The 72,089-nt window shown below is 38.1% G+C and overlaps 1 protein-coding gene across 1 annotated transcript; it reads left to right on the forward strand.

The window, feature by feature from the left end:
- The first annotated feature begins 30,266 nt into the window (after positions 1 to 30,266).
- Positions 30,267 to 32,375, forward strand: LOC145005890 (uncharacterized). The gene is made up of 2 exons (XM_078965005.1): positions 30,267 to 30,557; positions 31,528 to 32,375. Exons 1-2 carry the CDS (start codon positions 30,486 to 30,488, stop codon positions 32,296 to 32,298), a joined length of 843 nt encoding a protein of 280 aa, XP_078821131.1. The 5' UTR covers positions 30,267 to 30,485; the 3' UTR covers positions 32,299 to 32,375.
- The last annotated feature ends 39,714 nt before the right edge of the window (positions 32,376 to 72,089 follow it).

A 72,089-nucleotide genomic window follows, 5' to 3' on the forward strand; every position in this document is an offset into this window, starting at 1 on the left:
TCCTTTAACATTAGGGCTTTCAAATCCTCCCAGCTGATCGCGTTAGCTACTGCAGGAGTAAGTGACTTAACTCGGCCATTCCACCAAGTAAGTGCTTTTCCAGTGAAAGTGAATGCCGCAAACTTGACCTTGCTCGCTTCAGGACAAGCGCAGATTTCAAAAACTGCCTCGGTCCTTTCGAACCATTGAACCAGTGTGATAACGCCCCCGCTTCCATTGAAAGGATCGGGTTTGCCATTCGTGAAGTCTTTGTAAGAGCACTCCCTCGTACGCCCCGTACTGTCCCCATGGATGGAATTGGTAGCTCCGGATCCAGAACCGCCGGAACCATGGGTTCCCATTTGCGACATTGCTGCCGCCACGGCTGCCGTTACTGCAGCCTGGAACATTGCAGGATCAAACTGCGGAGGTGCTGGTGGAGGCGGCACTGGGTTGCTGGAAGGCCTTGGTCTTTTCCTTGGTGGCATGGTTCTGTCATAAAAAAAATGACTAGTCGGTGAGACTTCAATAGTGATAACGAGTCGAGTGTTACTGGTTTCATCCCTCTTGTATTTTATCATAACTTTATTATTCGTAAACTATTTGTGTGATCAGGTTATGATGTATAGTGCCAAACATTCAATAAATAAAACACATGCAAAATTTCATTGATAACTTTTAGTACATAACGTTTAGAGGGAAAAGTTTGACCTCATAAGGGTCTACATTACATCGTTACAAAAGGTAGTTTTTGGCATTACAAAAGCCCTTTGAATAGTGTAATCACATAGTCGCAGGGTCGACCTTACATACAAGGAGTAGCACCAACGCGTACTCATAAAATTCTACTACCAAGACGGGAGAATAGCAACGAGTTCTAATCACTGCGACCCTTCTTTGACGGAGGCTGCGATGATGTCGATGCGCCCTGTAGTTCCGCCAATTTGCGTTCGGCTGCAACCATTCTCTCTTCGAGTGCCATGTATCTTTCCCGATACTCTCTTGTTTCTGCTTGAGCCGCGAGAAGGTCTCGAATGAGTTGGTCTCGGTGGTGGGAGTCTCGTTCCAGGTTTCTGGTGCGATCCGTAGTGGACTGTACAATGGCACTTAACTCCCGGACCTGATCTGTCGTTGTCCTACCACGATCATCCATTCTTGCCATTCGTTGTATCGTGACAGGGAGAGCCCTGTCAGCCGGTCCACCATGAGTGAGGTCATAGTAACCTCGTTGGTAGCCATATGGTGACCGTTGGCGTTGTTGTCGGCTCCATCTTTCGATCGTTGTTACCCAAGGGGGTTCAGGTCCGTTGTAACCGAAACGGTGCGCGGGTACCCTCGCGATGTAGGGAGGGTTGAATACTTCTGGTGGTTCCTCTGCTTCGTTCCCAACCATGACTACCTCATCACCTTCCTCTTCTTCCTCTTCTTCCTCTTCTTCCTCTTCTTCTTGGTCGTCTTCCTCTTCTTCCTCTTGTTCGTCTTCCTCCTCGGGCTCCTCCTCGGGATCCTCTTCGGGATCCTCCTCGAGTTCCTCTTCGGGATTCTCCTCGGGCTCGTCTTCGATCCATCCCGCGTTTCCCTGATTGGGAAAGTAGGGGTCCCCGGGTATGTGAAATCCTGCCATGTCGTCTGCACGAGAAACGGGGTTAAGAAGTACGTATCGGAAAATAATAATTTGGCGCTATAGAAACGTACAAATACTCCTATAGTATTTTTAAATGTTTATATTTGGTTCTTAGCGTGTTCTTTATGGAGTGTTATTAGGTTTTCAGATTTGTCGCTCATTACGACTATTCCTTAGTGTGCGTAAGTTACTTCTTGGACGGATATAGTTGATCAGGCTATATCCTTCCCAGAACTGATTACACATGCTAAGGCGTATTAATAATGTTCGACTCCTCCTCTTTCAATTTATGTTCTCCTAAGTTATGACACCATGCTAGTATAGAATGCATGCAAGTATACTTTAAAACAAGAAATTATTTGTTTTCTAAAAGTACAACTCTTTAAATCACTTTAAGAATCAGAGACTTTTAGTCCCAAATGTGTTTATAGTTTGTATATCTTATGTGGTTGACATACTTAATTCACTATAAACCGTGCTCTGATACCAATCTGTCACACCCCCAAACCGAGGATGGCGGAAACGTCCGGGGGTGGAGGACTTCATGTATAGCATCATAACCACAATTTTAATAGTAATTTAAGCAAACACAACCAACATATATATAATTGAAAAAGTTACATCACTTGTATGAATTACATGTTTCAAAATCAATTACAATATGTTGTCAAAATATGAAAAGTTTGACGCCTTAACGTCCCATCCTCAAAAGCACTTGATAACCTGATTAGTGTTTTCCTGTGAATACAAGTTGTTTGAAAGGTGTCAACACAAAGGTTGGTGAGTTCATAAGCTTTTATTAATAAACTTAGTAGAAGTATTTCACATGTAAATGTCGCGTTTGTTTCAGAAAAAATCCGATATTTTCCTTGAAATCCGAAAAATGTAACCTTATAGCCAAAGACTAGGATGTATGAGAAATCATCGTTTCTTAGTAGAAATGTTGTGAGTTTAAAATGTTATGGAAAGTAAATTTCTTTTATCAGCCTAAAACCTACTTCGGTTTTATGAAACCCCGTAAACTTCATGAATTGTTATCCCCCTAAGTGAGTCGCTATAATCATACTGTGACTATGTGAACCTGCCACAACGTTTCTCAGGCGTCGCGAAAATGAAATGACATTTGTCACCCGTAGACCTGCAGGTCCCACTGTAGCTAGCAGCAAGGTGTGGGGTGTCAAACCCAATATAGATCTATATACAAGTATCACGTTCTCCCTCAAGGAGATTCTGATTATAACTACCAGGAATTATATCCCGCACTCGGACGTACGGGGAGAGAGAGAGTCTCACAACATAGGTTAACAAGTTTACGTGAAATGTGTGTGAATATAAATCTTTCTTGTATGGATGTATCCTTTTTGTACGAGTGCGTTGAGTGATGTATCATAAGCTATACCTATTATAGTTTATCTAAAATGTATGTAATATGTATGAATTCTTTTATGGAAATGTATTAGTATTGTGAATTTATCAAACTATACTTTTTATAGTCTAATAATACGTGTTCCAAAATGAATGAATAATATTTAATATTTAATATGAATGTCTTAGTTTCAGTTCATAATGATAAACTAACAAGGAAACACATACAATTACTAAAACTTATGATTATACACTTTGCTCAACTTAATACAAAGTGTTATGATATTTACATGCTGTTGGCAAAATTTAGCAATTCTGCCCTGTTTTGGAAAAATCATAGAAAAATCATACGAAGTCGAAAACTAGATCCGTAAATTCTGAGAGTTCACAAAATGTGTCTAGTTTGCTCATAATTTTTATCACAAATTAATATGACCTCTAACTTGGGTGAAAAAGTCCATAATCTCAGACTGGTCCGGATTGTTGTTTGAAATGATAGGCAGTTTTGTAAAAATCACCATAAATTGTAGAAAAATCGTATGGAGATGTGCAAGTAGCCATTTTAAAGCTAAAAACTTGAACTATTTGCACCTTGTACAGTTTTGAAAACAAAAATGTTTAAGATGCCCAAAACAGTCCGTGAATGGAGTTGAACTTTTCTGATGAAGGCTGTTAGAAAAATTTAGCTATGTTCCTAGTGTTTTAACTTGTATTCCCCCCCTGAAAACTTGAGAAAACATGAAAATGTAGGGGTATGAACTCACCTTAAGTGATTTCAGTAGATGATTGTTGAAGAATGGAAGTGTTTAATTCAAGAACACTTGGAGATGCCTTGAAGGTTTTCGAGAATCTAACATCATAGTTAGGGAGTTTGTGTGAGCAACCAAAGATTTGAGTAGAATGAAGTGAAATAGTAATAGGGAGGATGAATTTTTACTTACTAAGTGTGGAAGAATACTTGAAATCAGCCTTGGATCTCGAAAATTTGTGTAGAAGAGTTTGAGAGAAAAAGTGGTGTTTGTTACTTAGTGGAATGAGAGAAATGAGAGAAAATGAGGAGTGTGGTTGTTTGTTCCAGCTCAAAAACGTGGGAGTGAGTGAAATTTGAGTGTAAGGGAACATTGAAGTGACATAGGTAAGGTGGGGAGGTATGGCTGGTCATAGAGTGGGTGTGGAGTGGTTGCTTGTGTCATAAGTTAAGGCAAAGTCAACACTCTACCTTAAATAAATCCCCCATTAGATCTTTATTATTTAATTAATGATTTTTATAAAAATAAGTTTAAATTATGAATATTTAGAGTTTATTATGTTAAAATATAATTTCTGGAGAAAATCCCGCTTTAAAATCACGAAAAATGGGCTTAAAATGTTAAAAATATCAAAAATGGGCTAAAAGTGGCAAATATGCGAAATTCTGGCCGAGGCTCGGCCTCCTGATGCTGAACCGAGAGAGGGAGGGAGGCAGAACCGAGAGGAGAGGAGAAGGAGGGAAGAACCGAGAGTACGAAGAGACAGAGAGGAGAGAGAGGAACAGAGCGCGCGAGAGACAGAGGGGAGAGAAGGGAACAGAGCGCGAATAGAGACCGAGCGAGAGAAAGGGAACCGAGCGCGGAGGCGGACCGAGAGGCACCGAGAGGGAGGAGGACCGAGAGGCACCGAGAGGGAGGCGGACCGAGAGGCACCGAGAGGGACCGATCGCTCGGTTGGTCTCGGGTCTCTTAGCCACCAGAGGCTCGGCCTCTGGTCTCTTAGCCACCAGAGGCTCGGTCTCTGGTCCTAAGAAGCCTCTCATTCCGGTTTCGGTTCCTAAAGCCTATTTTTCTCGTTTTCGCCCCGTTTTAAGCCGTTTTTGACCCGGTTAAGGGCCGGAATGACCCGAATGATTCCAAAAAGTTACGGGAAACTTTTGAGAGAGATTTGGGAGAGATTTCTCACACTTGGAGAGATTTGGGAGGGATTTCACATTCTTGAAGAGATTTCTCATACAAAGAGATATTTGAGAGAGGTTTCACATACTTGGAGAGATTTAGGAGAGATTTGACATTCTTGGAGAGATTTCTCATACAGAGAGATATTTGAGAGAGATTTCACATACTTAGAGAGATTTAGGAGAGATTTGACATTCTTGGAGAGATTTCTCATACAGAGAGATATTTGAGAGAGATTTCACATACTTGGAGAGATTTAGAAGAGATTTGACATTCTTGGAGAGATTTCTCATACAGAGAGATATTTGAGAGAGATTTTTTTGTGTGGCATTTGTGAGTGTTTGGTTCCGTAATGCGAGTCTCTTGAGCCCGTTAAGTCATGATTAAGGATCCCACACACTCCTAATGAGTATGCAACATGGTTTTCATCAGTTTAATTCATTGATTAGTACTAAGGCTTAGGAAATTTTTAACACAAAACTTTTCTCCAGTGATGTTTTCCCATTAATATAGCAAGTTATACAGTACGAACATAACACAAACCCTAATACACAAGGTTTAATAGAGTTGACCGGCTTGACTTGATGACTTGACTTGACTCAAGATTGACGATTGTCACAGGATCAGGAGCACTAATTGACCAATCGTGCTCCTTGTTCTGTTTTAGCTATCGAATGGTTAAGATGGTAATGCATTGAGCATCTCCTTTGTTGTCTGGACTCGTTATGCTTTGTAGCAGAGTAGAAGGCGCCCTTGGCGGGGCCAAACCTTCTCTACGACACCCCGTGCTCAAGGGATGTCCACGAGTGTGAGATTCTGTCGGGCTGGCTATCCCGGACATAATTTTTTGTTGGGGATTTTTAACACGTCTGAGCACGACTTCTGGCCCATACTGATTATCCGCGGTCCATATAACTACGAATAAACATGTGTTCGCAGTCATATAGCTACGGATAATTATATATGTGTTCACAGTCCAAAAATATGCATGCATATTTAGATATGCATACATGCCTATTTCCAAAAAAAAATGTCAAATCTTTTGTTTGAACATTGATCCCTCTTAGACGCTATATTTCGTTAGTATTGGTGGTTTTGGTTCTAAATTTTTTCCTACATTTAGTAGTGATGTGCATTTTCCTTCCAATTGTGTACACTCCAGATAATAACTTGATTGATCGGTTTGTTCAATTTGTTTTGGAAAATTGATTGTTTTTTTAACATACTAAGTGAAAATCAACTATCAAATACAATAAACTAGTTGTTTTTTATCGGTTCTGTTATACCGGCTCAACCTGTTTTTTTTAAACCGTCTGGTTTGATCTGGTTTAAAAATTAGTATAAAACCGCTCGTTGTTGAACTGTTCTTGTCCCCGGTTTCCGATCCAACCGTTCAACCGACTAATTCGAAATACTTTTTAAAACATTTAATATTATAGTGATTTACAATACGTAATAAGAAATGTACTTCTAAAAATCTTATTAAACAAAATTTTTCTTGAACATACGATGGCGTGTTATGATTTTTTTATAAACAAAAATCTTATCGATAAGAATTATTAATTTGTCCCTTTCGTTTTTATAGAAATTTAGAAACAAGCTTGTCCAGCACTTCATTCCGTTGATAGAAAAAGAGACTTCTCCATAAAATATTGTTTGAATAAAATGTAAATACAATATAAAAAAACCATTTAAGAACAGAACTCAGTTAAGAAAAGAAGATAAGGTATGTATATACAGTTGTACTTAATGAAATAGCAAAGAAATGGAATGGACCAAGTATAAGAATAATTTTTAAAAAATAAAATTCAATTCTCTTGATTTTGCTTGATCCAAAATTTTAAATTTGCTAAAGAGTCCAAGAAAAAACTTTGGTAGTAGAGTTGTTCCATTCCAAAATTGAAATGATCATATCTAATGTCGGTTTAATTTATTTTTTATATTTTCTTAACATTAATTTACTTTCTTATGCGTTTTATCCGTTTTTACTTTCACGGATTACTATCTGCTAACAACCTTTTTCACATTAATTTATTAATCACAAAAATTAATAGATCAGTCATTTAACAGATGATCTAATATTAATTTATTAATCACATAAAAACAAATTAATTGTTTATTTTCAATTAATATATTAATCACAATACGTTAACAAATCATTTATTGAAACTAATAAATGTCATTCTTACAAAGTTCTAGTTATAAGGACAGTTTAAAAAAAATTTACTTCTACCTATAAATATATACAAATTTAGTTATTGGTTTAAACATGTTAATCTAACTTAAACATAGGGTTCAAAGTAGTAATTCAAACTAAAAAAATAATGGAAAAATAAATAAATGGAAAAAAATTGATACACATATAAAAATAACACAAGTTGACACATATCAAGTCATCAAAATTTGTCCAAGAATCCATCTGTCCTGCTATGTTAGAAATGTAATAATACGTTGCTACTTCCATTCACAAATCCAAATTCTTCTTTCCAAAAAGACGAATTTTTTTTCTTTACGCCATTAGGTTTATTAGGAAAAAACATTAATTCTCATTAAAGTTCAATATCTAACAAGAGGGAATTAGAATTCGTCCGACTTTTCATAATTGATGGCTAAGGTTCGGTAGGTCTTGTAATTGTCACATCTAGAAAACCAAAAAGTCACAAGAATCATCCTTTAACAATTAATATTTATAATCCAGTTTACTAATAAGATTTTGGATTTTTAATTATGAATCTCTAATAATTTTGATTTAATCCCAGATATATATTAACTTTTTCGTTCATATATATATATATATATATATATATATATATATATATATATATATATATATATATATATGAGAATATACATTACAGCCCCACCTAAGCTTAGGTACTAAACCTCTTGAAAATACATTGTTTTACTATATAAAGATTACGGTTATTGGATTCACGGTTAATACTTCAAGATGTAAATTTAAGATCGACACAATAGGGTTTAGGGTTTATGTTTAGGGTTTAGGGTTTAGGTTTTAGGGTTTAGGTTTAGGGTTTACGGTTTAGGGTTTAGATTTAGGGTTTAGGGTTTAAGTTTAGGGTTTAGGGTTTAGGGTTTAGGGTTTAGGGTTTAGGGATTAAGGTTTAGGGTTTAGGGTTTAGATTTAGGGTTTAGGGTTTAGGTTTAGGGTTTAGTAATGTTCACTTGGGTGAAGTAATAAACGATAATAGAGGAAAGAAAACAGAGATGGTAAAACAATAATGAAAGAAAGAAATGTTATGAAGGATGATATATTTACCATGTGAAACCAAACCGAGCATATTTAGCATGTTAAAACGATATATTTTAGTTGTTTAGTACCTAAGCTTGCGTGGGGCTGTAATGTATATTCCTTATCCCCTATATATATATATATATATATATATATATATATATATATATATATATATATATATATATATATATATATATATATATATATGGGAAAAGTGAATATACCCTTAAGGGTATATAAGCTTAGGTATCCAAACCCACCATAATACATCGTTTTGTTTGATATATTCATTATATTGTTCTTAAACATTAATCTCTTATTTGATTTACTTTCAAGATTTTTAAAATTTCACTATTATATTCCTTTTACATCACATCTTTTTTCCACACACCTTATAGGCTATATATATTATAGTTCAAAATGAAATTATGTAATAGGAAGATAAATGTGAAATCTATAAAAATATTGTAAGTAAATCAAGTTAGAAGTTGAATTATAAGAATATTGGACAATTAAGTGTATATATATGATACAAAACGACGTAGTATGATGAGTTTGAGTACCTAAGCTTATATATCCTTAAGGGTATATTCACTTTTCCTTATATATATATATATATATATATATATATATATATATATATATATATATATATATATATATATATATATATATATATATATATATATATTCAAGTTCATTTGAGACCATTCTAATTTTGTGAGATCGTGAGATCAAATCTAAAAACAATTTTAAAATGAAAAATAAATGGAAAAATCCAAAAAAAAAATTTTGAAATATTATTTTCGGAACTTGAATTAACTAAAAAAAATTTAAAAAATATAAAAAAAAAATCCTTTTTTTTTAAAATAAGTGAAATATCCTAATTGGAATATTACACTAACATATTCTAAAAAATAATTTTAAAATGCAGAATAAATGGAAAAATCTAAAAAAAAAAATTTTAAATATTATTTTCGGAACTAAAAAAAATAAATTCCATTTTTTTTTTAAATACGTGAAATATTCTAATAAAATATTACACTAATATATTCTAAAAAATAATTTTAAAATGCAAAATAAATGGAAAAATCCAAAAATTCTTTTTTTAAATATTATTTTCGGAACTTGGATTAACTAAAAAAAATTTAAAAAAAATAAAAAAATGCGTCTGACGGTCTCACAAAATTAGGTCGTCTCACATGAACCTAATCCTATATGTATGTGTATATATATATATATATATATATATATATATATATATATATATATATATATATATATATATATATATATATATATATATATATATATATAGGAATGAGTTTTATGGAAAACAAATAACTAGGGCAACATCTACCGGAACCAATAATCAAATGACATGTGTCCATTTCTTTCTTTACAAGTAATATATTGTGGAAGTTATTGTGAAAGTGATGTGTTGTTATTTTTTCATTGGTTCAAATATGTATTGCCCTAATCATTCATTTTCCATATAACTCTTCCCTATATATATATATATATATATATATATATATATATATATATATACACACACACACACACACTACATTTAGAAAATGAAATTTCGGATTTTAAAGGGTAACTAATTCTATTAATTTTTAAAATCTGATTTCAATAGATAATAATTATTTTATTTTGAATCATTCTGACAGAATATGTTTATGAGTATCTGCAAAAGTAATGACATTCTTGAACCATAAAAGAATACATATTCTAACAGAATACATATTTTGATAGAATGAACTTCTTATAGAATAACAAATTCTTGAACCATCAATTGAAGAATAAAAACAAAAATTATATTAATTCTTATAGAATACAGGTAACAATTGCTAAAAAATTATATTTATTGTTATAGAATAAAACTAAAAACACTTTCAAATCGAAAAAAAAAACATCAAAAACTAACAAATATACTAATACATTCTAAAAGAAAGTTGTTGCTAAGAATCACTTTCAATTTTGTGATCCGTTCTTCAAGTATCAACTTTTGTGAAACCAAATTCAACTGCAGTTTAGAATCCAATAATGCATTAGCAAATGAAAAATAAAAAATTAAATATCTTTAGAAAAATATACGGGTTTGTGAATTGCACCAAAACCGATAATTAAGAATTATAGAAAATGTATAAATCAGTGAGAAAATATCCATATTCCATTCCAACATATAGAAATTCGTAATTCCATTCCGACAGAATTGGAATTCAAGATTCAATGACGATCGAATTACCCATCACCATTATTATATATCAATGCAAAATAGAAATTTAGAATGTTAAACAAACCAAGTAAATGGAAAGTAAGATGTAAGAAAGTAAAAGAAATATAAAAAATGGAAATAACATCTTTTCTAAAAAAAAATGAAAAGAACATGGCACTGGTTATTTCAAGGACAAATCACAAAAAAAATAAATAATAATAATAATAAATAAATAAATAAATAAAGAAGCTTCCTTTGAATTTGTGCTTGATCATTTCAGAGGATAAATAACCAAAAAAAAAAAAAATCATTTGTGTTTATGCTTGATGAGAGATACTTCTACCACTATCCATGATATTTATGCCTTCACATGCCAAAATGCAAACAACGATACATCCCTAAATTAGAATATTCAAGCATCAATTTTCACTTATCACAATCATGAAATGGACCATAACACACACAAAAAACACATAAATGAATGAGTTTACTAGGTGCTTCTAGGGTTTTTCGGATTGAATTTATATCTTTATATGGAGACCTATAGTATGGTAGAATGTATTTATAAGTCAAAAACAATTGATTGCAAAAATTAAAACATGTTTGCAAAAGGTTATAGTTCTACTAGCAGAAAATCCATAGATAATGGGCAAGAAAATAAAAGAAAACATATAGAAATGATACATTCACTTACCCAAGGTATGGAGGTGATTCAAACATTTATAAAAATTTATATGAATTTTTATTTCAGATTAAAATTAAAATCACACAAGCAAACAATTGAAAAATCTATGAATTCATTAATTCTAGAAAGTAGCACAATAATGTGAAATTCAATTAAAATAAATATAATTGGAAGTAAGGAAAACCCTAAATTCATATTTACCACTCGCTGTGTTGCGTTCCATTATATGGGTTTACAAAAAATCATTATGAAATAGCATGATTAACTCCCTAACTTTATCATTATTAATCAATCCAAACAAACAATCGAAAATGTAATGAGAAACAAAATACCTTTTTTTATCCGGCACATGTGGTAAGGACGAAACTTGGAGAAGCGACAGTATAGGGAAACATTGAAATAAGAAGATACGTATTATATTTTATAATAGGTTTAAAGGAATCATGAAATTTGCAACCATTAAAGTTTTATCGAACTTCCTTTCTCTCTATGACCGCTGATGGAATGATGGTTTGCGTAAAGTCCAATGGACAGATGGCCAGTAGGAATATGCTTTCCGGAAGAAGCGATCATAAAATAAAAATGGAGGCCAATTTCCTAGTGTTCGACCGAGGTATCGCCAATTTGAGGCGACTATTTACTATATACATTTGGAAGAAATGGAGACATGAAAATGATATTAGGGTTGTGGAGATCAATGTACGGAAGAATTACAACGTGATTTAAGGAATATCACAAAGATATAAAATATTATTTTTGGCTTAAAAAACCAAAATAACCAAACTAGCCTTTTTTGAAAATTTAATGATTTAAATTTTTCCGGAATTTCATTGATCTATACGTCCACACAATAGATGGTCATCCACGTTTGAACTTATCAGACTCTCTCTTTCTATATATATATATATATATATATATATATATATATATATATATATATATATATATATATATATATATATATATATATATTATTAAGGTTGTAAAAAATCGTTCTATGGTAGCTAGATAGTCAACTGATGTTAAAGGATTAATCGGTTTTGGTGGAGATTAATTAGGGATCATAGATTATTAATAAAATATTAAACTTAATCAAAGATTAAATATTTTAAGAAAAATAAGTACTTCAAAATTAAAAAATAAGAGAATTTGTAATTTGAAAAATTGAAAATACAAAAATATAAACATTTTGGTATAATATTTGAAAATTTGAAAATTTAAAAACTTTGGAGTAAAAAAAATAATTTTTTGAATTTTTTATTGACTTCTATGACTTTTGTTGACCGATAATCCCACCAAGACCGATTAATCTGTAATCTCCGTTAATCACACTAATCCTAGTCGGTTGGAGAACGTCAAACGATTAATCATGATTTTTGCAACCATGATATATATATATATATATATATATATATATATATATATATATATATATATATATATATATAGGGTCCGATTCCGATGATGACTCTTTTTTCGGTGAAGACTCGTGATGACACCTTAAAAAAATTGAAAAAAAAATCTTAAAAAAAAATACAATTTTGTATGATTCCTAAACAAGGTAAAATTAACTTTTTATTTACAGATTTGTATGATTCTTGATTGTTTGTATGGAGCATGAGGTGATGATCTTCGAACTTTAATTGGGATCCAACGAAGCCTTAACTTGGTGTTGTGCCTATGGTGATAGAGGCATTGTGGGATCCTAAATCAATGATTTTATTGACATAAAGGTTTCGTCACTCACTAAACTTCTATTTGATGTGTTACAAGAAAGAGTTCGAGAGAAGGAGGAGCAATTAACGAAAATGATTTAAAAGTACTGGATATGACTTCTATGTATCTTTGAGTAATTCCATGGTTTGGTTAGATTCTTTATATTGGTGAATGAAACTGAAATTTGTTTGTTCTTTGAATCTAGCAATCCTATTGTTTCTTTTGTAACTACATTAGTTTGTGTTTACATTTACAGGTTTTTGGAACAATAAGAGAAAAAATCTTCAAAAAGAATGAGTTTTTTTTCCCTTCCACATTATATTTACATTACCGAATGTTCTGAGTTTGAAGAACCTTACTTTATATATATATATATATATATATATATATATATATATATATATATATATATATATATATATATATATATATATATATATATATATATATATATATAGGAGAATTTCATATATACCCTTCTTAAACCTCAAAATATCATATTTGCCCAAATCCTTTTTTATAATGTTTTTAATATTTTATAATCATTTTTTATAACTTAAAGTTACTATAATAATTAAAAAAATTAACGATATTATCCTTACGTCTATGATAATGGAATGTGAACTTCTAAATTGTTGGAATGTCGTCCTCTTAACAAACAAAAATATTCATCTTCAACCTTCTCTATAGAATATATATTTTGATTGTTTAGTTTTTTTTGTTGATTATGTTGTAGATGAAGAATATTTTAGCTATTACCATTGATATTTTGATGTTTAAAAAGTGCTTATACGATATTTTGATATTTAAAAAGGGCATATATGATATTATGATGTTTAAAAAGGACATATATGATATTTAGAAATTTTATGAAGGGTAAATATGATATTTAAAAATTTTATGAAGGGTAAATATGATATTTAGAAATTAAGTTGGGTAAATATGATATTTTGATGTTTAAGAAGGGCATATATGAAATTCTCCATATATATATATATATATATATATATATATATATATATATATATATATATATATATATATATATATATATATATATATATATATATATATATATATATATATATATATATATATATATCACTCTAAAGATTTCTTAGCCTAAAATCCTCAATAAATGGTTCAATGTTAGGAATAAAGCTCAAGACTTTCATATGCATGATTCCAGTCACGACGGTACTTTTCTCACTTGCTATTTCTTTTATTTCTACATCAAATCATTATATTTCATCTTTATGGGGTTTTTAGCTACCCTCAACATGAGAATTGTCTAAAAGATGCAAAACTGAAAGTAAAAGAAAATGTCAAATAAAGAGGTCTGTTTTTTTTTTTTTTTTTTGGACGCCTTAAACCATATCACAGTGACATAGTTGATTCAAGAAGACATTTGGGAAGACGCAAAAAGTTGGAATTTGTATCAGATAGGATATTTCATCAAAGGAAGTCCATTTAAATGCTATGAGATTGAGGTTTTCAATCCGTGTCCCATAATGTATTTGCGCATCTTACCGTTAATTTTTTTTTCTCAATCAACACACTTATTAAAGTTTAATTATTTGTGGTCAATGTTCACCTATTCAAAACTGCTCTTTCTCTCTTCATTCAGTTCTTTAGATTATGAACTTGAACTTCGTAAATATAGGAAGATGAAACAACAATAGCAAGGAGAACAAAAAGTGATGTCCGATAAACTTCTTTCTTTAGTGTCGTTTTTGTCTTTTTTGCATTTATTCTTTCATGCTTGAAGAAATTTTCTTCTTTTATCGGTATACATCTTGCAAAGCTTATTAGGGAACAAAAAATGGTAGTATAGTGTCACATATTGGAACACGAAATGACAGTAGTTGTCCCTTCTTCTATATGAAAATGGAACTGCACATTATTAGCAGGATTTCCTGTGTCCGATAGCTGAAGATATATCTAGAATTCAAAAACTGCCCCTAACCCTTCTAACACTATGAATTAGTCCCGCTACTACTATAATGGGCATCGATGACATAATATGATTGAATTAAAACTTCACTAACCTTACACATTCGGGGTCTAGCTAACATTTGGTATTTAAACTAATTCATTTTCATCTTGATCTCACTAATGAATGGTGAGTTTTTCACTTCATTTATTGTATACATCAAAATTTCAACATGGTTGGTCTTAATAGCAACTTCTTCTTTACGTTCTACTGTTAATGTATGTTATTCACATGTATTGTGTTCATTTTTCTTGATTTGGTATCTCTGAAATTTGTTACTTTTGTATAAGGTTAGGTGGATCTAACTTATGGGGTAATTTTAGCTTATAGCTTATGATATCTCTTGATTGTGTTTATGCATGTTCATTTAGGTGGATGATGTAGTGGTTATTCATGTCAAAGGCAATTCTTTTTCTTTGCTCTTCCACGGTTAACAATTTTACTTTGGTACTATTTAGTTAATTGTGGTGAGTGTTAAATTAGTGTTTTCTGTTATTGTTGGTTTACTGAAATGGCATTGTAGTTTGCTATTTTTGGATTATTCGTTTATTGTTTGAAATATTCATTTATTGTTTGAAATATTCATTTATTTCAATCCATTAATTATGAAATTATGTTTATATTAAATTCGTCAGTTGTTAAAAAAATAAAAACTTAAAATGTTTTTTTAATAAAATGTCTATAATACTTAGGTAAATTTGTATCGTAGAATTGTATTTGTTTTGTTGCAACATTGTAATTATAAATTACTTTTAGTTAAAACCTATAATTATAAAAATTTATTCAGATGTTAAAATTTAAATTTAATGTTAGTTAATGTAATGAAGTAAACAAATTTGAAATTAATAAAAGAATAATTTAAAATATTTATATTGTAAAAAAATCAGGATACTAAATAATTCGAAGTGTATTATTAGTTTGTATATTTATCCCAATATTAGTTTGTATATTTATCCCAATATTAAACTTATCATTCTAAATCTGAATCGAAAAAATCTAAATTCGAACCAAAAGAGCAAATGAAAAAAACTATAGACCAAATTGGTCGAGAACGAAACCAGACCGGAAAAAGAGATGTTTCAAAAAAAAAAAAACCGGTACGAAAAAAAGCGGTCGGTATCACCTAAAATAAGTCGAAAGCAAATTATTGTCAATATATGTGGACTCTTTTTCTACCAATCATAATTGTTTGTATATTTATAAGTTTTGTTTTTTTAGTGTTTATGTTGATTGATTATATTATGGAATAAAGTGGTAGTAATCGATCTACTTTAATGGATTCTCTGGGTGGAAATAGTGATTCAGTGATTGTGAAGTCCAACAATGTTGAAGCTTCTTAATAAATCATATGGATTCAAAGCATCACGACAGTAATGCCTTAGGGGATGAAGTGATGGAGTACTTTTGAGGCTTAATGACCTAAAATTTGAAATTTTGATGTAAAACAGATTGTTCTGAGATTCTGTAAGGAATGCCTTGGTTCATTATTGAAAATCCTCCAAGATGGTTAGGATGCATAACCATGGACCAATTTAAATCACCATTTTCTTATAAACAAAATGTAGAAGTCTAGAGGTGTTTACGTTGGTGTATATACAATGATCTAATGTTTAGCAATTTCTTGATTTAAACACTTGAATTATATATAAAAGTGGTAATGTTTAGCAACCGTCATTTTAAAGCAGCTTAATTTAAGCACTAGAATTATATATACTTGGTCATTGTAAGATAAAAGTGGTAATTACATCCATGCAAGTTTTGATTGTAGGTTTTCAACTGATTTAAAGTTGTCTGTAATTTACCCAAATTGAGGTTGTTACCCTAGATCTAAACTTCAACACAATGGATCCAACATATGAAAACACTTATCCAACATACATAATAGCGACGCATATATTAAAGAATATATTGTTAGTCTTAACGTATCTGAATCGTTAAATTGAAACTAATTATTGTATTTCGAAAAGAGACTAATCAAATGTTGTGTATAAAGAAGTGTTGCACGATTAATAATGCATAATCAATAATGTGTTTATGTATATTTGTAAAGAATCTTCACTTTTCATTTTTAATTCTTATTGATTTCTTTTCTACTAGCATGACTATTATTGATAAGTGTTTAGATGTAGTAAATTATTTGCGCAAAAGAACTAATCGTTTCTAGAAACTAATTTCAAAAAAAAAAAAAAAAAAAAAACTATCCACACCTGTCGCTTGGCACGGGTAACCGGCTAGTATATGTATATATATATATATATATATATATATATATATATATATATATATGTATATATATATATATATCTATCTATATATATATATATATATATATATATATATATATATATATATATATATATATATATATATATATAGTGCGCTTCAATAGAGAACCATTATACACTTGTTTCAAGATTATGTTTTGGATAAAAATTTTATTAAATTAAAAACAACAATTTTTACTCTTATTTTTTGGGATGTTACAGAATAGCCTTAGAATGATCGACTTGGCCTTACTTCTTGTTCCTTTTTTGGTTGTGGACTTAGGGCATAGTCAATTATTCAATTGTCTATCTGATCTTGTATTGTGTACAACAAGCATGCATAAAAGCAACCGGTTGTGCGGGAGCGAGGATAATCTTAGGAAGAGTGCCTAGGAAGCTAGTTGTAGCTCATAAGAGGAGTGGGTGTTAGCACCCCTAGGAGTGGTCTAGTGCAGTGACTTAGGACCTTGGGATGAATTCTAAATTCACTACAGATAGGTGTGGAAGGTAGTGTGGGCCCGTACTACTGAAAGCACAAGATCCGTATGAGATTCTGAAGGAATTTTAAGGCTACTAAGGAACTAATAGAAGTAGGGCCAGGTGTATTAAGCACTGTGTTGCGATGTCTGATATTTCCTTAATATGTTTTCAGTATGACGACTATTGAAGGTTTACGATTGGGGGCCGACAGCGCTGGGCGAGCAGGTATGAGTGAGGCGGAGATTTGTGGGATCATTGCTGCAGAAGTGGCAATGATGATCAGGGAGGTTACTCCGGAGTTAACTGATTTGGTTGAGACCTCCATGATTAAGTAGTTTGATGATCGTTATGAGCACTTTCTGAGGTTGTTGTTGCTGCAGCTTCTGTGGCTGTTGCTTCCATTGGGGTTCAAGGATAGAGAGCTTTTAAGTATCATGACTTTGACAATATGAAGCCATTCGGAGTTTGATGGGGTCTCAGACCCGATTGTGGCAATGAGATGGCTGTCTGATGTGGAGGATTGTTTCTTCATGTATTCATGTATGAATGGACAGAAGGTCAAGTGAGGCCTGAACCTTCTCAGGTTGGGGGAAAAAGATTGGTGGATAATGGTGTCTACACGTCTGAGCAGAGGGTCGCCGTGACTTCGGAGTAGTTCTCGGAGTTGTTCTATGCAAGGTATGTTCCCTTGGTGGAGAGGGAGAGACTGGCCCAAGAGTACCTTGATCTGAGATAGACGACTGAGTGGGTGATGGAGATCACCAAGATGCTCACTGGGAGTGATTTGTTCAGTCCTAAGTTCGCTGCATCGGAGAAGGCTCAGATGACTCAGTATTTGGGTATGCTCAAGACGGAAATTCGGCAGTTTGTGTTCATCCAACGCTACGGTTCTCTCGCTGAGCTTCAAGATACCGCAAAGAGGTGGAAAAATAAAGATAGACACCCAGGTGAGGGAGTAGCGTCAGGCTTCAGATTAGTCCTAGCTTGCTACGAAGCGGTTCAAATCCATCGATCAGAGTTCTGGATCAATTGGAGGGAGGTGTCGATCTTTTGTATGTCATAGGTGTGGTGAGGAGGTTCATTTTGGAAGAGACTGCAGGCGAAGTGCGCGAGTTTGTTTCCATTGCATTCAGGTAGGTCACATTAGAGCTCATTGTCCTTTTCTCGTTTTCAGTGAAGTGCTAGACCCTTCACCCTTGGCTTGGCAGTTACCCAACAGTCGTCATGTGACGACCGGAGTCCAGAGGACCAAGAGTTGAGTTGCAGATATCATGTTCAACAATTGTGGTGATATTGGTATTTATCTGTAATTTCTGTTGTGTTTCAAAACTCAGTTGTAATCTTGGATGATCATTTGAATATAATTATTTTAATTAACTCAGTTGAATTTCATTTCTTTTTTTTTGAGTGGATTAATTGTCTTTGTTGTCAAATTTTGTGTATTGGGATTTATGATGGTTGCGTGGGTTCAGATTGTGACATCCCCAAAATCACGTCCAGAAAAGACCGGTTTTGTTTATGCTTTGTAAAATCAGAGTACTTCTTTTCGTAAAAATGTTGCGGAATTTGTTCCCAGAAAAATATGATAAATATGTTATCAAAACATTTTCGAAGAAATGTATTTTATTCATTTTAAAACGTTTGGGATGTCATTGTCAATACAGGAACATAAGCATAAACAGAACTTACATTTATTTACACTAGTGATCTACATCTCTTTAATCTCTCAGTGTAATGTGACTTCATATCAACACCTGTGATATAAGTAAACTGAGTGGGTCAGGTTGGGAAACCTGGTGAGTATATAGGGATTTCAATCCCACAATTTTATACCATATATATAGTTTAAAACTCACAAAATATACAACTTCACCATATATATAAACAACTCTTGTCCCACCCCGTCGATCCTCACAACGAGACTATCCATACTCTCGGACCTAAGATTAGTCATTTTACCTATTAATCCATACTCCCGGATCAGAAATGAACGACTTTACCTAATCCATACTCTAGGACTGGGGACGAATGACTAATCCATACTCTCGGATTAATGATGAATGATTATGCCCAATCCATACTCTCGGACTAGGGACAATGACTATGTCTAATCCATGCTCCCGGGTCAATGACATATACTAAGGTTTTATTCTATGAGTATAATTCACTCGTTCTCGTAAGAAAACACTACCCAATATTCCTCATAATTAATTTAGGTTTACTCTTTATCCTAAATCAGCATATATAATCAGGTATGTTCTTTTACAAGTATGTCAGTCAACATCAAATAATTCGCACATAAACACATATTTAATACTTCAATCGATACTTGTATTAAAATCATGTTCATGAAAGGGACTATGCACTCACTTGATAGGTGGTGACTCAACACTCGGACAGCGCTTCGATACTCTCAAAACGATTTTCCTTTGATAAAACCTAGTACCAATACCACTAGGGTTTAGTCTAACGATAACCGTGACAATTTAATTAGTCTGACTATTATTATTATTATATAAGTGTTAATAACACTCAATATAACTCATAATAATAGCCTAAATAATATTTTAAGGACCTAATAACATTCTTATAATTATTCGAAAGCTATATTAAAAATTGCGTAAGCGTAGCACACTTACAGCGAATTTTATCAAAAACCGAAACTTAATTGGAGCAGCGTTTCGAAACCGAAAGGCTCTTTTTCTCGGGACTCCGGGAGCCTCGGGGCTTCCCTCGGGAGCTAGGGGTTTTATCTATGGCTTAGGGGTGGTTGGGGAGCTAGAGAGAGAAAGTATTTTAGAGAGAGAAGGATAATTGGTGTGAAAATGTTGGAGACCCTCGCCCCTTTTTATACCCAGCGAGGCCTCGAATTACGCTGGGCGTACTCCTTGGCTACGCTGGGCGTTCCTCGGATAAGGGTGCCACCTAGACCCAGCTGTCTCGCATTCATCGAAAGAGATAAGGCCGAAGGTACGCCGCACGTACTTGACCTCGAACGTTGGGCGTAGCGAAGCGAGGCGTGTCCGAATCCGAAGCGTTCACTGATCAGCGATGGACGGCCCACAACGCGCCACGTCATCAAGTTCTTATCAGCCTTCGCAAATTCATACTCCGACTTCTAAAATTCATAACTTTCACATACGAGCTCCGTTTTCGACATTCTTTATATCCACGCGAAGGTGGGAACGTACTCTATAACTTTATATTATTAATAGGCCGGAACAAGATTGGTCCGTTAAATCCTTATAACTTCTTCATCCGACATCCGTTTTCGCCCATCTTTTCTCTTTACGCTACTTCTCGTTTAGGTCGTGTCGGCTAAAAACCGCTCGATCTAATATTCGAGTTTCGGGATGTACACTGCTAACTCGAAACTTCGAAAAATCATAACTTCTTCATACGAAGTTAGATTTGCGCGTTCTTTTTATCGACGCTCTTAGTTTAACACATTCTACGACTTTCGTTTAGATTGCTATGGCTAAAAAGTCCTCCATCGTAAACTCACTATTTACGCTTCCTGGTGTCGTGTCGGTTCCGCCGCGAAACTTCGACGGGCCATAACTTCTTCGTTATAAATCGGATTTCGGCGTTCTTTATATGTATGAAAACCTTGTGACATACTCTACAACTTGGTTCAGATTATTTATTCTAAATAATCTTTTGTTGAAAAGTCATTTTCGACACTTATTGTCTCTAAATTGACTAGCCCGGATTTACGGGCGTTACATAGATTCTCTTGTGTATTTAGATATTAGTGGTTGGGATCAAGTGGTGAAGTTCAAGTAATTCTGGGTATCGAGGGATTATGAAGTTGTCATACTTTAGCATAATTTAAATGGGGGAGAATCGTGATATCCCATTCTAACATCGTGGGTCATTTGACCAAGAGTCCAAGAGTGCCTACTTTTTGGCCATTCGGGAGAGCTCTTCGGTTGAAAAGGTTGGCCGATGTGTACATTCGGGAGATTGTTATGAAAACTCATTCAGACTAGCTAATTTGGACTAGTGAGTAATTAAGGGTTGTCGAGAGTATCAGTCGTGCCTCAGAAAGTCTCATGCAGAGTGGTTGCATTACGAATCTCGTTTGCTCGCTAGCTGTTATTGGAGGTTTAGTAACCAAGGTTGGGTATCGGTTATGGAGTCGTGAGTCACGAAGTTTATCATGAATGAATCGAATGATTCGCCAACTGGAGGTACCTCCAGGCTGATAAAGGTTGGGTGCAATGTGAAAATTCTTAGATTGGTCATCTTTGCTCATAGGAGCAGTGGTTAGTACTGGCGTGATTAGGAGTCATGGGTTTATTTAAGGTTTTTAGACATCTTATAGATTTGGAATTTGGTTGAAGTTCACGATCGATGTGTTTCGAGTTCTCATTCCGCGTGTTTGATGGTGTTCTTAGTCAAAGATAAGGGTCAGGTTCAACAAACGAATGAATATCTATCCTGGAATACAGGTTATGAAGTTTAGAACTAATGGGCTTTCGGTCTTGGGAAGTATATTGATAGGTTTGATTCGGTGATATTAGTTTTTAGAGTACCCGACTTTATGGTTTTCGCTAGAAGTTAGGTCTTATTGCGAAGAAGTTATGGAATATGCTCACATTGTACGTGTTTGTCTGCAACAGTTATCTAGATGAGGATCATATTGGTAGTCACCTGAAGGAAACGACTTTTGGTTCGGATCGGGTTCCCGGGAGAACCGTCTAAGCGGATCGAGATGAGATGTAAGATCACTACCCTGAGTTAGTTGCAGCAGCGGACTTCGAGGACGAAGTCTGATTTAATTGGGGGAGATTGTAACATCTTGTTTTAAGGTACTTTGTCACACCCAAAAATTTCATGCCAAATTAAAACTTTTTCAAAAAATTAAAACCATTTATCATTACAAAGTTTGTTTTCAAAATATCTAATATCATAGTTTTCCTAGAAACATAAACAAATCATGAGGAGTTATACGATCATGCCTTCTCCTTTCCGTGATCCCCTGATGTACCTGAAACAATAAACTTAAATTGTAAGCTCGAAATCTTAGTGAGTTCCCCCAAAATACCCATACCCACAACAATACACATATAATCATAAACAACATACTATGGGTCCAATCAACCATCGGGTTGGAATACCCCAGGCCCTCAACCAACAAGTTGGAATGCCAACACACTATGGCTCCAATCAACCATCGGGTTGGAATACCCCAGGCCTACAACCAATAGGTTGGAATGCCCACATATTATGAGTCCAATCATCCTTGGGATGGAGTACTCACGGCCCACAACCAACAGTTTGGAATGCTCAGGTTTATTCGCTTTCGCACAAAGTAGATAAGCCTCAACCGCCAAACAAACATGTGCACATATAACAGATAATCACATAACAGCCTATAGACAACAATCGATCTAAGGGGTCAGACCACATATCACATAATATTATCCCACCCTCTAGGATACCAAACTAGCAGGTCGTGCCATGTACCACATAATATTATCATACCCTCTAGGATACCGATCTAACAGCTCATACTAGCATAACATAACCAGATAAAAATCTAAAGGGCCGGCCTCGGTGCCTTAGACCCTTGAGTTTAGTGAGGATAACTCACCTCACAGATGTCGCACTGAAGTGATAAGCTCAAAATCACGAATCACCAATGCGAACTCCACCACCTATAATTACCATAAGACCTTTTCCATAAATTTCCCAAATTACCAAAATACCCTCAGAGGTTAACTGGTCAACCCTTAGTCAAAGTCAAATTCAATAGTCAAGGTCAACAATCCATGTTGACCCGACTCTTCGAGTGCGGTTCACCGACTCGTCGATTCCTCCCTGAACTCAAGAACTTGTGAAATCCTTTGTTGACTCGTCGAGTTTCCCTACAACTCGCCGAGTTCATAAGTGTCTAAAGGTTGGGAAAACCCTAGCCGACTTTCCAAGTCATCCTATTGACTCGTCGAGCCCAAGGCAATCTCCATCGGACTCGCCGAGTTGTTCATTAAATCGTCTAGTCCATGATCATCTTCATATGACTCGCCGAGTCGACCTTGCGACTCACCGAGTCCCTTCAGTCCCTTACCCATACAGATGCTTTTTAAGCCATGCTAAGGCTCCATATTGTAGATCCAGCTTCCTATGACATGTTTATCACGTAAAGTTGCAAACTTTACGTGCATGCAAGGTGATAATGACCCAAAACAAGCTAAAGAAGTGGCTTAAGGTAAGGGAAAGATCATAGCTCAACAAACACTAAAGCTTTATGGCAAAGAGGGGCTTTAGGAGTCTAGATCTGAGGTTGCAACCTTAGATCTTGACCCAAATCAGAGAACCACCACACAAAACCCTAAAATTCCAACCTATAATGAAGAGATCTAACTAAGAGAGAACCAAGGTAACAACTTGTTACCTCTAAAATGATGCCAAGATAGAGAAGAATCTGGATCTACAACATCCCCTTGCTCCAAACTTCTTGAACTCCAAGCTTTTTACTCCAAAGATCCCTCTTCCAAGCTAAGGAGCACACAATTACAAAGTGTTTTCAAATAGTTTCATATCAGAGTATTCCCGAAATCAAAATCATAAAAGGCGAGGAGGTGCACGATTAAACCTTCGCCTTCCCGCGATCATCCGAAGTACCTGAAACAAAATCCAAAACTGTAAGCCCGAAGCTTAGTGAGTTTCCCCCAAAATACCAATGTCATACAAACCATAGCCATATCATAACAAACAACATGCATATAGAGTCTACAGTATGACCTGACCGCCCTTACCGGGCCTTCAGTTTATTTGGCCCACTCTCAAAACCTTCAGCATGTCTGGTCCGCTCTACCGGGCCTTCAGACTGTCTAGACCATTCTTCGGGCCTTCAGCCTGACTGATATGCCCCATTGGGCCTACAATCTATTCGGGCCGCCCTGGGTATGTTGGTCTACAACACAAAGCAGGTCTGCCTCAACCTACCCCTAACATACAATCAAACACACAGATAACAAATGCTAGCATATATAAACAGCCAAACCAATCTAACAAATCACTAATCATAACATCATCCTATAACCGAGGATACTGACCTAACAGGTAACTAAGCATATCATCATGCGATAACCATGATAACAGTCCAAAAAGAAGGGTCAGCATTGGTGCCTTCGACTCTGCTGATATAGTGAGAAGAAATCACATCTCAATGTCGAATTGAACTGAAAAGATCAAATTCCCGAAACACGGTTGCAAAATCCAACACCTACAACCACCATTGATTTAATCCCATAAATTCCAAATTACCAAAATACCCTCAGAAGTCAAACTGGTCAATCCTTGGTCAAAGTCAAAGTTAACGGTCAAGGTCAACTGTCCATGATGACCCAACTCGTCGAGTGCAGCTTACAGACTTGTTGAGTTCCTTCAGAACTCAGAAAACCATGAAAGCCCGAGTCTACTCATCGAGTTACCAAGTAACTTGTCGAGTCCATGCACCATCCAAAATATCAGGAAAACCCTAACCAACTTGTCGAGTTATCTCACTAACTCGCTGAGTTCACACAGAATCCAGAAAGCAGGAAACCCTCATCCAACTCGTCGAGTTGACTATGCAACTCGTCGAGTTCCTTTAGTACTTTTCTCATTGATATGCTTTTAAGCGAAACCAAGGCTCCAAACTGTAGATCTAGCCTCCTAGGGTGTAGTTACCACGTAAAGTTTCTAACTTTATGTGCATCCAAGGGCGCAAGAGATTAAAATACCCAAAACTAGCCTTAGGAAGAGGTTTAGGGCATGGAGAAAAGCCAAAGCTTGCTAAAGTCGAGAACTTTATGTCCATGAGGGTCTATATGAGTCCAACTCTGAACTCCTCACTTCAAAATGTGCTCAATACCAGAAATGCTTCAAGAATAAGCTAGAAATGACCCTAAACTCTTGAATGAAGAGATTCAACAAGAGAATGATCGATGTAATGACTTTTTACCTTCAAATGAATACCAAAACAAAGTAGATGCTGGATCTACAAGATCCTTCTCGTTCCAAGCTTCTTAATCTTTAATTATCTTCAAGAAATGCAACAAACACACACTTTTAGTCTCACACACACTCAAATAGGATGTTAACTCGATTAAGGTTTGCTTCTAGACGTGAAAGGTGGTAAGGAGGCTGGAGGGGAGGACTTAAGGTCCTTTAAATATGGTGCAAAACCTAAAAATTAGGGTTTTCATGTCCAGCCTCAACTCGTCGAGTAGGTTCTAGAATCCATGCGGTTTTATTAGTTTGTACACGACGAGTTGGGGCAACCAACTCGTCGAGTAGGTCTATAATTATGAATATAAAGCTTTAAAATTTATACCTGGGATTCAAGATGTTACAATTGTCCCCCACTTGAACTAGACTTCATCCTCGAAGTCTGCTGCAACAAACAGGTCCAGTTAATGCTCCCGCATCTTAGCCTCCGGCTCCTAAGTCCACTCAGATCCTCTCTGGTGCTCCCATTGTACCTTTATCAAAGTTACCTCCTTGTTCCGTAGAACCTTCACTTTCTTCTCCAAAATGGCCACTAGCCTCTCCACATAATTCAGGCACTCATCGACATGTATATCATCTAATAACACCACTGCCTCCTCATCTAGTATCCACTTTCGCAATTGCAAGACGTGAAAAGTGTTGTGAATCTGACTGAGCTCCTCCGGGAGGTATAGTCTATATGTCACCTTGCCAACCCTGGAAATAACCCGAAAAGGTCCAATATATTGGGGAACCAACTTCCCCCTCTTTATGAAGCGAATCACACCCTTCCAGGGTGAGACCTTTAGTAATACCATGTCGCCAACCTGAAAATCCAACTCAGATCGGCGTCGATCGACGTAACTCTTCTGCCGACTCTGAGTAGTCTGCAACCGCTGTCTGATCTGCTGAATCCTCTAGGTAGTTTGCAAAACTACCTCTATCCGACCCATCACCATGTGACCAACCTCACCCCAACTGGAATGAAAGTTGTTGTTGTAGGAGAACTCTGCAAGAGGTAGGTAGGAGTCCCAGCTCCCAAAAGTTAGTAACGCAGGCCCGCATATATCCTCGAGGGTCTGTATGATCCGCTCACTTTGGTCATCTGTATGCGGATGATATGTTGTACTGAAATGTAGTCGCGTGCCTAGTTCCCTGTGGAACTTCTGCCAGAAACGGGAGGTGAATCAAACATCACGGTTTGAGATAATGGAGACCAGTACCCCATGGCGAGCAGCGATCTCGCGGATATATATATATATATATATATATATATATATATATATATATATATATATATATATATATATATATATATATATATATCGGACAGCTTCCCGGCCGATGAACTCTCTTGAATGGGCAGAAAATGGGCACACATGGTCAATCATTCCATGATGACCCAAATAGCGTTGAAGCCCCTTGTTGTCCTCGGTAGCTTGGTGATAAAATCCATCGTGATCTGCTCCCATTTCCACATGGGAATCTCCAGAGGCTGCAGCTTTCCATGCGGCCTCTGATGCTTGGCCTTGACCATTCTGCAGTTCAAACACCTCTCGACGTACCATGTGATCTCTCTCTTCATGCCGACCACCAGTAACTCAGTCACAAGTCCCGGTACATCTTGGTGGCCCCCGGGTGAATAGAGAAATGAGACTTATGAGCCTCCTCCAGTATAGTCTGTCTGACCCCGCCAGACATCGGAACCCAGACCCGACAATAACAGGTCAACAATCCCCGACTATCCTGCACAAATCTGGTGTTCTCGCCCCTGATCCTCTCAAGCTTCCAGTTCTCCTGTTGCATACCCTCTGCCTGAGCTTCCCTAATCAAGCTCACAAATGGAGAATCCACATATATCCTCATACATGCATCTAGAACAGAAGATCCAACCGAATTGTGACTTAGGCCGTTCGCAACCACATTCACTTTACCCGGATGGTAAAGGACCTCACAGTCATAATCCTTGACTACGTCCAGCTACCCGCGCTACCTTATGTTAAGGTTTGGCTGATCCATGATGTGTCTCAGATTCTTGTGGTCCGTGTATATGGTATAGTGGACCCCATATAGATAATGTCTCCAGATCTTGAGAGCGAACACTACTGCTCCCAACTCAAGGTCGTGTGTGGGATATCTCGTCCCATGCGGCTTCAACTTCTGCGATGCGTAGGCTGTTACCCGTCCTTTCTATATAAGGACTGCTCCTAATCCTGTGACGATGCATCACAGTACACCACAAAATCCTCAACTCCCTAAGAGAGTGTCAAAACTAGCGCCTCACAAAGTCGTTGTCGCAAAGTCTTAAATGCAGTCTGCTTCTCAGGGCCCCACCGGAAATCCACCCCCTTCCTCGTCAGACGAGTGAGGGGTATCGCAATCTTGGAGAAATCCTGTATGAACCTCTGGTAGTACCCTGCCAATCCTAAAAAGCTCCTGATATCCGAGGGAGATTTCATAACCTCCCACTGCATAATCGCCTCAATTTTGGCCAGGTCGACCAAAATCCCCTCCTAGTTAACGAGGTGTCCAAGGAACTGGACCCCTCGTAACCAAAACTCGCACTTTGAGAACTTGACATACAACCGTTCTCGCCTCAAAACTCCCAATAACTCACAGAGATGCTCTTCTTGCTGCTCTCTGGTCTTAGAGTATACCAAGATGTCATCTATAAACACAATGACTGATCGATCGAGCATCAGTCTGCATACCCGATTCATCAGGTCCATAAATATCGCTAGCGCATTGGTGAGCCCAAACGGCATCACCATGAACTTGTAATGTCCCTAACGAGTCCGGAAAGCGGTATTCTCCACGTCCTCCCCCCTAACCCTGACCTGATGGTATCCGGACCTTAGGTCTATCTTGGAGAACCAAGATGCTCCCTACAACTGATCGAAAAGATCATCTATCCTCAGGAGTGGATAACGGTTCTTCACCATTAACTTGTTCAACTCTCAGTAATGAATGCACATCCGGTATGAACCATCCTTCTTCCTGACGAAGAGAATCGGCGTACCCTAGAGAGAACTGCTTGGATGGATGAACTGCTTGCCTAACAGTGACAGCTCCTGCATCTCGGGTGGTGATATTTATTTAATCTTATTAACCAATTTATAATCATTATTAGAAAAAATTGAAAAGTTATGGGAGTTTCAAATGAATGTGGTGAAATAAAAAATGTTTTCTTTATTATATATATATATATATATATATATATATATATATATATATATATATATATATATATATATATATATATATATATATATATATATATATATATATATAGAGAGAGAGAGAGAGAGAGAGAGAAAGAGAGAGAGAGTTAGGTTCAAGTATTCTAACTAATTATTGTGCGAATATCGTATGCTATGAGAATGATAAAGAAAATATGTTGTTTGATAATATAAATACATTCAATCTTACATAACTATTGTCATTAACACACATTCTCACTAATTAAATCGTCTATAACGTTATTATACACTTATTATTATTATTACTCTTATTTCTGTCAGAATGTTGTTAGAAAGTTTATTTGGATCGTATTCTGTCAGAATGAAAATAAGTGAAAAACGATGTGTGAGAACAAAAATAAATAATAATTAACGAGAATGTATGAAAATGACGATATTTTTGTAAGGTTGAATGTATTCGCATTACTAAACAACTTATTCTCTTAGTAATTCTAATAGCATACGTTATCCATACAATAATTAGTTAGAATAGAATAACTTAAGCCTATATATCTATGGTAGATCGAATGCAAAAATTAAACTTATTGAAAAATCTAATATTGACTTAAAATTAATTACTATAGACATATATTATTATTACGGATATTTCTAACATGTTTTGAACGTTCAACCTAAAAAAAGTATGACAAAACCTATTACAGTTTTTTGGTCTTGACCGGGTAACTAATTATAGAGCTGACAATTCTCGACACGACACACAACATGACCCGCAATACGGCATGAAATAAATGAGTTCGGGTTGAGTTTTTCAACCCGCTAATCTGCCAACCCGTTTATTAAATGGGTCATATATGGGTTTCTCAAATAAACGGGTTGACCCGCCAACCCGTTTATATTCTTAATAAAAAAATTATTTTATTTTTAAATGTATTTATGTATCAAGCATTAATATTTAATAAGTATTATATAATATATACCATCGATTGATAGACCATTTGACTGTTTTGACATTTTGACTTGTGGTGGATGGTCTAAGATCGTAAATCGTGACCTATAAGGCTAAGTCTGTAACATATTTCTATGAATGTTTTTAATTTTCATTTGGATGTTGAACACTTAAATCTCTAAAATTCAAACCCACAAACCCAAATTTGATCCACGAACCCGCCAACCTGTAAACCCGTATAAATAAATGGGTTGGCGGGTCATATATGAGTTTATGTTTCAAACCCGTCAACCCGTGACCTGTATATTTAAATGGGTCGTGTTTGGGTTGACATATTTTGACCCACCAACCCGCGACACGCAAACCCGAACACGACACGATTGTCAGACCTAACTAATTACATGATGTTGTCCTTAGTTGTGAATATACATTTTCAAAAGGTTTATCCGGTGTTTAAATTATAATAAATTAACATTTAGAATGATTTTAAAATTATAATTAAAAGTACATAACATTACCTTCAACGATCCAAAACACTGAAACAACACAGGGGCTCGAATGTTACTCATCATAGGAGAAGGGCTAAAATGCAACATTGTCCGTACTTCTATACTGTTACCGTTACTCCACGAAGAGGTTCTCAGTCTCAGACGCCTGAATTTTCGTACAAACAAAATCCAATTCGAAAAGAGAGAGAAACATCAAGTAGAATATCTTCATTTCTTGAAGGAGTAAATCGTTTGTTAAAGCTTCGATTTTTACAGGAATGCGTATAATATATACCCATTTCCTTTTAGCTACAGAGATGATTGTTACCTTTTCCATGAATTTCTAGGTTTTTGTTTGAAATGGCAAGCTCGGGTCCGAATGATGAAGTTGTTTCATTGCAGCTCCCTGCACCTCCTGGCTGGAAAAAGATGGTTCTCGCTTTCCCCTCTCTTTACATGTAATTATCATATTGCATCATAATCATATATGCAGGCATGATTTATGTGATTTTTATTACATTTCTGCTTACTTTTCTGTTTAAGTTCGTGAATTGGGTTCTGGGTGTAGCTCAACTTTGCAAAAGGATGAGCTTTTGGTGATAATTTGGTTCGATTTTGGTGGGTTTCGAAACTTAGGGCTTTTGAGCATGCTCTTAAAAAATTTTGGTAGTCTTTTTGTTTTGCTATCTTGTAGATGCATATGATTCATGCTAGTTTGATTTATGTGAGTTCCTTTGATCTTCTACTTACATTGTTGCTTAATTTTGTGAATCGGGTTCTGGGTTTTGTTCAATTTTGCTAGAGGTCGAGTTTTTGGGGGTTGTTTTGTTTAGATTTTGATGCGTTTTTGAGCTTTTGTGGTTTATTTAGAGAACCAAACTAACCTACTTTGTTACAATTAAAAAGTAGTAATCTAGAATCTAATGATTATATTTGAGGGTTGGGTTTCCTTCAATTCTTCTTTCTATTTTGGTAACTCCTTTTAATGATTCTTGAATTAGTATGGATACAATCTTTACTCCCACCCAAAAGTTGATTTCTTGAATTAGGGTTGCACAAAAACAACAATGACAAGTGATTGCCATTTGCCACTTTTCGTGTGATTTTTGTTCATATGTTATTTAAGGCCAAACAATAAAGGATATAACATATAAACACAACTAGTGGATGATCTTTGTATCTTATCTGATGTCCTTGTGAGAAAAAAAGGGAACATTTTTAATGTGGCATTTAAAATTAGCTAAAAGACAAAAGATTGCAAAAATTTCCGTTTTGTGTAAGGATATAATTGAAATCTACTTCTTGCTCACTAATAACTTGTTAAATATCAATAAAGATTAGTCCATTTTGCCCTTGTTGACCGAAATTTTCGATATTTGACTATTTTTGGATTTACATGTAGTTTTTGCCAAAGGTAGGAGGGACACCAAAGAAGAATGAAATTACGTTCACTGCCCCTACGGGGGAAGAGATCAGTAACAGGAAGCAACTGGAGAAGTACTTGAAAGCACACCCTGGAGGGGCAAAAATGTCAGAATTTGATTGGGGAAGTTTTGAGACCCCAAGAAGATCTTCAAGAATCAATGAGAAAGTGAAGTCAACTCCACCATTACAAGAGACTGAGCCTATGAAGAAACGGGCTAGAAAGTCTTCAGGGTCAAAGAAGGGTAAAAAAGAGAAAGAAGATGTCCCCGAACCAATCACTGACATAGATGTTGAATTGAAGGAGGCTGGAAAAGATATGAAAGATGACGAGAAACAAAAGGGAAATGACAAAATTGCCCCTGAAGAGGAAAATGACGAAATCGCTCCTGAAGAAACCAAAGGAAAGGAAAACAATGAAGATGAAACCGAAGAAGATAGTAAGAATGGAGAAGAAAGTAAGAGTGTAGAAGAGGTCAATGAAATCCCAAAAATGCCCCTGTTTGATGAAGCTACGAAGAAGGTCAACGAAGAGAAACGAGCTGATCATCATGCTGCCAATGCAAACAACGAAGGAGAAAGCCGTGATGCAGAGCAAACAGTAGCAGTTACTGAGGCTGAGGGGCAAAAGGGTAATTTTGAGGATGTTTCTGACAAAAAGGTGGAAGAAGAAGAAGGGGAAAAAATGGGAATCCATGGTGGAAAATGGTGTCAAGCCGCTAGGGGATTAGGTAAGTATGTATGCATGTAATATTGTTATGTAAGAAGCTATCTTTGTGTTGTGGTGTGTTGTCAAGTTGTCATGGTTTTGGTGGTTTGTTTTGAGCATGTTTGACTGTAGAGCTCTTTTTTGATCCTGATTTAGTTGAATGAAAAGTTAATACTTAATACATATTAAAAATGATTACAAAAATTTGCATAAAATAATTTAAGAGATGTAATTATCTCTATGTTTTGGGTGCCTTTTAAGTTGTTTGAAATGTTTCTTTTCTTTTTTGATATATTTTCGGTTACCTTTTAATTATTTAACCGATGTTTTCTATATGCAATTTTCTTTATTTCACTTACTCCACATGTTAGAAATAGATATTTAGTTGTAACAAAGTAAAAGCCAATAACCCATTTTCCTTTTTTTTTTTCTCACAAATTTACTACTATGTATGTTTGAATATTGTACATTTAGAGCGTAATAATTTACATCTCCTAAAAAAGTATAGTGCAGATTCTCATTTAAAATAGAGTGGTAATCGACAGGACATAAAATAAAATTGTGAAGAAATTAAAATTTGAATTTGTGATTTGTTGTGTTCGTGGCAAGTATAAAAAACATGATGTCGTGTTGAGTTGGTGTTCAAAACTCAACACAATATTAGTATGTGTTTGTTGTGTTTTGCATGTTTTATATGATTAATTATAAAGTAAAATAAGATAAAGGTTTATTTTATTTTTTCTTTTAATGTTTGTTGTGTTGAATGTTTTTATCGTGTTTTAATTGGATCGTTTTGTGTTAGTAAAGCAAAACATGGCGTCGTGCTGTGTTTGTGTTATATAAAAAAATTGTTGCATCGTGTCAACTAAAACCATAACACGATTGTCCGATTTGAAACTTAGTTTCAAAATAGTCAATTTTTAAACTAGTATTATTTGTCTTGTATTTATCTTTTCAGAAAAGTAGTTCGAACAGTTTTTTCCGAAATAGTATATTTCGAACTACGATTATTTGTCTTGTTTTTAGCTTTTCCAAAAATACTATTTTCAAGCTAGGGTTAATTTGTGATTAATGTAGTTAGATGTCTCTAGTTATATAATATGTCTTCTAAACTTAGAGATTCTGATATTATCCTTTGCAGTAGTTGACCAAATATTAGTCAGTCATGAAACAAAACCATTTTGGTTCATATATGAGTTCAAGCCCATCGACCCTAAATAGGAACTATTGTGAAACATCCCGATGATGAGATATTTTCAATTTTAACCCTATGCATGAAGGAATATTGCATTTTGACCCTTGTGTGTGAGAAAGATTGCATAAATACTCCATAATGGCATTTTGGTGATTTTAGCCAAAGACTTTGTAACATCCCGAAATATCAAGAGTAGAGTTGTAGGGCTAAAAGAGTAAATTGGGAAAGAGCGACTCGGCGAGTCCATGTGTGGACTCGGCGAGTAGAGTCGCGACTTGGTCGCGTGTTAAGTGGCCGATTCGGCGAGTCAGTGTATTGGACTCGGCGAGTAGGCGCTGAGTGGAGAAAACCCTAATTCTCGGGGTTGAGCCTTATATAATGATCATTATGTCTTCCTCCCAGCCTCTTTATCACCCCTTGAGCCCCAGAAAACCCTAAATCGCGGAGAAGCACCATTGTTGAGTGGATTGGAGCTTGGAGAAGTAATGGTTGAAGGAATTTTGGGAAGATTGAAGGCTTGGAGCAAGGGGCTTTGCTTGGATTCAAATTGCATTGCAGTTGGGGCATCACTTAGAGGTAATATCTCGTTTTTGGCCTGTTGTTATGTTGTTTCTTCATTTTGGGATTTGTGAGAAATTATCTATGGATGAAATGGGAAGTCTAGAGGTTAGATCTGAGGTTGCTACCTCAGATCTGGAAGGGAGAAGAATCAGAGAGCATGAAAGTCCCTGTGTTGGAGTGTTTAGTGAAGCTTGCATGTCCCAAACCCTAGCCCCAATGTGCAAACGGCTTAGATCTCTTTGGATTCACGTAAAGTTTGCCCCTTTACGTGATGGATGAGTGGTAGGAGGCTAGATCTATGTCTTGGAGCAGTTGCATGGCCTGGAATGCTTCGGAATGTATTCAGACCAGCGGTACTCGGCGAGTCACATGGGTGGACTCGACGAGTTGGATGAAGATGGCCTGGAACTCGGCGAGTTGTATGAACAACTCGACGAGTAAGTTGAAGATAGCCGTAGACTCGGCGAGTCTGTTCTTGGACTCGACGAGTCTTGTCGAAGAGTCCCAAATATTCTCTGGTTGAGTCGAGAATCGGTGAGTCGAGGGATGACTCGGTGAGTCGTGTGCGAGTGGACTCAGAGTTGTTGGACTCGGCGAGTCTCGGGGTGACTCGGCGAGTTAGGTCGCAGATTGAGTGAAGTTCTGATTATGGGAACTCGACGAGTCACAGGGTTGACTCGGCGAGTAGGGTCAGTCAGGGGTTGACTTAGACTGGGGACTTTGATTTCGAGCAAGGGTTGGCCGTTGACTATTAGGGTTTGGTCAGCGATGTGGCCTTTGGGCCAAGAGAGAGGTAAAATAGTCTTTTACCCATAAGAGGGTGTTATGAGAGGATTTATTCTAGTCTCGAGAGTTATATTCACGAGAGTATTTGCCTTACGTGTTAGGCGGTGGCGAGTTCGAGATTCAAGTGTCGGGATATCTGCTTTCTGCTTGCCAGGTGAGTCTTCTCACTGTACTTTACCTTGAGTAGGTAACCAGAGTTATGTGAACAGAGTATTTGTATGCTATTTGTATGTGATGTGTTGTACTGCATTATTTCTATGTGATTTATGTTCTGCATGTTTATAGAGTTGAAACTGGAAGGTTCCCAGAGTTAGAACCTGAGGGTTCACAGAGTTTGGGTGCACGGACCCATAGAGTTATAGCCTCGAGTGGCTAATATGTGTTATGTGTGGTATTTTGGGGAACTCACTATGCTTCGTGCTTATAGTGTTTTGTGTGATGTTTTTTTTTTCAGGTTTCTTTCAGTATCACGGGACGGCACCGGCTTGATTGTACACATCAGAGAAAGAGTCACATTTTGGAGGATCCTGGTTTTCTATGCAAGTGAAAATGGAGTCATGTTTTATAAATCGACTATGAATGAGATTTTAAACAAGTGTTTCTAAGAATAAAATGATTATTTTAAATGAAAAATTTGCCTTGAAATTTACGGTGTTACAAGTTGGTATCAGAGCCTTGGTTTGAGGGATTCGGATGCGCCTTCGGGTAAATCTGGACTCAAACTGAGGAAGTAAGAAAAGTTTTAAGGAAATAATTTTCTTAAAAAAATAAATAAGAGTTTAAAGAGAAAGCAAGAAGGAGCAGTGTGTACAATCAGCCAGAGCCCGAACGGTGATTTCCCAAAATACCCTTATTTTTTTGTGTTATGAGATATGTATGATGCACTTTATGAGATATTATTGCATGCTAGAGATAGGCTAGGTATTTCATATGTTAGGACTAGAGTAGCCTGATTTGTGATGCCTTAACCTAGGACTCGTTGTTATATGTGTTATGCTTTTAAGTATGTGATGAGTGAGAGTATCCAGTTAGAACCCATGAGGGGTAGAGTTACAGAGTTCGGTGGTACTTTTGAGGATGAGCCGAGAAGGTGGAGTTATCACAGAGAGGGAGTCCTATGTATTCTTCGATGCTCGAATGCTGCTTGCTTTGTGCTTTGTGGAACTCTCGATGATGGGAGTCAGCTACCAAGTGAATATGACGATATTCAGGAGGTAGATGGATGGCATCATTAGGAGCTCTTCAGCAGCTGATAGCAAAGAAGGGGGAGGACAACGGAAGAGCCTAGGGAGCAACCCTAGCCAGATGAGTGCGCTTGCAGAGTAGAGAATTTCGCTGGGGAGCAAGCACGCGCGATGGGATTAGTGAAAGGGCAGGTCGAGCAGTTACTTAGAAGCTCTGGGATGGTCCGTGTGGAAAGTATGGGTAGATGTGGCAGGTAGTATGGGCCCGTACTACTGAAAGCAGAGGACCCATACTTGATACAGGGAGTATTCTGAAGGTTCTAAGGAGCGGATGGAGGAGTGATGTTATGGTTCGGGTACCATACATCAGAGCAGATTGAGGAGTGATGTTATGGTTCGGATACCATACATCAGAGCAGATTGAGGAGTGATGTTATGGTTCGGGTACCATACATCAGAGCAGATTGAGGAGTGATGTTATGGTCCGGGTACCATACATCGGAGCAGATTGAGGAGTGATGTTATGGTTCGGGTACCATACATCAGAGCAGATTGAGGAGTGATGTTATGGTCCGGATACCATACATCGGAGCGGATGGAGGAGTGATGTTATGGTTAGGGTACCATACACCGGGGCATATTAAGAAGAGATGTCATGGAATGAGTACCACGATTCGTAGTGAAGGTTGTTTGTGGTTCTCCGGTTATTCGGTCATGAGTAAGTTCGAAGAGGCGTCCCTTGAGAGGGAGATCGAGAGTCCCTCAGAGTATTTTAGTAAGGAGTCAGTGAGAAGGGAGAATTTCGATCTGAGTTGAGCGATCAGTCGATAAAGGAGATGTCACCTCCTATGATCTGGGAGGTACTGCTTATGTACGTGTGAAAATATGAGGAGCATGATGTTTTGGTTTTGGGTTTAGGGGTAAACCCTGCAGGTCGTCATTGATGATGATTTCCCACCAGAGTATCAGGTAGCATGTGTGCCGCGAGGCAGTGATTTATCATGAGCAAATAGTCAGTTTGGACTGAGATAGTCGAGGGCCATGCTACACCTAATTGAGTATAGTCGGGTGTATGGTAGTGGTATCAGTGGGGAGTTCAGTCGAGTTTAGCGGTGCAGAGAGTTTTCTATCCATGGGGTGTTGAATATGGGAGTGGGTCCTTGTTCTTGGGATGATCCCGGTGTTGGAGCGTTGGTTGATGAGTTGAGGTGAGGGGTACGGTGATTTTATGGTTCAGTCTATGAGTCAGGGATGTTATTGAGCAGTTGAGTTGTTTGGTACTAGGTTGGTACGAGATTTGGAACGACTAGAGGCAGACGTGACGAGAAGTTCTTGAGGAGTTCATCAGAGGTTCAGAGTATATGAGGTCGATTCATTTCCGTAAGGGGGATTATCAGGCGTTGTGTAGCACTTTCCGGGGGCAGGTGCGATTTTGCTGGAGAATATAGTTATGGAATAGTTGTGTGCTATTTGGTGACGGTTCGAACCCTAAGTGGGGGAGAACCGGGTGCTGTATGTAAGAAAGCAGAGATTCGTCAGGAGCAGTTATAAGTGGAGTATAGAGATATGCGGTAAGAAATCATGAGACCAGAGATGTCGGTGATCGAGGAAAGGGGTCAGAGTGAGTTAATGCGGGAAGTACTTGTTTGAGAAGGATGAATGTCTCCACGATAGGTGTTTATTAGTCAGGAATTTGGTATTGGTCAGTGTTGGGGAAAGTAGATAGAGAATGATTGGGCAACCAACTCCCGGGTTGGTATGTGTATCCTTGTTTGGATTTTGAGCGGTGGGAAAAAGGGTTTCGGAGAATTATCAGCGCATTTCGTAGCGTTAGCGTTTCTTCGTATTGCAATTGAGAAATTGAATACACCGAAGTTGCAACTTGGGAAAAATGAAGATCTAGTTATGGGGTTCAGAGGGAATGTTTTATTGCATCTATATGGTGCTTGGGGCAGGAGATTGGTGGTTGTGGCAGGATCTCGTGATGTTCGGTAGGGGTGTTCCGAGGTATCCGGGTATTGATATCTTTATTTCAGAGTTACTCGCGAATCTTGAGTTGAGATGACTTGTGGTATATCAGGTATTTATGGATCTAGTGAGGGCCCTTCGAGTATGGGCATCCAGGGAGATTATTTGAGAGAGTGGATCTTCACAAGGGTGGGCATCTGTTATGTCGATTGCCTCCAGAGTCTGTGATGAATATTCGAGACGAGTATGGGTAGCCGCCTATGATAGTCTGCGGAGCACGAGCTAGTGGGGTCAGAGGGTGTTGTGATACTGCGGGGAGCCGTAGTACTCACTAGTCAGAGGGTGTTGTGATACTGCGGGGAGCCGTAGTACTCACTAGTCAGAGGGTGTTGTGATACTGCGGGGAGCCGTAGTACTCACTAGTCAGAGGGTGTTGTGATACCGCGGGGAGCCGTAGTATTCACTAGATGGCAAGGGAGTGTGATGATGGAATGTTCTCCGATCAGTGTATGATGTGTAAGAGTTTTGGGCTTGAGTAGCCCTAGTATTGAGTTTTTGGAGCCTGGATGTTGGACCGGGGGCGAGACTGGGGTCCCCGTCTCTGTTAGGGAATGTGATGAGATGCGCAAGGGATATGCGCAGCCGAAACCATAGATCAGAGTGGAGACGATCCTCGGTTGGATTGTATTTTCTTGCATAAGGACAAGAGAATTTCGTGACTTGCGTGTCACGGGGCCGGGATAGTGGTCACGGGGAGGAAGTTAGTGGGATATTTGGATCATGATTTGGGTGACCTTTGGAGGCTTAGCTGTGGAGTCAAAGGCTGACCTGGTGCCCAGTCTCGAAGAGGGATATGAGATGAGCTAGAGCTTATGATGATGATGTCTGAGGACACCTCAGAGGGAGTGAACGATTCAGACGCTCAAAGACATGCTTCGGGCATATATATTAGATTTCGGAGGGTGTTGCGGCACGTATTTATCCTTGGTTGAGTTACCCCATTCAACAGCCATCATTAGTGCATTGGTATGCCACCCTTTGTGCTGTTGTATGGGAGGAAGTGTTGGACCCTAATTTGCTGGGGAAAGTGTTGATTCGCGGAGGTGAAAGTTGTAGTGAGAATGGATGATTTGGAGTATGGTGGTCGAACACTGTGTCTGTGACAGTGGTATGGAATGACATCATGATGGGATGTCTGCTGAGGATGCGGAAGGATTCCGCGGGTGTAGAGCCAAGAGTCTCAGGATGGATGCAGGGATGGAGTCTGGGACTCCCAACTTGATTCTGATCAAGGGCTGTGTGCGTAGTGGTGGTTTCTCCTGGGGATGTTAGAGATTTCTTCAGTGCGACGGGTTTTCCTAACCCGAGAGTGTGAAGGTTGGTGCGGCTTGGGTGCTTGATTGCAAGAAGAGGACTCATGGGAGTTGCTCTGGGATTTAAGAGTGGGTCTTTCCGTCGTCACAGATTGGATAGAGAGGGATTCGAATCGGGGATCCGATGGTTCATGTCTTCTAACCCTTATGGGTCGAGTGATTGTTGAGATTTGGGCAGTGATACTTCATGGGTAATTCTCGGATCGTTGTGTGTGGTCATCAGAGGGTGCATCCGGTGCCCGGTTCGAGACATTGGTCAGGACACTGTAAGGAAAGGGAAAGTGTGTTCGAGTTTCGATGGGTATGCCTTGTGAGATCTGGTCCGATTAAGGCCAGGTGGCACGTTGTGGGAGTAATTCTGGAGTTGAGTTGTTGTAGGCTTCGAGGGCGAAGCCTAATTTAAGTGGAGGAGAATTGTAACATCCCGAAATATCAAGAGTAGAGTTGTAGGGCTAAAAGAGTAAATTGGGAAAGAGCGACTCGGCGAGTCCATGTGTGGACTCGGCGAGTAGAGTCTCAACTTGGTCGCGTGTTAAGTGGCCGACTCGGCGAGTCAGTGTATTGGACTCGACGAGTAGGCGCTGAGTGGAGAAAACCCTAATTCTCGGGGTTGAGCCTTATATAATGATCATTATGTCTTCCTCCTAGCCTCTTTATCACCCCTTGAGCCCCAGAAAACCCTAAATTGCGGAGAAGCACCATTGTTGAGTGGATTGGAGCTTGGAGAAGTAATGGTTGAAGGAATTTTGGGAAGATTGAAGGCTTGGAGCAAGGGGCTTTGCTTGGATTCAAATTGCATTGCAGTTGGGGCATCACTTAGAGGTAATATCTCGTTTTTGGCCTGTTGTTATGTTGTTTCTTCATTTTTGGATTTGTGAGAAATTATCTATGGATGAAATGGGAAGTCTAGAGGTTAGATCTGAGGTTGCTACCTCAGATCTGGAAGGGAGAAGAATCAGAGAGCATGAAAGTCCCTGTGTTGGAGTGTTTAGTGAAGCTTGCATGTCCCAAACCCTAGCCCCAATGTGCAAATGGCTTAGATCTCTTTGGATTCATGTAAAGTTTGCCCCTTTACGTGATGGATGAGTGGTAGGAGGCTAGATCTATGTCTTGGAGCAGTTGCATGGCCTGGAATGCTTCGGAATGTATTCAGACCGGCGGTACTCGGCGAGTCACATGGGTGGACTCGACGAGTTGGATGAAGATGGCCTGGAACTCGGCGAGTTGTATGAACAACTCGACGAGTAAGTTGAAGATAGCCGTAGACTCGGCGAGTCTGTTCTTGGACTCGACGAGTCTTGTCGAAGAGTCCCAAATATTCTCTGGTTGAGTCGAGAATCGGTGAGTCGAGGGATGACTCGGTGAGTCGTGTGCGAGTGGACTCAGAGTTGTTGGACTCGGCGAGTCTCGGGGTGACTCGGCGAGTTAGGTCGCAGATTGAGTGAAGTTCTGATTATGGGAACTCGACGAGTCACAGGGTTGACTCGGCGAGTAGGGTCAGTCAGGGGTTGACTTAGACTGGGGACTTTGATTTCGACCAAGGGTTGGCCATTGACTGTTAGGGTTTGGTCAGCGATGTGGCCTTTAGGCCAAGAAAGAGGTAAAATAGTCTTTTACCCATAAGAGGGTGTTATGAGAGGATTTATTCTAGTCTCGAGAGTTATATTCACGAGAGTATTTGCCTTACGTGTTAGGCGGTGGCGAGTTCGAGATTCAAGTGTGGGGATATCTGCTTTCTGCTTGCCAAGTGAGTCTTCTCACTGTACTTTACCTTGAGTAGGTAACCAGAGTTATGTGAACAGAGTATTTGTATGCTATTTGTATGCGATGTGTTGTACTGCATTATTTCTATGTGATTTATGCTGTGCATGTTTATAGAGTTGAAACCGGAAGGTTCCCAGAGTTAGAACCTGAGGGTTCACAGAGTTTGGGTGCACGGACCCATAGAGTTATAGCCTCGAGTGGCTAATATGTGTTATGTGTGGTATTTTGGGGAACTCACTAAGCTTCGTGCTTACAGTGTTTTGTGTGATGTTTTTTTTCAGGTTTCTTTCAGTATCACGGGACGACACTGGCTTGATTGTACACATCAAAGAAAGAGTCATATTTTGGAGGATCCTGGTTTTCTATGCAAGTGAAAATGGAGTCATGTTTTATAAATCGACTATGAATGAGATTTTAGACAAGTGTTTCTAAGAATAAAATGATTATTTTAAATGAAAAATTTGCCTTGAAATTTACGGTGTTACAGACTTAGTATGTTGGGCATATGTTGTGTATGTTGGGCGGACTTGGGCGGACCTTCTTAGTACGCTGGACGTACACTGCATACGCAAGGCGTACGTGAAGGATCCTCAAACCCCAATTTTTAGGGTTTGGTCGATATATAAACATCAGTAACTCCTCATTTCTCATTCACTCTTCAATCTCCTTGAGAGTGTTCTTGAGCTTTTGTGGGTACTTTTGGTGGTTTAGAAGGAAGGAGAAGAAGAGAGGACCACCTTGGAAGAGTGAGGCACCTTAGATCTAGAATCTCGTCACCATTTGGCATCATCTTAAGGTAAAAAGTTCTAAACTTGATGATGATTTGTTTAAGATCTTGTTAGCCTTAAAGTTGTGGACATTTTGGTCCCATTAGCTTGGCATTATGAGTATAGGTTACTCTAAGTCATTTGAGCCATCCTTTTAGATATTTCAGAGTGTTGTGATGTATAAAAATATGATCTTGAGTGTTGTATGTAATTTATGTATGTGTTAGATGTTCTTGTTGGGTTAAGAGCTTAGGGTTTTGGGCCTTTAGCACTTTATAGCAATGAAAAGTAATAAAGTTGGAAACTTTATGACTTAGGATATCATTTTACGCTTGGATTTGAGTTTTTGACGTAAGGGCTTAATGGAATAAGCTCTTAATAGACTTTTGTGACCGGATTGCGTACGTTAGGCGTACCTCGTGGTACGTTGTGTGTACGCGGTCAACGCCCCGTATTTTTTCAACATCTGAATATGTTGAGTGTACTCTCTTGGTACACAGGGCGTATTATGCTGGGAATAAATATTGACTTTTGGACCTTGACCATTGACTTTCACTTTGAGTAGCATTGACCAAGTTTGACTTGAGGGTATTATAGGTATTTTGTGCTATAGTTAAGCCTTGATCTTTATTTTATGAATAGGTAACCTGTAGGGCTGATTTTCGGAGCAGTGTATTGTTCAACTATTCGTCAAAGTGCGAGGTGAGTTTTCCTTACTATAATGTGGGTCGAAGGCACCAAGGTGAGCTACTAGATCATGTATCCTGGTTATAGTATAGTTTTATGCTAGTATGTGGCTGAGTAGTAGATCTGCATGATTATCTATATTTGTTGGTTCTATGTTATATTTATCTATTGCATATGTCGACATATTGTGTTGTTTTGAGGTTATATTGCTTTATGTTGTAGCCAACAAACCCAGGAGCATTCCAGATATGAGCTGATGGTCTGATTGACATGCCAGACTCATACTGAGGGCTCGGGAGCATTTCAGATATGAGCTAAGGGCCCAATAGGCATGCCAAACTCATATTGTGGCTCAGGGGTAATCTAGAATTATATTGAGGACCTTGTAGGGGTATTCCGGACATAGGATGTAGACCCTGTATATGTTGTTATATGTTGTGTGTTTGGTACTTTGGGGGAACTCACTAAGCTTTGGCTTACAGTTTTAGTTTATGGTTTCAGGTACTTCAGAGGATTGTGGGAATGTAAAGGCGTGATCGTGCACAACTTCCTATTTTCATGGCATTAGGTCTTAGGAAAACCCTAATTTTGGAAAGAATGTTTTTGAAAACAACGACTCTTTTGTAAACAATGACGTGAAATGGTTGATTTTGAAAATTTTGAGTTTCTTGATTTTTGGGATGTTACAAGTTGGTTTCAGAGCCTTGATTTGAGAGAATTGGATGAACATTCGTTTAAATCCAGACTCAAACTAGGGAACTGTAAAAGTTTTTAAATGGTTTTCAAAATTGTTTTAAAAAACAACCAAAGAAGGATGCGATGTGTACGATCAGCCGGAGCAAGAAAGTATTACCCCAAGTTACCCACACCATTATTTTATATTATGTTTATGTTAGAACAACATGCTAGTTGTAGGATAAGGATCTTTAGGAATTGAATGATCGAATTTCCTAATATATGATGCCTTATTTCCTATAGAGTTTTCTTGCTTGTTGATTGTAGGACTCTATCATGTGTGAATTCACTATTTATTGAATATGTTAAGTCGCATGTTGTATGGGTTAAATAATTTTTAAGTGAAGTATTTGTTCCTATTGTGCAACTCTTGTTTGAGTCCAACCATTTTTGGGTTGAATCTTTTAATCTAAGATTATTTAAGTTATGTTGCATGTGATTATATTCATGCAGTAGTTAACTGGCACCAATGGGGGTCATTTAGCAGTTGATGGTAGGGTGAGGTGTGGATCCTAGGATAGCCTAGGGAGTATGTAGTACTCATGATGCGCTTTTTAGCAATTGTTGGGAGTATCATTGTGGGCAAGTAGGTGTGTGAGCAACCAGTCATAGGAGGCATCATTAGCCACTCTCTAGGGAGTGAGGATAGGTTGTATGTGTATCCTGGCTATTGTATTGGTCTTAGGTGGTTGTGAGGATCCTTGAGAAAACTACGGGTAAGTTTGGAAGGTAGTATGGGCCCGTACTACTAAAAGCATAGGGCACGTACGCATCGTAAGGAAGTCACAAACCCTAAGGGATAGTCTCGTCATGTGGTTGTAGCAATGTGTATTGTGGCATTCTAATGCGTTTTTGGTTCGATTCAGTATGGAGCTCACGAGGGGACTTGATTAAGGATCTGGAACTAATGGCTAGGATAGGACAGGGTGGATTGTTGATTAGAAATGGGAAATGATTACCATTGAATTTTCATAGATATTATAGGAATAATTGTCAGATATCGTGGATCAGATCACTGGTAGGCTAATTACCAAGTTTGAGAAGCAAACTATAGCTTTGCAGATTGTGAGAGGGGTGGGGGGGGGGGGGAGACAACTGAGATGACTACTGGGGAAGGTAGCATGGTTTGATACCATGATTTGTGGCAGTGTTTCCATATCCTTCAATCTTTTGGTTATTGTTCAGGCATGCGAATAGGACCGGTGATTGTTTGGGGCCTTAGTGGTCATGTCAGTTGGGTTTAAATGGTGTAGACCTAGGTGAGTTTTTTTTTGAGGTGTTGAGGGACTTGATCGAGGTCGTGTATTTGAGACACAAGACTCAAGAATGAAGCTATTGTTATGATCAACTTGAGGATTGAAGCTGGAAGCTGAGTGGTTAACAGATGGATTGCAATGTCGTTATCCACGATGGGGTTATGTTCTTCCATCTTGATGTGTTCGAAGGAAAGATAGAGCAGACATGTGATCTTTAGAGTTGGGATGCTAACCCAGCATGTGGCTACTTATCTACGGTGTTTGGCGGCTGTATGACAACTTAGGAATGCGTAGTAGGATTGTTGTGGTATGGATGCCTCGTGATGAGACCAAGGGTCTGCTTCTTGGGATATAGGCAGGTCATGTGCTAGTTGATGGTTTCAGGCGAATCGGTGGCAGAAAGTTTTGTTTTCTATGATGTATCCCGACTATGAGAATGATGCCTTTTGGTATTTATGGACGATTTTGCAATGGATTGACGATTGGGATTGCACTTTGAGGAGTGTATATTTTTGGATAGTAAGTTGGTGTTTTGCTTATGCATTTGCATGGAATCCTTAATGTTAAAGGTGGTTATGATTAGAAATCTCTGAGATTTTCATCTGAGATTCAAAACCTCTTAGGGTTTGCTTGGTCCTTATCTGGAAGATCATCTTGCATGTGTAATACATTCCAAGAGTCAACGATGGTTTGTACCTGGTTGAGATGGATTGAAATATGGTTTGGTTACAACACTAGTGGGTGGTAGTTCGAACCCTAAGTTAGGGAGAATTGGGTATTCTGCTTGGAGGATTATCGATCTGTTCGATTCTGTAGTGTCGAAAGAATAGTTCATATGGATATGTCGTGTGGGTATTTAGGATTTCGGTTTAAGATTTAGTCAAGTCAGGGGTGTAGAGAAAGTGGATATCGGATGTATGGGTTCAGGAAATACACAAGTTGTCTCGTAGCAGGAAGTAGTTGGTCAAGGAGATTGTTGTAGCCATTGGTTCCTTTTCAGGATGCCAATGAATAGATGGGGAGGCGCTAGAATCGCTCAGGTTGAGTATCTGTAAGTCCCGAATTCTCCTACGAATCAATCAGATTCACTTTAATGGTGTGGAATCCCAATCAAAGTGAATAATGCAAGATATAAGATGAATAAGAACACAAATAGTTAATCTTTAATGCACACTATTAGATTCAATAGTCGGGTACATAAGATTCACTATTACACTTGATTTCTCTCTATTTCACTCTCATTCACGTACTTGGCACATGGCAGCCCCTAGAATGTCCCACACTCTCTTCTAACTCCTTTTCAAGCCTAAATAACACTATATATACCTAGGCCTAATAACCAAGCCCAAGCCCAAAACCTAAACTAACAATATAAAGCCTAACCGAGATCACACACGATTTCGGTCCAATTACAAGGAACTCAAGGGGATTTCGGCCCTAGACTGAAAACTCTAAAGGCTTATGAAAAGCAAAGTATAAACCACAATATATGACCTAAAAGTATCAGTTGTTGAGGGACTTGTCAGCTCGTTGTATGGAATGCTATTTGCAGTCTAGATTGGGCAATTGTCGATCAGTAAATCGGTTTTAGATATGGGTATGTTCAACTCTGCGTGGGTTTTGGCTCTTTGGATTAATTTTGAATGCATTCTCGATCATTGGCCATTTCATATATCATCAAACATATATTCTTCGGAAGTTTTGAGCTATATCAGTTGAAGTTCAACGGATTTATCAACCTATCATCAAGTTTGGCTCGAGTTTGGAAGATGTCCTTGGTAATTGGGAGTCTAGAATTTGGAGCAGTGTTGCTCAGTTTTCCAGACTAGACATTAGATCTATGTGGAATCTAATTTTTGGCATGTCATATTGACAGGGCTGGTATTTGGAGGGATCCGACTAGAGTATTAGCAACATTTTCGGATAACCTTAAAAGTTTTATCAAGATAGTTACATATTGATGGGGTCTATTTAGTCTCAATCAAGGTATGGGGTCTTGTTTCGACCGTTCGCGTGGATTTATTCTTTTAATGTTTGAGGTTCATCCTTTTGTTAGAACTCTGGTACTTTGCCCCTTCTGGGTAAGGTTACGAGTTCCCTAAGGGTGTGTTTTGTGGCAAGTTCATTAGATATTATCGTGAGGGGTGTATGTGGGATGAGCAAGATAGCAATAGAGCACTTGGTTCGAATTATGTGCATGGTTCTTATTTGGGTTATAGCCTTTGAATTTGATCAAGAGTGAAATTTTCTATCCCATTCTTGGGTTGTGTGTGACCATTTTTCGTCGAGTTTTGTGCTGGTAGTAGTCTGTACTGTGAAAGGAATTATGCGTGGTAAAATAGTATGGCATTCTTGTGCTCGGTTAACATTGATAGGGATGTTGATTTGGTTCTTCCAAGATAGTGGATTGAGGTTGAGTATCTTTAGGCCCCGTGATGTTGGTCGTGAGAAAATCGGCGTGATACCGGGAGCATTCTAAACATGGTCTAAGGGTCGGGAAGGAAATTCCAGACTCATGTTGTGAGCTCGGAGGCCATCTAGACCTTAGTTAAGGACCTTATAGGGGTATTCCTGACATAGGTTGTGGGCACAATGATCATGATTGTTTATTTCTACTGTATGTGGCACTTTCAGTGTTGGTGCATTGTTGGAAGTCGGGAGATTCACGAACTAGCCAGTTTGGATAAAGTAAGCAGTTAAGGGTTGTTGGGAGTATCAGCCGTGCATCAGAAATCCTCTTGCATATTTTTTTTATTATAGATCTCGTTTGTTCGCGATTTGTTATTAATGGTTTGGTTATGAAGGTTGGGTATCGGTTATTGTCACACCCCGAAACCAAGAATGGCGGAAACGTTCTGGGGCGGAGGACGTCATGTACAGTATCACAACAATGAAAAGTAGTAAACAAGCAACAACATCATCCATTGCATTAATAATATAATTTTAATACAAGTTTGTTTTGTCAAATTATAATAGACACTAAAGTAATCAAAATGAAAGATGAGTCTTGAACGAGCTCCATCTTCTCTAAACCTTGCATTGGTACCTATCTATCGATGACCTGAGGATACAAGTTATTTTGAAAGAGAGTATCAGCTTTAAAGTTGGTGAGATCATAAGTATTAATGTGTCTTAATTTGTATGTAAGTATTTGCATGATATGTATTGAAAGACTTGAAAATGTTTTGAAAGAAAGTTCGTGTAAGTATGAAAATGTTTGTAAAACAACTGTAAACGTTTGAAAAACCCTAGGAATCCCTATGATTCCTACTATTATAAAAGGGAGTCTTCTACCAAGACGTAACTATTCTAAATGTAGTCTTCTACCAAGACCCAACTGTTCTAAAGGTAGTCTTCTACCAAGACCCGATTGTGCTACTACTATTATTATTATAAGAAAATTATATCCTTTGGTACTAGGATACTCAAATAATTCACCTCATCGGTTATGTGAATGGGTCACAAGGTAGAGGTAATAATATAAATAACGTAAGTGTTATCCTTTTGTACTAAGATAACTAAAAGTGTCAACTAAAGACATCTGTAGATGTACATTTACCTCTGTTGCTAACAGCTGGGTATAGGAATAGTTAGTCCCTTAAAGTATACCTGTAATGGTATCAACTGTTGAAATCCGTGGATGTGCTTTTACCTTTGTAGCTAACAGAGATTCTAGGAATGGTTAGTCCCGCAACGTATCCTTTGGTACTAGGATATTAAATCCAATCTATCTCGCTGATTATGTGATTTTATCACAAAGTGAAGATAAGAATGAGGATTATATAACAGAATCTATACATATAAAATGTACTATTAATTCATCATATGTTATCTATGTAAACGTACTCATGTAAGTGTACTTATGTAATTGTGATCATGTAGATGTATCTATGTGAATGTACTCATGTAAGTGTACTCATGTAAATGTAATCATGTAAATGTACACATGTAAATGTAATCATGTAAACATATCTATGTAATAGTATAGTAATGTACTGTGTGTACTAGCTATGACGTGTGATCTCTCTCTATCTAGCAAGTATTGACTCATGAATGAACTGACTCATTGTATGATATCGTGTTCTAGTAATAGTTCTAGTATCTTCCTAAACTAACCATATGGTAGCTTACTGGTAATGTAACTGGCACATATGAACATGGAAGCTTACCCTTGCTACCCAAGGGTACTGAATGAACTGGGAGAACTTTTATGACTATATATGTACACATTATATATAACTAATATTTAAACAACCTTCGGACAGATACCCGATATCCCACCATACCACATCTCAAGCGCGAAAAGGAAATAGGGTGGATAGCCTTCCTAAGTCTTTTAAATATTTCTTATATAACTATACATATATAGGCATGAAATTGATAATATAAAAGCATAAATTAAGTTTGGTAAAACCTTTGAACATAATTATTATCTAAGAAAAGATCGACTTGATGTCAATCTATAAAACGGTTTGAAAACATGGCTTTGATAAAACAGTTTAAGTATAAAGGAACATTTGCTTGAAACACAATTATAAATGAGTTTGAAATGAAGCGTACAGAGTAAAATGTACAACTTAATAAGGAGTTTTAATCATATAAAATGTTTATGAAAATCATTTGAAGGAAACTGTTTGTTAAAACGGCTATTGAGTAGTAAATCATTTGAATACTGTTTATTAATCACATGTGATTGACATAATAACTAGCATGATTCTACTTGTATCCTCCCCCCCCATAAAACATTTAAAAACATTTAAAACATTGATTAAGGGGTATGAACTCACCTGTTGTGAGTGGCACAATTAAACTGAAGAGGTAGGACTGCTAGGTGTCAAGTGAAGACTTTAGACACACACAATGGTCCTAATTACATATGAAGACATATGTATATAAACAATTAGTGATTATAACACTAATTAAACATGTATAAATATCTTATTGCGAGGAAAACACTTTGGTCAAGTGCTAGGAGGCTAATGGGTTGCAACAAAGGAGTGCAAGACCTCATACGGAAGTTTATGGTCCAAAGACCATGTGTGTTGGAGTTTACAGCTCAGGGGAGTAAAATCCTGGCTGTAAACTCTCTATTGGGTCACTAAATGAAGCTTAAAGCTATTACAACTTAAGTGGTGAAGTACTTCAAGGCTTACTAGAATGTTAGGGCTTCCTTTTAACTCCTTTGAGGAGTTCACGGCCTTGGGACCAACCCCTTGGATATTACGACTGTAATCTCCCTTGGAAGGGTGTCTTTGGTGATTTCCATGTCCCTAATATATCTAAGAATCAATCAAGGCAATTATCCAAGGCTTTAGGGTTGATTAAAGCACCTTTTAGCCCTATTGTTTGGAGTTTTTGGGGAGTTCACGACCCTTAAGAGTTTACTGCCGTAAACTCATAGCTATTTATGTTTATGAGGGTCTTAAGGTCATAAGGAAGCATTCTAAATTCAAGCCTAAGCCTTAGTAAGTGTTTGTGGCATCAAAACACCCCTAACTTGAGTTTTTGGCCCATGTACCATTTGGTCATGTGTTTGTAGCCGTGAACACCTATGGGTGTTGGTATTTTGATTGTTTTGGGTCCTAGACACATTAAGGTAATGTGCTATGCTAGTCTCTTGGCTCAATGAAGGCATTTAGGGCATTTTGGCACCTAAAAATGGAGTTCACATCCCAAAAACATCCTTGGCTGTGAACTCACTTCTTGCCTTTGTTTCTTAATGATTTTGTGGTCTAAACATGTCATTGTAGTTTCTAGGTTGAGTTCCAAGGCTTGGAGGGACATTGGGCACACTTTGGCCCTTATAAAAGAGTTTACTCCCCAAGGTGTTCTTGGGCAGTAAACTCTCGAATCTTGCACTTTTGCTATGAAATCTATGTTAGTAAACACATTATAAGCCATATAATACAACTAGAGAGAGGTAATCACGATTTGGGATGAAAACCCAAAGATCCGTGAGAGAGAAAATGACTTTTCTCTAGTTGGAACTGTAACTAATGAATAAATATGGCTCAGATTTCTATATATAATCCTGGGATTTTTGGCAGAAAATATTTTATTCCTGAAATGAACTCTAATATCATAGAGTTTTGGAATAACAATGTCGCACAAAACCCTAGTGCATCCACTCTCCTGATATCTCCTTAAGTGTAAATCCTGAAAAACTGTCAAACTTATACCCAAAAGTCTGGAACTTAACTGTAACTGTTCTAACTTCTATTGACTTGATATGGTTTGTATAGAATGGAAATTTTGGGTTGTCACAGTTATGGTGTCTCGAGTCATGAAGTTTATTGTGAATGTCTCGAGTGATTTTCTAGGTGGGGGTACACCTAAGCTATTAAGGGTGGATGCAATGTGAAAAATCTTGGATTGATCTTCTTTGCTCGTAGGATGAGTGGTTGGTAATGACATATTAGGGAGTCAAGGATTTATTTAAGGTTTTGGTACATCTTATGGATTTGGAATTGGTTGAAATTTGCGATAGATGTGTTTTAAGTACTTCATTATGCATGTTTGGTAGTATTCTTAGTCAAAGACAAGGGGTGGGTTCAACGAATGGATGAATATCAGTCTTGGAATATGGGTTATGAAGTTTAGATATGATGGGTTTTTGGTCTCAGGAAGCATATTTATAGATTTGATTCGGTGATTGTAGTTTTGAGAGTCCCCGACTCTATGGATCTCACTAGACATTAGGTGTTATAGCTTGGAAGTTGTAGAATATGTTGGCATTATTCATGTTTGTTTACAACAGTTATCTAGCTGAGGTTTGTGTTGGGAGTCGCCTTGTTTTTAGATGAAGGGTTTAACAGCAGCGAATGGTCACGAGTCCTGTTTCCCAGTGGTATTAGTGAGGTAATTCAGGGTCGGAAGGGTTCCGTATTGTTCAAATTGTAAAGATAAGTCGTAATGACTGCATTTCGAGATAGTTTTTCTTGCTTGAGAGACAATCGAGGTATTGGATTTCCGGATTTTGGGAGAATTGTGATGATTTTCTCCGGTAGTAAAAGTTAGTGGGTCAAGGATTCGTTATTGGTCGGGGTGCGTAAGTTTCGTAAGATTGGGTTAAATATAGTATGGGCAGGCAGTCTCCTGAATGAACCGACTCTTAGTTCGGATCGGTTTTTGGGGAGGATTGTCTGTGTGGCCCGAGGTGGAGATGTGGGAACACTACCCTGAGTTAGTTGCAGTAGCAGACTTTGAAGATGAAGCCTGATTTAAGTGGGGTAGAATTATAACATCCCAATGATGAGGTATTTTCAATTTTAACCCTATGTATGAAGGAATATTGCTTTTTGACCCTTGTGCATGAGAAAGATTGCATAAATGGTCCATAGTGGCATTTTGGTGATTTTGACTAAAGACTTAGTACGTTGGGCGTACGTTGTGTACACTGGGCGTACTTGGGCGGACCTTAGTACGCTAGGCGTACACAGCATATGCATGGAGTACGTGAAGGATCCTCAAACCTTAATTTTTAGGTTTTATTCCATATATAAATATCCTTAACTCCTCATTTCTCGTTCACTCTTCATCCTTTACTTACCATTTCATCCATCTAGAACCCTAATCCTCCTTGAGAGTCTTCTTGAGCTTTTGTGGTTACTTTTAGTGATTTATAAGGAAGGAGAAGAAGAGAGGACCACCTTAGAAGAGCGAGTCACCTCAGATCCATAATCTCATCACCATTTGGCATCATTTTAAGGTAAAAAGCTCTGAACTTGATGATGATTTGTTTAAGATCTTGTTAGCCTTGAAGTTGTTAACATTTTGGTCACATTAGCTTGGCATTATGAGTATGGGTTACTCTAAGTCATTTAAGTTGTCCGTTTAGACATTTCAGAGTGTTGTGATACATATAAATATGATCATGAGTGTTGTATGTAACCCATGCACGTGTTAAATGTTGGGAATAAATCTGAGGTGACGAGTATGGAATATCAAGAACAATTAAGAATCAATCATCATCACATGCAAGTAATCTGATAAAGGTTTTTGTGTATATTAATATGGATCTGAACGTACACCCGCTCTGATACCACTTGTTGTGAATAAATCCGAGATTACGAATGTGAAATATCAAGAACAATCAAGAATCAATCACCATCACATGTAAATAATCTGATAAATATTTTTGTGTATATTAATATGGATCTTAACATACAAAGAAAACCCTAATATGAAAAAAGCTTGTCTATCAAAAGCTAACATAATGATTATTTATAGGGAACATAAAATATTTACAAAAAATATAATATCAATGCCTTAGAAGAGCTCGATGAAGAACTTCTACTATAAAGGCAAAGCAAGGAATCACAAAATGATTAACCCTAAAAGGGCTTCCTTAGATAACCAAACATATCAAATCAGTTTCAGTATCTCAAATACTCAACAATCTCCCGCTAGATGTTGAAACCGATGAAGATCATGATTTCCGATCTTCTTGGCATTTCTCCTTCTAAATTGTGAGATTCATCAGCAGATGGGGTCTTCAAAGCGAGAGAAACAAATAACATCTTCCAAATACGAACCCCCCTTTGAATAATCATCTCCCCCTTGAATCTTCAACAAATACCATGGAGAGAATCCGAAAAGTTAAGAAGAATGACCAACAACCTTCGGTAGCTCATATACTAAGTCGTAGAACCTACTCTGTCATTAGGAGCGAGCTTGCCAAAATTGATCTTCAAAACCCATCAGATTTGATGAAATAAATCCTTTTAGAATATTGACAATTCTCAAAAATTAAAATCAGAAAAATAACATAAATTAATTTTTGTATTTTTTGATTTTTAAATATTAGACAAAAAGAATAGAATAATGAGCAATTATTGAGAAGGGTTTAAAAAGAATAAGACTAAAGAAAAGGATTAGAAATGAAAATATTTTGGAAAGAAAGGGGTAAAAGTGGTAAAATCCCAAAAGATTGAAAGGAATAAGAATATGGGGTTAAAACAGCCAATTCGCATAAAATATGGGGACTGGAATTGAAACATATGTCGTCTTCTTCATACGAACGGGAAAGAACACGCAGTTTGACTTATGAAAAGTCAAAATCAGAAGAAAATGATCCAAAAATAATTCTGATTTGCCTTGAAGACAGATTTGATACCGTTTTAATTGCGACTTCGGTTTTGATTGCATCAAATTCCGATTTCTTATATATCAATTTCCGATTTCGATTTCGGATGAAGCTGTTCGTTAATTCTGAAACTGTTAACCTCCAGTTTCCATTTTCTTCAATCACGTGACTTCCAATTCTGATTTTAACTTCCGATCGATTTGTTGTGATCAATATCCGAATGCAGTTTAAATTTTGAAGCTTGAATTCCGAATCCGAACGTGTTGTAGTCGCCTATGAACATCCGAAGGATTCGTTCCTCGAACTCCGACGCAGAACTCCAAATGCATACACTACGAACGATCGCAACCTCCGAGCCTAGAACCGCGAATGTCTCTGAACGCTCGTAGATGAACAGTGAACTCCGAATGTAGCAGTCTCGCATTTGATTTTCAGTTCCGATTAGAAATTCCGAGACTGTGACTTTCGCATCTTGTGACATTCGCATCTTGTGATGTTTCGTGAACTCCGTTTCAAAGATTCCAAACTCCGAATCAATTGATTCCAAACGTTCGTGGGAAAAAAACGAGTCCAATTGTGAATTGTTCCGAATGCTCGGAGTTTGAATCAATTTACTATGTACAATGGATATTCCGATTCCTACTTTCGACGTCTATTAACGAGTCCACTCACACGAATTCTTGATAAAATCCGAAATCAACCCTTAATTTTTTAATGAATTCACAGTTCTAACCCAAATTTTAAAAACAATATCTTTTTGTTAATAACTCCGAATCTAACCCCCTATTTTTCCATAATTTCCGAATCTGACACTCTTGTTACAGTGAACTGAAAACCTGCTCCCGTATTGCTGAAAAGTGTCAGATGGCTGCCCTCTTTTTGCAGAAAATGATATTTTTAACCCACTTTTTCAACTTTTCACCTTTTTGTCATTACCAACCATTGAAAATCAATATAAAATTGATTTCTTCAACACAATTTCATATCTTTGATTAAAGTTTCACCAGATTTTGTCCTTTTTTTTAAAAAAAAAATATATATTTTTTTTAATGGACAACTTTTATGAAACTTTTGGTACCCATTTAAGATTCAAGATAGAAGTTGGTTTCTTGCACACTCATTTATTTGAAGAAAATCGATCATCTTCAAAAAATAATACCCGCTTTTTAGTTGGAAAATAAAAATTTCCACAGATTTCATTAAACCAACCAAATTCTCTTTTCTCTATTCTCCAACTTCTAACATATTCATCTGAAGAAAAATTGAATTTTCTTTGAACATTCTTGACTTCAGCTTTCTGAATCTTTTTACATGCATTAGGTACTTGTACCTTAGGCATCCAAACCTTCTTCATTTTACTTTTGTTCTTGTTCTTGTTCTTTTTCTTCTTTCATTTTTTATTTCTAGGTTTCAGAAATGAATTTCGGATCTGAACAACCTTTTCATCTTTTTGAATCTGAACATTAGATATCTTTGGTACACAAACTTTTGGATTTTGATAAAATCTGAACATCTTGAAGTATTGGCTTTCTTTAAGGAATCATAACATAAAAAGTCATCTGTTTGAGTTCGAATTGAACAACACTTCTTCACATTCACGACTTCTGAATTTTTGTAATGAGATTCGTGTTCAGAACATCTAGATTTGGATTGTAAAACTTCTGAAACACATGAACCACTTGACTCCCCCTCAACAAGAATATCTAGAATCCCTTTTTCTTCAGAATCATGAAGAACATTATAAACTTCACTAAGAACACCAAGAACATCTTCCTTTTCCTTTTCAGCTATTTTCATCTCTAAAATATGTTGTTTATTGTCTCGATCTAGATGTCCATAGATAATACAAAAATGTTCTACTATTCTCTCATCCTTTTGTAATTCACGTTCATTAACACGTGAGTATTCAAATATTTTCTCATCAACAAAAGATTATATAACTCAGTAACATCCCTCAACGTATAATCACCAAGAATATGAAATATAGTCACTTTGTCGACGCAATATATTGGTTTAGTAACCTTTAATCCAAATTCTAAAATGGAGTTACATAATAAAAGATCCATTAGATCTTTAACAACTGACAAACTTGAAGGGAGAGAAAGTACATCTTATAAGAATATAGAGAGAGAAAACAGATATGAGATGGTTTCTAGAGAGATAAAGTAGATTTGAACACAAATACTTTGATAGAACACGAAATTCTTCTTCTTTTTCCTCCAAAACACGAATTAAGAGCAAATAATATGATAAAATGGATAGAAGATAATAGATCTGAACAAGATTTTGCAATAATACAAGGTATTTGACTTTTTCTTTTCAGAAAACTTACAAAACTTGAAGAACAATGTGAGTTCCATGATAAAAAAAAATAGCCATAAACAAGATCGATTCTTGCATTAATCGTTGAGATCTACAAGAACCCGCTCTGATACCACTTGTTGGGAATAAATCTGAGATGACGAATGCGGAATATCAAGATGTCACACCCCAAAACCGGAACGGCGGAAACGTTCTGGGGTGGATGACGTCATGTTAAGTATCACAACACATGCATTATAGTAATCAAAGTACAACAAAACATTGCATTTATAGTAATAGTTTTACATAGTTTACATAACAGGGTATCAAAGTAATACAGACAAATGTAATAAAAACAACATGGTACTAAGCTATTCTTCATCAACAGCTCCAGGGATGTACCTATCTAATGCTAACCTGAGAATACAAGTTATTTGAAAAGCGAGTATCAGCATTTTTACAAATGCTGGTGAGTTCATAAGTAATTAGTGACATTTTATTCAAATAACTTTATAATGTAATAGTTTAAGAGTTTACAGTGTATTAGAGTTCTTTCCAGAAAATCCTATATTTTCTTTAATAAAAGCAGCCTTCTACCAAGACTGGACGGAGTTATGTGGTAAAAGTAATTTTCCCTTAATCGCTATCATTATCAAAATACTGAATTTGATTATTTAAGGAAGCAAGAGAAGTCAGGGAAATAACATATGCCTCAGCAGTGAGGACTGCTGACTAAGGCAAAGGAATCATAGACTCCAGGAGAGTATCGAACGAACGACACGCCTGGTTCCGTCTAACAAATGGAGACACAGACCCCAGCAAGTACCAAATGAAAGGTACAACTGGTAAGGTCTAAAACAATGAATACAGACCGCAGAGAGTATCAAATGAAAGATACATCTTGCAAGGTCAAAACAAAGAATACAGACCGCAGACAGTATCAAATGAAAGATACATCTTGCAAGGTCAAAACAGAGAATACAGACCGCAGACAGTATCAAGTGAAAGATACATCTTTCAAGGTCAAAACAGTGTGACTCCGAAAATGAGTTACCAGCATACAGTGTAACTTGCCGGTGAAATACCGTTACCTTAAGGCCATGAATTATAAGGCAAACTGGGATACTCGTAACCATACTGACTAGAGTTCCAGACACCCTACAAGCGTCTATAGATATGACATTTGTCACCCCTTAGCTTGGTGGGCTGTGGACTGTAGCTAGCAGTCAGGGTGCGGGGGTGTCAATCCCGTATAGATCTATACACACAATGTCCACTCTTCCTACAGGAGACTCTGGCTACCAACTAGACGACGGAGAAGGCCGTGTCTCGAAGATGCATCCCAAATAGTGGGTAGTGGGTTTCATATGTAAGTGCTAAACTAGGGGTAGAGACTCATAACTGAACTGACTAGAGTAAACCTATATGTCTATGCTCGCATACATAACATACAATTAATGAATCAACGACCTTCGGACGGCCATCCGATCCCACCAGACCACATCTCAACGAAGAAAAGGAAATAGGGAAGACAAGCCTTCCTAAGTCCTTCAATCATTATTTATATGCACCTATACAAGTACAGACATACATCTATCTACGACTGAGTGTGTAACAAGTGGAAACACATCGTGATGTATAACGTACAGTGTGGAATAGCTGAATCATAAAGTGTGAATGAATAGTGTGGAATAACTGAATCATAAAGTATGAACGAATAGTGTGGAATAAATGAATCGTAAAGTGTAAACAACTAGTGTGGGATAATCGAATCGTGAAGTATAAGTGTACCAAGTATAAGCATATCACGAAGTGGAAACGGCAACTGATGAAGTAGAAGCGTCTATCAAGTATAAGTGGCTACAAGTATAAGCGATATAGAGACAATAACTGGTATAAGCGTATCACGAAGGAAATGCGTTATCAAGTAGGCGTTTTAAATAAGTAAAGCGAAGCAGCAGTAACAAATAAGTAAAAGAATACGTTGTAAAAGGGAACTTTGATGAAAACCTTGGAAAAACCTTTATACTCAGGGAAAATCACATTTGGTATTCTTTGGTAAAATTTGTTTGAAAAGCTTTATAAATCCTTGGAACCTTTATAAACCAGTTTAAAATGAATTTAGATAAAACAGTATAAGTAAGAGTTTTGAAACAAATGAAAACCCTTTTGAAACCATCATAGTATCCTACTCGGTAAAACAATGTACAGTGTGGAAAAATCCTGTGCATGCGGGTTATCAACCATAGATGATTGATATGATAACTGGCATGTTTAACTTGTATTCCCCCTATAAAACATGTAAAAACATTAAAAGATTCATTCAAGGGTATGAACTCACCTGGTGTAAGTAGGTCCGACGGAGGTGCCGGTTGGGTGTTCGGTGTCACGTAGAGACTCAAACACACTCAATGACCTATTTAACATATGATAACATATGTTCACATAGAATTAGTATATTTAATACTGATTAAACACGTATACGCACTCAAAGGAGCGGAAAACACCTTGGTTAAGTGTTTGGGGTGTCCCGGGTAGCGTCTAAAGGTGTGTATGGCTTAGGAATGGAGTTTACTATCCGAGAGTAAACTCTCAATGCTAAGTTTACGGCCCAGGGACTACTCACCATGAGTTTACGGCCGTAAACTCATGGTGAATGGGTTCTAATGTGTTTAAGGCTCTATCTTGTTCATGGAATTATTCTAGGTCCAAAGCTATATAGTATGAATGAGTTTAAGGTCTTTAAGGGCACCATTATGGAGTTTACAGCCCATAAACCACCCCTAAGGGAGTTCACGGCCGTGAACTCCTATATCATGGATTTAATGAAGTTTTAAGCCCTTAAATCACTCCTAGCAATTTATAATGAAGTGTGAGGCCATTTGGGGGATTTATAACTATCATTTTAGCATGTTTAGGGGTGTTTACGGCCTTGACACATGTCTGGGCCATAAACTCCTTTTGTCCCTTCATTTTATTGTGTTTAAATGTTCTAAACCCGAAATAGCAAGTCCTTAAATTATGTATGAAGTCTAAGGGTGGTTTGGGAGTGTTTTTGGGGCATTTTAGCATGGATTAGAGGTGTTTACGGCCTAAGCATGTGCATGGGCCGTAAACTCTCTTTTATGCCTCATTTTGATGGTTTTAAATGATCAAACACTCCTAGGCTAAATCCTCAATTTATTTCCAAGCCTTTAGGGACATTTTGGGGTCATTTTGGCCTTGATTTACGGGTTTACGGCCTAAGCATGCTCTTAGGCCGTGAACTCCTTTTCAACAACTTCTAAGTTCGATTTTTAAGCTATAAACACGAATCATAATGTTTAGAACAAGCTAGGATAAGCGGACTTACGATTTGGAAGCGTTTGGTTGCGGATTCGGGTCAAAAACGAGTCTAGAGAGAGTGTATATGTAACATCTAGGATTTCAGGTATATTAATTAATCTTTTTATTTGGAGTATTGTGGAAGGACTCGGCGAGTTGGTGCATAGACTTGCCGAGTTGAGACACGGTTTTTCACTCGGATTGATGCCCGGACTCGGCGAGTCTGCGCTGTTTAATGAAACCCTAATTTCTCGGGTTTGAGGCCTATTTAAAAGGCCTTATGGCCGTCATTTGCTCTCATTAGTCCCCAGAGTGAAACCCTAGAGCATTTGAGTGATTCAAGTAAGGGAAGGAGCCATTATTGATTCTTGGAGTTGTTGTCTAGCAAAGGAGGAGGAGATCTAGCCAAGAGGAAGCGAGAGCGGGGTGGATTCTTGAAGAACTAAGGTCCAGGACATCACATCTGAGGTACCCTTCGAATCCTTCTTTGTTAATGTGATGTTCATATAGATTTAGGGTTTTTAAACCCATTTGTGGCTAGATCTAGCATCCTCATGGTCCCTTGGCGAGTTATGGCTCTGAATCTGGACCCATAGAGGTCCAGAGCACCTCCTTGCCCAAGCTTTATGTGCATCCATGGAGGTTTTGGGTTGAGATCAATGTATTTGAGGCTAAAACACCATTAATGAGCTATTTGATGCTTAATGAGCAGCAAGACTTGGACTTTACGTGGTCAATAAGCTTAAGGGGACTGGATCTATGAGTTACTAGAATGGATCTGACCTTAGAAGGTCGTTTGAGGTTGTACATGGAATGCACTCGCCGAGTCCAATCCCAGACTCGGCGAGTTGGTGCGGGTTGTTCAGTGATTGCGAACCAGGGACTGAGTAACCGAGTCGGGTGAGTGACTCGTTGAGTCAGAAGAGATTCAGAGGGATCGGGTTCCCGTAGGGACTCGGCAAGTCCACGCCAGACTCGGCGAGTCGGGTCAACTGTTGACCGTTGACCAGGGTTGACTAGTTTGACTTTATGGTGTTAGTCAGCCAGAGTCAAGGTGGTATTAAGTAGAGTTACGCTTGTATTGTAGGAGGACGATAGCTCGGGAGATCGAGCACTAGTAGTTACGAGATTTGCGAGTTACCGAGATACGCGAGGTGAGTCTTCTCACTATACATTACCTTGAGTAGGTATTTCGAGTTGACCAGAGGGTCTCATGTGCTATGTATGAGTTTATGTGTTGTCTTAGAGATTTTGTGCTATGTGTTATTTGTATGTTGCATGATTATATAGACCGGGCCGGAGGGCCCAACGATACTGACCGGGCCGGAGGACCCAACGAGCTATGACTGGACCGGAGGGTCCGACGAGCTGTGGGACTGGAGGGTCCCGCTGAGACATCTTGACCGGAGGGTCGGGTTTAGCCTTGAGTGGCATATTTGTGATATGTGGTATTTTGGGGAACTCACTAAGCATTTATGCTTACATTTGTTGTGTTTGATGTCTCAGGTACCAACGAGGACCGTGGGAAGGCGAAGGCTTGACTTGTACACACCCACACCGATGGAGTTTATGTTAGAGAGATCTTGGGATTTGTTTGAAAACACTGTTGTTATGGTTTTGAGATTATGATATGATATACATTTTTGTGATTTAAAAATGAAAATTTAAATTGGAAATTTTACGTTGTTACAAGTTGGTATCAGAGCCTTGGTTTGAGGGATTCGGATGCACCTTCGGGTGTATTTGAACTCAAACCGAGGATTTGAGAAATTTTCAAACAAAACTAAAATTTTCTAAAAAGAAAAAGAGGTTTTGGAACCAAGCATAATGGAAGGTGTGTACGGTCAGCCAGCGCCCGAATGGTGAATCCCCAAAATACCCTTACATTATATGTTATGAGTTATGAGATATTTGTTGGGTTTTGAGCAATCTAACACTTCCTAAGTGTGCATGCAACCCTAATAAACCTTGGATCTATGTTTGTCTAAATACATGCAAAATAATAATTTTCCAAGGTTTATAACCTATCTAACATGGCATGGGGAACATTTCAACATAAAAGAGTTAGAAAAGATTACATACCTTTTGGTGAGTTTGGTTCTAAGGAGTTTGAGGGCCAAGCACCAATAGTGTGAATGCCTCAAATGGAATCACAAACACCACAAACTCTTGGAAAACTTTGAGAGAGTATACACCTTGTATAAAATCGGCCACACACATGCACACACACACTAGTTCACTAGTTTTCTCTTAGGCTCCATTTCATGCTCCATAAGCATGCTTATATAGTGTGCATGGTTAGGGTGAAACCCTAATAACCCATGTCTTTTCCTTTTCCAAGGATCCATGGGTTAAAAGCTCCATGGATCATCCATGGACTTCTACATAAGTCTAACCCATCAACAAATGAGTATTAGCCCACACTATATAAAACAAATAGCCCATAATTTAATTAGTATTCCTTTTAATCTCTAAATTAATTCATAATTAATTTAAGACTAAAACTAATTAAATAACATAATTTCATATTAATATATTATAACCCATAATATATTAATAAACATATTTGTATAACTCTCATAAAATTATCCATAATAGTTTGGATGAGATGCAACCCAAATGGACCATGCTGGTCGGGTCAAGTATATACCAAATAAGTTATGGACTTAGACACCTTATCCAACAATATTATGTTGTGCATGCTAGAGAGGCTAGGTATTCCTATTAGGACTAAAGTGGCCTGATTTGTGATGCTTTAGCATAGGAGATTGCTGCTGCTATGAGATACTTTGAGAGTGAGTAGGTAGCAGTTAGGAGCTCGTGAGAGGTCTACTGAGGGTAGCCAATGCATAGCGAGAGTAGAGTATTTATGATTTGGGATCCATTGTATATTGATTCAGTGTGGTCGATAGTATTGGGCCCGTACTATTGAAGACACCGGATTCGTGCGCAGTCTAAGTAAGAATCCTTGGGGTACCAGAAGTTGAGGATGATTAATTTGTTGAGTGTGAGTATGCTCGAAAGTGTCCCTAATAGTTTTATGTTGTATTTCAGAGATTGATCATGGTCAGGACACGCCATACCATCGAGGGCAGTGGGATGAGTGATGAGGAGATTTGTCAGATCATTCATGATGAGGTGGCTGCTGCCATCAGAGTCGAGATTCCGGAGATGTTTGGGTCTATTAAGACCACACTGATCGAGACGTTTGACGAGCGTTACGCTGCTTTGACTGATGCTCCTGTTGCTGCAGCCACAACAGATGTTGCTGCTGCGAGACCCCAGGGTGGTGATTCGTTGCTGTACCGAGAATTCAGCAACACAAAACCACCAGAGTTCGATGGTACACAGGATCCGATCGCCGCCATGAGGTGGATCTCAGACATAGAGGGGTGTTTCTATACGTGCTCGTGTCTGGAGCACTTGAGGGTGTGGTTTGCCCTCAACCAGCTTCGCTCGGGGGCGAAGGACTGGTGGAAGTTTGTGACCGCGAGATTTCGACAGCTGAGCTGACTGCAGTGACCTGGGAGAGGTTTACTGCAATGTTTCATGACGAGTATGCTCCCCAGGTGGAGAGGGAACGCTTAGCCCAGGAGTTTCTGACCCTCAAGCAGGGGACTGAGTCGGTGACAGTGATTACGAGGATGTTTCATGAGCGGGCCTTGTTTTGCCCGGAACAGGTGTCCACTGAGCAGGCTCGCATGAGCCGATATCCGAGTATACTGAGGAGGGACATTCGTGAGTTCGTGGCGAACTCGACTTACCAAATATTTGCCGAGCTCCAGGCAAATGCCCGGAAGAGGGAGATTGAGCTTGAGACACAAGCGAGGGAGGAAGCCGAGTCTCAGAGGGGTGATCGGCGATCGGCACAGTCGCAGCCAGCCGCCAAGCGGGCAAAGCCGGCTGATTCGAGGACGAGTAGTTTGAGGAGCCGTACTGGTGGGAAGTGCGGCAAGAGCCATGATGGGTCATGCAGGTCTGGGGTATGCTACATGTGTGGGAAGGAAGGGCATTTCACGAGGGATTGTCCTAAGGGGTTCTCGGTTTGCTTCCTAAGGGGTTCTCGGTTTGCTTCCATTGCAACCATTTCACGAGGGATTGTCCTAAGGGCATTTCAGCCGGACAAACACATGGAACTATGTCTTGCTTATTGTCTAGAAGTTGTTTCTCGATTTTCCGATTTGTTTGACGAAGAACTTCACTGAACACATCGGTTTAGTTCTGACCAGGCCTGGTACATGGGTCAACACAAAATCATCGAGGGGCCCAGATATCGCTTCTATTTCTAGAAGGAACAGATAAACTTCGACTGATATGCTTGTTCTACTACTTATTGAATTGTACACAAAGGCACGTTTTATAACATCAAGTTACTGATGCGTTTTTGTGTAATCAATGCACAACCAACTCATAGGTAACAACTCATATCTCTAGGTTTAAAGATTTATATGATGTTATCGTCTCACGATCACTCAAGATAAATTCCATGAAGTGATACAAGTGAGCGTGGGTTTATACCAATACTCATAACTTATGAGTACTCATGAATGTTGCAGCAACCATTGCCATGTCTAAACACCTTTAAGGCATCTACAAACCCAATTCATTACAATCTTGATTGATACCTACTTCCGACGTATGATCGATTGTGGAGGTTTGAATAAATTAATTATTCTGGAAGTCAAAACATGCAAAACTGAAACAATAGTAAATAATTGACAATGATAGTAACACTTTACTCATAAATAAATCACAAATTTTATTCATCATCAAACGTCGATTACATTTTACAAGTTTCAGAAAAACTATCTAATCTGTAAAACTAATATCGTCCCTCAGCCCGATGCGTCTCGCATGCTGAAAATGCTTAACCCTCGTCAGTCCCTTCGTAAGGGGATCTGCAGGATTCTCATCCGACGATATCCTCCTTGTCACAAGGAGTCCTTCTTCAATCTTGTGTCTTATGAAGTGATATTTTCTGTCAATGTGTCGGGATCTTCCATGATCTCTTGGTTCCTTGGCTAAGATAACCGCACCATTGTTGTCACAGAAAATCTCTATAGGTTCCTTAATAGCTGGTACAACTCCAAGGTCTCCGATGAAGTTCTTTAGCCATATCGCCTCCTTTGCTGCTTCACTCGCTGCTATATACTCTGATTCACAAGTCGAATCAGCCACCATCTCCTGCTTGGAACTCTTCCAATAAATTGCCCCTCCATTTAAGGTAAAGATCCAGCCCGACTGAGAGCGGAAATTATCCCTATCAGTCTGAAAACCAGCATCACTATACCCTAATACTCTCAAGTCATCACTGCCACCAAGGGTAAGGACCCAATCCTTAGTCCTCCGCAGGTACTTGAGAATGTTCTTTACCGCGGTCCAATGAGCCTTGCCAGGGTTCCCCTGATACCTGCTAACCATGCTCAAAGCAAATGCCACATCAGGACGGGTACAAGTCATAGCATACATGATCGAGCCAACTGCGGAAGCATACGGTAATTGGCTGATCTCAGCTATCTCTGCCTCTGTACTCGGACTTTGAGTCTTACTCAGTTTGGTATTGCTTTGGATCGGTAAATCTCCTTTCTTGGAATTCTCCATGTTGAACCTTTTCAACACCTTATCCAAGTAGATACTCTGACTAAGTCCAATTAGTCTTCTACTCCTTTCTCTTAATATCCTTATCCCTAGGATATAGGTAGCCTCCCCTAGGTCCTTCATAGCAAAGCACTTCCCAAGCCAGGACTTAACCTCCTGCAAGGTTGGGATGTCATTTCCTATGAGTATTATGTCATCCACATATAGTACCAAGAAGCTAACTATACTCCCACTAGCTCTGACATACACGCAAGACTCATCTTCGCTTCTCGAGAAGCCAAACTCTTTTACCTTCTCATCAAAACAAAGATTCCAGCTACGAGATTCTTGTTTTAATCCATAAATGGATTTCTCAAGCTTGCATACTCTATTAGGGTACTCTGTACTGACAAAACCCTCTGGCTGATTCATGTACACATCCTCAGCCAACTTTCCATTAAGGAAAGCGGTTTTGACATCCATTTGCCATATTTCATAATCATGAAATGCTGCAATGGCTAACATAACCCTAATAGACTTAATCTTTGCTATCGGCGAGAAGGTTTCATCATAATCAATACCTTGAGTTTGAGTAAAACCCTTCGCAACCAGTCGAGCCTTATAAGTATGCACTTTTCCTTCCATGTATGTCTTCTTCTTGAAGATCCATTTGCACCCGACTGTTTTACGTCCTGGTACATGGTCAACCAAGTTCCAAACTTGATTGTCATACATGGACTGTATCTCGTTGTCCATAGCCTCCTTCCATTTAGCAGACTCCGGGCCTGCCATGGCTTCCTTAACACTGCTGGGTTCATCCAAATTTACCAGTGTACTATCACTGATGAACGTATCACCTTCCGTAGTAATATGAACTCCATAATAAAACGAAGATGTGTTCCTAACCCGTGTGGAACGCCTCGGAGGTACAGACTTGTCAGCTGGATCAACTGGAGTTTCCTCCTCAGGTTGATTGCTAGTGTTTGAGGTTCCTTCACCAATTGATTCTTGAATTTCTTCAAGATCAATCTGCCTCCCACTGTCTCCTTGGCTTATAAATTCTTTCTCGCGAAAGATCCTCTTCGTGCTACAAAGACCACATTCTCACTGGGTCTGTAGAAGAGGTAACCGAAGGATTTCTGTGGGTAGCCGATGAAAATTCACCTTTCACTTCGGGGTTCAAGCTTATCATGAGTTTCACGCCTCACGAAAGCTTCGCAACCCCAAATTTTGATGTCGTCCAAATTGGGAACCTTCCCAGTCCACATCTCATGAGGTGTTCTGGTAACCTTCTTTGTAGGGACTAGATTAAGGATATGGGCGACAGTCTCTAAGGCATACCCCCAAAAAAGAGATTGGTAACGAAACTCGACTCATCATAGAGCGAACCATGTCCAACAAAGTTCGATTACGCCTCTCAGCTACACCATTCAGCTGTGGTGTCCTGGGAGGAGTCAATTGTGAGACAATCCCACACTCCTTAAGATAGTCAAGGAACTCGGTGCTAAGATACTCACCACCTCGATCGGATCGAAGCATCTTAACGTTCCTGCCCAATTGATTTTCTACTTCCTGTTTGAATTCCTTAAACGTTTCAAAGGTTTCGGACTTATGTTTGATTAAGTAGACATACCCATATCTACTAAAATCATCAATAAAAGTCACATAATACCGATTAGCATCCCTTGTGGCGGTTTTGAATGGCCCACATACATCAGTATGTATTAGGTCCAACAAATCCTCACCCCTCTCACAAGTTCCAGTGAAGGGTGATTTTGTCATCTTTCCAAGTAGACAAGATTCACAATTATCATCCGATTTAAGGTCAAATGATTCCAAGACTCCACTCTTTTGGAGTTGGCCTATGTGTTTCTTGTTTACATGTCCAAGACGACAATGCCACAATGATGCTTTATTTAGGCTAGTAGAAAAATCAATATACAACACATTATTTCCTAAGTTGTCGACAATCGACACAGTTGCATACATACCATCACAAGGTAATGCTTTAAAATAAAACACATTATTAAAGAAAGCATTAATACCACCACATTCATTATCAAACGAAAAGGTAAAACCTTGTTTGTACAAAGCATGAAAAGAAATAATATTCCTCGCCATTTCAGACGAGTACACAAATCTAATTTTAACCCATTATTAAGCAACAAAGTATAAACTCCAATCTTGGAAACAGGTGAAGCCTTCCTATTCCCCATAATTAAGTTTATCTTTCCGTGCTCCACATCCTCACTTCTTCTTAGGCCCTGCAAATCAGAACATATGTGAATACCACATCCTGTATCAAGCACCCAAGAGTTAAAGTATGTTGTGTAATTAGACAATATAGTGTAAATACCTGCATAGGTGGGTTTCACTTTCCCATCCTTTAGATCCTGCAAGTACTTAGGGCAGTTTCGCTTCTAGTGTGCCTTTTCATGGCAATAAAAGCATTCAGCATCCTTGGGAATGGCAGAAGGAGTGGCAGAACCGTTCTTGGTCTTTGATGAGGAGCCTTCAAGAGACTTTCCCTTGGTACCCTTCGAAGGGTGCTTCCTCTTCTTCCCTTTGCCTTGCCCAATAGCTAAAACAGGGGTAGATGTTGGAGTAGGAGTAGTAAAGGTAACAACCGCTTTACCCTTAAGATTGGCTTCAGCGGTCTTCAAGAGTCCTTGAAGCTTGTTGAGGGTAACTTCCTCCTTGTTCATATGATATGTCATTCGAAAATGATCATAAAAAGAAGGCAAGGAGTGCAAAATGATGTCAATTTCCAACTCCTCAGGGATGTTAACATTTAGCTTCAGCAAACGGTCCACATACCTTTGCATCTTTTGCATGTGGCCCGTGACGGATTCACCGTCCTTCATGCGGGTAGTTATTATGGAGGAGATTATTTCATACCGTTCCTGACGAGCACTCTGATGGTACCTTTCCATCAGGTCTTGGTGCATCTCAAAAGGGTAGAAATCTTCATACGACTTTTGGAGCTCGGCTGTCATCGTGGCCATCATGATACATGCCACCTTAGTAGCATCTCTCTCATGAGTCCTGAATTCAGCGATCTCCTCAGGAGTAGCAGTAGACTCATCAAGTTCTTTTAACTCCTTATCGAGGACATATTCCTTGTCCTCGTAACGAGTAACCATCCTGATGTTCCTAATCCAATCCATGAAGTTGGAACCATCAAAGATGACCCTCTCACAAAGATTCATGAGAGAGAAAGAACCAGTTGGGTTGGAGCCTGAAGCATTAGTGTTGGAAGACATCTGAAAAGAGAGTAAGTTTAGATTAGATATATATAGGATCCTTAATAAGACACCCAAATGTAATATTAAGGCTAGGATCCAATCACAATATATTACACTTAGAAGAGGGATGCAGTAATCTAAGTAATAATATATTTGAAAGGTAGGTGAATGACGATTCACCAATTTCCACCATGAAAACGAAATGATTTATTAGGTTTAATTGGATTTGAAATTCCTAGATTCTTTTGAGATTCATTGAACTTTTCAATGGCATGTTTCAATCTCGATTGTGCCCTTCAAGTTTTGTGACTGGGATGCCGAGGATCACAAAACAAGGTGTGAATAACCATGCTAATTCACTTGGTACTCTTAATATTATCACCTAATCAATGTGCCGATTAACCACACACGCTCCATTGATCTATGACAAACATTAAGTCACCCTTCGTGATCCTTACTAGTCCTAGTTAGTGTGCCGGTTAACCACACACGCTCCACCAACGACTTGGTAAGGTACAAAGTGTGAATTCCATGGACTAGCACCATGTTCACATTTTCCTAAAATAACTAAGATTGGGAATTAAAAGAGTTTAGTTATTTTATAATATTCATTATACTTTTAATGAGGATTTAAAGTCATTGTTCTACCCGTTCAGCTAACGACCCTCCACCGATCAAGCAAGCGGTGGGTGAGAGTATACACCCATTAAGTCGCCATTTTATAGGCAACAACCTTATACCCACCTTATAGACCGGTTTCGTGAATGAGGCCTACTAATGGTAAAACGACTTATTCTTATACATATATATAATAATTAACCATTAATGTTATAAATAGTATAAGGGTTGAATTTTAACTATTAAAACTCTAAGGGTTGGAATTAAAGTTTATTAAAGTGTGTGAAACTTTACAAATTCCAAAACTTGAGGGCAAGTTTTGTAACTTTGCAAAACTCTTCATTTCATAACTTATGAATTAAAGGTTCATAAAAATGAAGACTCTTCATTTTCATGTAACTTATGTGTTTTAAGTGTGTGTTAAATGAATGTGACCTTTGGTAATCCATAACTTGAGGACAAATTATGGACTCCATTAAAACACATAAATGATAAAGAATTAATCCTAAACAATTCAGCAAATAATTCCTATCATTTTCTAAATTCATAAGAACATGAACATGATCATCAAAAATTCAAGAATTATATGAACACATAAAATCATGGAATTTTGATATATGCTATTGTAAATGGATTAGAACAACCATTACACCAACTAAAATAAGTTTTAAAACACCAAAACAATTTAGGGTAATGTTTCTAGTCCATTTCCAGCAGCAAAAGTCGAGAATCTACACTCTTTCGATCCTACTCGTCGAGTGCATGAACTGACTCGTCGAGTAGGTTGAAGTTTGCCTTGGACTCGTCGAGTCCCCCCAATGGACTCGGCGAGTCCACCATGCTGACAGCAACGATTTCGACTTTTTTTACTATTTTGCATCAAGTATCAAACAAGCAAGCCTAGGCTCTGATACCACTGTTGGTTTTTGAGCAACCTAACACTTCCTAAGTGTGCATGCAACCCTAATAAACCTTGGATCTATGTTTGTCTAAATACATGCAAAATAATAATTTTCCAAGGTTTATAACCTATCTAACATGGCATGGGGAACATTTCAACATAAAAGAGTTAGAAGAGATTACATACCTTTTGGTGAGTTTGGTTCTAAGGAGTTTGAGGGCCAAGCACCAATAGTGTGAATGCCTCAAATGGAATCACAAACACCACAAACTCTTGCAAAACTTTGAGAGAGTATACACCTTGTATAAAATCGGCCACACACATGCACACACACACTAGTTCACTAGTTTTCTCTTAGGCTCCATTTCATGCTCCATAAGCATGCTTATATAGTGTGCATGGTTAGGGTGAAACCCTAATAACCCATGTCTTTTCCTTTTCCAAGGATCCATGGGTTAAAAGCTCCATGGATCATCCATGGACTTCTACATAAGCCTAACCCATTAACAAATGAGTATTAGCCCACACTATATAAAACAAATAGCCCATAATTTAATTAGCATTCCTTTTAATCTCTAAATTAATTCATAATTAATTTAAGACTAAAACTAATTAAATAACATAATTTCATATTAATATATTATAACCCATAATATATTAATAAACATATGTGTATAACTCTCATAAAATTATCCATAATAGTTTGGATGAGATGCAACCCAAATGGACCATGCCGGTCAGGTCAAGTATATACCAAATAAGTTATGGACTTAGACACCTTATCCAACAATATTATGTTGTGCATGCTAGAGAGGCTAGCTATTCCTATTAGGACTAGAGTGGCCTGATTTGTGATTCTTTAGCATAGGAGATTGCTGCTGCTATGAGATACTTTGAGAGTGAGTAGGAAGCAGTGAGGAGCTCGTGAGAGGTCTACTGAGGGTAGCCAATGCATAGCGAGAGTAGAGTATTTATGATTTGGGATCCGTTGTATATTGATTCAGTGTGGTCGATAGTATTGGGCCCGTACTATTGAAGACACCGGATTCGTGCGCAGTCCAAGTAAGAATCCTTGGGGTACCAGAAGTTGAGGATGATTAATTTGTCGAGTGTGAGTATGCTCGAAAGTGTCCCTAATAGTTTTATGTTGTATTTCAGAGATTGATCATGGTCAGGACACGCCATACCATCGAGGGCAGTGGGATGGGTGATGAGGAGATTTGTCAGATCATTCATGATGAGGTGGCTGCTGCCATCAGAGTCGAGAGGGGTGTTTCTATACGTGCTCGTGTCTGGAGCACTTGAGGGTGCGGTTTGCCCTCAACCAGCTTCGCTCGGGGGCGAAGGCCTGGTGGAAGTGTGTGACCACGAGATTTCGACAGCTGAGCTGACTGCAGTGACCTGGGAGAGGTTTACTGCAATGTTTCGTGACGAGTATGCTCCCTAGGTGGAGAGGGAACGCTTAGCCCAGGAGTTTCTGACCCTCAAGCAGGGGACTGAGTCGGTGACAGTGATTACGAGGATGTTTCATGAGCGGGCCTTGTTTTGCCCGGAACAGGTGTCCACTGAGCAGGCTCGCATGAGCCGATATCTGAGTATACTGAGGAGGGACATTCGTGAGTTCGTGGCGAACTCGACTTACCAAATATTTGCCGAGCTCCAGGCAAATGCTTGGAAGAGGGGGATTGAGCTTGAGACACAAGCGAGGGAGGAAGCCGAGTCTCAGAGGGGTGATTGGCGATCGGCACAGTCGCAGCCAACCGCCAAGCGGGCAAAGCCCACTGATTCGAGGACGAGTAGTTCGAGGAGCCGTACTTGTGGGAAGTGCGCAAGAGCCATTATGGGTCATGCAGGTCTGGGGTATGCTACATGTGTGGGAAGGAAGGGCATTTCACGAGGGATTGTCCTAAGGGGTTCTCGGTTTGCTTCCATTGCAACCAAATCGGCCATCGGAAGGCCGAGTGCCCCCAGCTTCAGAGGATAGTGCAGGGATCCGTACCTGCAGTTTGAGCTACTGAGACCCGGCCAGCAAAAGCCGAAGCCCCGAAGGCTAGGGGGAGAGCCTTTCAGTTGACAGCGGAAGAGGTCCGTGTAGCACCTGACGTCGTGGAAGGTACATGTTCTTTATTTATTTATGCAGAGTTTATATTGTGATGATTATATGTTATGCGTAGGTACTTTTCTTGTGAATTTTGTACCTGCATTAGTGTTGTTTGACTCAGGTGCGAGTTGGTCGTTCGTATTTGTGACAGTATTCCGAGGGAGGCGTTGAGTCGACCTCTATAGGTTTCCATAGCCGATGAGCGTGAGGTATGTGCTACCGAGGTGATACGTGGATGCGTACTGGAGATCTTCAGAGTGGAGTTTCCAATTGACTTGATACCGATTGCCATGAGGGATGTTTGTGTTATAGTGGGCATGGATTGGTTGAGCCGTTTTGGGGCTGTCATAGATTGCGAGCGTCAGTAGATGATGATCCAAGATCCTAGTGGGGGAGTGCTGACAG

This window comes from Lactuca saligna, chromosome 7 (assembly GCF_052625555.1).
Source record: "Lactuca saligna cultivar CGN05327 chromosome 7, ASM5262555v1, whole genome shotgun sequence".
Classification (NCBI taxonomy): Eukaryota; Viridiplantae; Streptophyta; class Magnoliopsida; order Asterales; family Asteraceae; genus Lactuca; species Lactuca saligna.

Coding starts and splice junctions, on each gene's coding strand:
- LOC145005890 (XM_078965005.1), top strand. CDS start 30,486: ATGGCAAGCTCGGGTCCGAATGATGAAGTTGTTTCATTGCAGCTCCCT. Junction 30,558..31,527: donor CTCCTGGCTGGAAAAAGATG/GTTCTCGCTTTC, acceptor ATTTACATGTAG/TTTTTGCCAAAGGTAGGAGG.